Source organism: Panthera uncia, chromosome C2 (assembly GCF_023721935.1).
Source record: "Panthera uncia isolate 11264 chromosome C2, Puncia_PCG_1.0, whole genome shotgun sequence".
NCBI classification, from domain to species: Eukaryota; Metazoa; Chordata; class Mammalia; order Carnivora; family Felidae; genus Panthera; species Panthera uncia.
The window spans coordinates 58,077,242-58,149,330 of NC_064810.1; the positions used below are offsets into that span (position 1 = coordinate 58,077,242).

General features: G+C 38.3%; 1 protein-coding gene and 1 long non-coding RNA gene across 2 annotated transcripts in view; both read right to left on the reverse strand.

The window, feature by feature from the left end:
- Positions 1–5,773: 5,773 nt before the first annotated feature.
- On the reverse strand, positions 5,774–42,204 carry LOC125921569 (cell surface glycoprotein CD200 receptor 1-like). Its single transcript, XM_049629173.1, is given in 7 exon segments — positions 5,774–5,910; positions 6,292–6,351; positions 9,593–9,676; positions 39,063–39,314; positions 39,433–39,714; positions 39,717–39,757; positions 42,086–42,204. Coding segments are annotated over 7 exon segments (975 nt in total).
- Positions 42,205–71,436: 29,232 nt separating this feature from the next.
- LOC125920963 (uncharacterized) overlaps positions 71,437–72,089 on the reverse strand; it is a 1,030-nt gene continuing 377 nt past the window's right edge. The window contains exon 2 of the long non-coding RNA XR_007457266.1: positions 71,437–71,607. This is a non-coding gene — a long non-coding RNA (uncharacterized LOC125920963). The remainder of the gene's footprint in view (positions 71,608–72,089) is intronic.

A 72,089-nucleotide genomic window follows, 5' to 3' on the forward strand; every position in this document is an offset into this window, starting at 1 on the left:
AACATAGTGACTGATTTTGAATATGGGAAATAAGGAAGAGCGATATTGTAGGATATCTTTAATTTTCTGGCTTCAGTCATTTATCAAGACAAAATATAAGTATGGAGCTTATGAAGGAGTACAGGAGAGGGATTCCTTTTCAGGAATATGCAAATTGAGGTGCCCTTGATGCACCATTTGAAGACATTCAATTGGAAATTGGTTTTGTTCATATAGCCAAGGAGTGAAATCCGGGCTAAACATATATATTTGACAGTCAAGAATCAGGTGGTAGTTGGAGCCACATGTATGGATGAGATCCTTCAAGGAATAGGGGTAAAGGTGAAAAGAGAATACAGTCAATGATGGAACTCTTAGAAATGCCTTCCTTCATGGAATGAGTAGATGGAAATCAATCTATTAAGAAAATTAAGAAGTTGACTAAAGAACCAAGTAATTATGGGAAGAAAATAGGTGAGAAGAGAGGAAAGGCCATATCAAATATCACAGAGAAGCTAATTAATAACTTAGAATTAAAATTTTATATTTCGTTTGACATCTGAGAGATCTTTGGCTTTTTGTTAGAACACTTCCTGTGCAGAGAGATTCCAGGAGAGTTAAGGAGTAGATGTGAGGTAATTTAGAAGAGACAGTGAATATAGATGCCTCCTTTAAAAAATCTTGGATATGAGTGAAAGGCAAGAGTTAAGAGTTTGGGGAAGTCATAACATCTACTTTTTTTTTTTTAATGTTTATTTATTTTTGAGACAGAGAGACACAGAGCATGAACCGGGGAGGGTCAGAGAGAGAGGGAGACACAGAATCTGAAGCAGGTTCCAGGCTCCGAGCTGTCAGCACAGAGCCCGATGCGGGGCTTGAACTCACAGACCGTGAGATCATGACTTGAGCCGAAGTCGGACGCTCAACCGACTGAGCCACCCAGGCGCCCCCATAGCATCTACTTTTAAACATGAGAGGAAAACAGGAAAGTTCATATAATCAGCCTTAAGGAAAGGATTTGTGGAACAAAAAAGACTGAACAAAAGAGAGCAAGGATAATTACTGAAGCAGAGTCTCTCAGGACTTGGAAGGGAAAAATGAGTATAGAGTATAGGTTAAATATTTGCTCTGTGGCAGAGAAAGTCAGACGGGGACTGCAGATAATTGCATACACCTAGAGATAAGAAGTATAAAATAACAACCTAGAGTGGGTGGGAGATTGAAAAAGGAAAATAAGGATGCCACAGCATGGATAGTGCGTAAAAACATTATCCCAAGGGAAAGAAGCCAGTAATAAAAGGCACATATTATGTGGTCCTGTTTATATGAAATGTCCAAAATGGGAAAATCTATAGATGTAGAAAGCAGGTTAGTGGTTGCCTAAAGCTGGAGGATTTCTAGAATTAGAGAGTGACAGCCAAAGGATAGAGGTTTCTTTTTGGAGTGAGGAATATGTTCTAAAATTGACTGTGGTGATGGTTGCATAGCTGAATGCACTAGAGACCGCTGAATGGTACACTTTAAATGGGTCAATTGTATGGTACATAAATTAGGTCTCAATAAAACTATTGCAAAAATAATTAATAAGAGATGTTATGAGGAATAATTAAGAGTATGTGATGGCTTATAATAGTATAATAATGAATACAATAGCTAATATGTATTGATATAATCAATATAGTGGCTAACACTTACTAATATAAACATAAGAGCTAACATTGTGTTAGTATGGTAAATACATTAGCTAAAATATATTGAGTACCAACTATGTGATAGGCACCAGGTCAGGTAAATATATCATTCTTTTTAATTATCATGATAACTCTGTGAGGTGGGTTCTGTCATCCCATCTGCAGATGAAGACAACATGAGATATAACTAAACGAATTGGTGTGAACATCTTGCAATACATACAAATATCAAATCATTATGCTGTACACCTGAAATTAATTTACTGTGATATGTTAATTATATCTCCATTTTTTAAAACGCCATGAGACAGAGAAATTAAATATTGTTTCAACTCACACAGCTGGTAAACAAGAAGCCATATTGTGCCAAAGGCTTTTCTTCTAACAACCAGGTTATACTTTCTGGAATAATATGAAGACATGGACCTTGTCTTTTCATCTTTATATGACAGCTTCAAACACATAAGAACATTCAATAAATATTTGGCAAATGAATTGATGTATAGGTTTCAGATGACAAGGAAGAGGAGGAAGGAAATCTCTCTTACTCAGAGTAACAAAAAGTGGTGATTACAAGAAATAAAAAGAAGGAAGGGATAATTATTGTTCTTATCTATCTACTAAATAAGTATTGTTAAATTATATAAAAGTTTTGCTATTTTATATGAATATCAATCGCAAAGTAAAAGTCAACAGATACTGTTAAAAAAAATTTTATGGATTCCAGAATGAAAGATATTTAGAGAATGTATTGATAAGAAGTTATCTAATTTGTTCCTTCTATTTGACACAGAAATGGGAACTATTTCCCTAGCATAATAACACATTATCCAGTTACATTTTACGGAATATCTTCAAATTAGGAACACAAGCTTTCTTACTTTCTTCTTGGTGACTCATAATCAATAGAGGAAAATGCTGAGCAACAAGTTCATTACTCTAAATAAAATAGGTGATTACCTTGATTCAATTCTATGGACAGACTCCTGTTGCCAGTCAGATGGGACACAGAGCAGGACACATTAGACACCCGGTGGTCCTCCCAGCGGCACGAACTCTGGACGGTCACTGTGTCGTTGCCCAGTGGCTCTTCCACAGTGTGACAATCTCCCCCTGGGGTCCAGGAGATCTGCGCCGCTGGCTTCCCTGCAGCTGCCCTACACACGATAGTTCCATTCTCAAGTTGAAACAGGGTCACGTCGGGGGGCACTGCAGAGATGCAGGGGAAAATGCTTCAGTCTTAACACACGGATATGGAATAGAGAGAGACATCTGTTTCAGTCCAAATCTGGTTATCTGACATCCCACAATATACGATGCTCCTTACCTAACACTTTCAGGTGATATCCATGATAGAAATGCCCATGATGTGTGACCACTTCACACCTGTAATATCCATCATGAGTGATGGCCACTGGATTGATCTGAAGGGCGGGATTCCAATCAGGTCTGGAGTCCCAGGATATTGTCTCGTCACTACAGTTTATGGCCCTGGTCTCATTTGTATCTCTCCTGTAGGCTCTGGTGCAGGAAGGCTTGTCTCTGAGGATTATTTCCCATCTTACTGTTACCAGCACAGCTTTCTGGGTGATCGGAGGGCAAGAGAGCACAGCCTTTGTATCCACAGGTTCAGACAGGGAAGTGTTAGCTGAACACACACACAAAGCAAATGATGAAAGAAAAGGGTGATAAAGAAATCCATGTTAAATTTTCTACAACATATTCCATAAAGTATACTAGAACATGATTTTGCTACGCACAAAATGTATATAACATATTAAAAGTATTCCAAAGATAAACCCATTTTCTCCTATATTGTGTGTTTTTAGATAATCTATATTTATTATATGTGTTAGAAATATTTTAAGGCCTGGGGCCCCTGGTGGCTCAGTCAGCTGAGTGACTCTATTTCAGATCAGGTCAAGAGCTCACAGTTTGTGAGTTTGCACCCCACATCAGGCTCTGCACTCACAGCACAGAGCCTCTTTGGGATTCTCTCTCCCTCTCTCTCTGCCCCTTCCCTGGTCTCTCTCTCTCCAAATAAATAAACATAAAAAAAATTAAAGAAATTTTTAAGGGCTTAAATCTGATTCAGAAGTTTTGATATGTATGAAACAAACAAAAAACACAATATAAAATTAATGGACAAATCATTATATCTAATATTTCGGCCATAGAGACTATTAGGTTTCTCTAATAACTCAAGCTTCTCGGGATAAAAAGTGGAAAAGTTGAGCCAGGGGAAAAATTTTCTCTCCTACGTTTCAGTGCGAGACAATAAATCACTTAATATAAGAATGAAATGCCTATCCCCAAAGGTGGGAATTCTGACAAACATAAATATAAGAAGCATGTGGTACTTTCATTATAAACAGCATGGCATTCCGGTTGACCAAGCTGCACAGTTTTTGAGTTGTTTTTATTTGGAGACTCACACAGTCATAAAATCAACAAGATCTTCCATCCTTCCTTCCCTTTGAATCACATGTATCCTGCCAAACAGTTCGCCTATGAACTTAGCTCACAGATTGTGTCTGACTTTCTACCTAATTACGAGGAATAAATGGAGAAGTTCACTCCTTCTGTCCATCTTTTGAAGTAAAAATTAAGCCCTGCAACCTACAAGTATTCTGCAATATATAAACTCTGGCTCTCCCACAAACCAAAATAATATGTCCATGGCTGGGAGGGGTTTGCTGAGAGCGGATTGGGGGCATCGCTTGGGACGCACCAGTGACTCAGGTGAGTGGCAGGGAGCTCATCACTCTCACATGAGCAAAACCAGCTGTGAGAGGGCAAAGCTGCTACCCAGATGGCGCTTGTGAGTGCTAAACCCTGCGGTTGAAATCTCTCCTCTCCTCTTCTGGTGTCACTTGCTTCTTGCGTGATGGACTCATGCCCTTGCATTTCACAAACAAATCACAATCCCATAACTATGTGAAGCAAGGGGGAGGATTTGAAAGCAGGTCTAAGAGAGCAGTTAAATCCATGATTGAAGTGGCAACCCGCATGCACAGGGAAAATGCACCTTCGCCAAGGTTATAAATAAGCACGAAGGTGGCTGCTTGGAGAGCAGCTAGAGGTGGGTGTGGGTGAACATTCAGGTGCTCAAGGGCAGGATGCTGAAGATGAAACCAGAAAGGGAAAAGGCTGAAGAACACGTTGTGAATTTTCTTTTGTGTTCTCAGGGGTTTGCACTTCTGCTTCTGAACAGTCTAAGGTTTTAATATTTTGCCTGCTATTGAGGCTCAAGATCTCACTCTATTCTTTTAAAGGAAATTACTAGCTAATTAAATAATCATATACGTTTTAACAGGGGTGCTGTCTCCAGAGAAGTGACTCCCAGGGTGAGGATCACAAGCACCATGGACAATCTCTGTTCTTTCACCTTCCTCTGCTCTAGGACCCTCCAGCAATCCCCCTTCACCTGTGATGGGACTTCTGTGATTCCTGTCAGTCACCCTTTCTTAATCCTTCTCTTTCTCTATTCACACCTGTTGTGATAATTTACCAGTGACCAGTCACTCCCCCCACACTCAGTGGGGTTGGCACCTGTCTAACAAATATAATCTCCTCACAGCCCTGTGATCAACTACCGTGATTTCACCTCCTACTTCACGGGATAGTGGGCGGATTCTCCTATTGGCTCCAGAACCAGCAGTCACCTTCCAGCTTCTCTGCATCCTGTGTCTATGACTCTCCTCCAGGCTCCTCCAGCCCTTCTGCACACAGACCAATCCCTATGAGATTTGGGGCTTTTCCTTTCTGTCCTCACTGCCAGATCTTAGATTACGAACCCATCACCACACACCTGGATTCCTGCAGAAGTCTCCTGACGTCTGTGTCTGTCTCAAATCTCTCCCCTCTTCGGTTCACACCTGACCTTGCAGCAGGTCCAGGATTCTGGGACACGGGTGTGATCCCCTCCATCTAACACCCCTCAGAGACCTCTCCCTGCCTGAAGACAGCACTTACATGTCCTTGTGTTGCCTTTGAAAGCCCTCTTTTGTAGATGGACTCACCTTTGTCATCTTATCACCCCTCAGTCGCCCCCACACTTCACAAAGAAAACACCAAGCACCGCTGCATATCTGGGTCTTTCCTCACATCGTTCCTGCAGACTGGGGTGGCCTACAGACCACTCTTTGTCCACGAAAACGCTCCTCTTCCCCTAAGAGCCATTTCACACGCTGCCCCTGCCATGAAGCCTTCTCAGAGCCTTGCTGCTTCGCCTTCTTCTCTACACTCCCAGCACACTTGATGTGAGTGCTCATCTCCTCTGTCAATGCCATCTGTGCTGACATCTGGGCTCCCCCGCGAAATGAGCCCCTTAGGGCGCTGTGGGGCTCTAGCTACTCTTGTTTGTCCCCGTGTTCCCCACATGGCCTAGCACAGTGCCTGACAGGGAGAGCTCCATAATCCTCAGACGGAATGTGCACTGCCTGGGGGGAGGAGGCCCGGGGTCATTCAGGGTCCCTCACACCTCAGCACTCAGACCATCATACTCTTCAACCAGGCTCAGGATGGCCCCTTGACCAGCCCATCAACCGTGTTGCTAAGGAAGTTCAACACTTTTTCCCTTTAGTTCTGGCCTCTAGAAAAAAATTAAAAAACATATTACCTTCCACAGGAAGTATGAAACTACTCTGTTGTCTGTCCATAAGTGAACTGTTGGTTGAAGCTAGAAAAGGTTGAGAGAAAAGTACATGAAACCAATTTTAGGGACTTAAATGGAGTGCAAGGCACTGTTTATCCACATCTTACATACAACATGACAGAAAATTAGTTAACTGTAACCTAATTCCACAAAAAGCTTTACAAAGAAGAAATTAGAAGTTATCCCATCATTATGTGTAAAAAATAAACCAAATCTCCACTGACAACTCCAAATTCTCCCTCAATGAAATAAATTTTCCATTTTATTTTTACCATAAATGGTAACTCTTTCCTTCTTTCCCTCTTGCCTTCCTTCCTTCACATCATTCCTTCTTTCCTTCCTTTACATCCTTTCCTTCTTTCCTTCCTTTTTTCTTGCCTTAAGTGAAGTGTGACAAGTATTGAGGGCAACTAATAGGACTGATAAGAATAAGAAATAAGAAATAGGAATAAGAAAACTGCAATGAGCGCCCCCCCCCCCCCCCCCCCCCATCCCCAGCTAAGGGAACTGTCTGGGGATTAAGGCCACCATGACAGACAAAGTTAGTTCAGTATATGAGGGATTTCTCTCATGGGCATTTTGGCCTCTACAGCCCTGAGAACTCCTCCTATTTTAAAGATACAGACTGTTGTCTATGGAAAGTTCAAAGAATTTAGTCGTGATTGATACCTTTAAAGGGTTTTCTTGTATCCTTTGGATTTTACTTCATATGCCCTGTAGAAATTGTTACTTTTAGTGATAAAGTACATAATGTTCATGCTACAAACTGTTATCTTTTTACCATTTCACCGGCTTCTCATTTTAGCCATCTCATGTGGGAATATTAGCAAGTTAGTTCTTAGCAGATATAACTAAATCCATGTCTGGATCGTATGGGATTCTCTTAGAAGAGCCTGGTCTTGCATTAAGTGATGTTTTCGTAACTGATTTGAGAGAAGTTTTCAAGCATTGTGTTGAATGATCTCCCAGTAGGCTGGAGTGTGAAAGAGACCTCTGCTGGGGCTCCTGGGTGGCTCAGTCAGTTGAGCATCTGACTCTCCATTTCAGCTCAGGTCGTGATCTCACAGTTCATGAGTTTGAGCCCCACAGCTGGCTCTGCACTGACAGTGTGGAGGCTGCTTGGCATTCTCTTTCTCCCTCGCTCTCTGTCCCTCCTTGCATCTCTCTCTCTGCCTCTTTCTCTCAAAATAAATAAAAAACTTAAAGTAAATTTAAAAAAAAACAAGAAAAAAAAGACCTTCTGGTTAATAAAGGTATTCCAGTGAGTGGAGGTGCATGGAGAAATCTGCCTCTAGAATCAGATACCAAACCCTCCTACAATTGAGCAAAATATTACTCCTTCCAAAGAATGCCCTGAGAAGAAATACCAGTTAATTACCCCTGAAGCTTCTCATACCAAAGATAAAACCCACAAGTTCTAAGGTACTCTTAAGTGTGCAAAATAATTATTTTCAGAAGAGGGAAAAAATACTTGTTTTCACAAATATTCCTGATTATTTTTATGATGTTGGAAATACTTTTTAAGTTTCATTAGTTGTTGATGTATGAATCCTTTAGTTTTATTATCTCGACTGGCAGCTAGTTGCCCAAGAAGGCTGATTTCATATCAAGTATCACATCTTCACTGAAAATAGAAACCATTCTTACGCAGTCTTCCTTGAAGCTCTGTATACATCAAAGTAGCAAAATAAATGTGTAAAACTTCTGATCAGTGAATAGTCCTGTGATTTCTTTGTTTAATTTCTTTATCTGAAACCAAATTTTTCCTGGAAGTTCAGAAAGGTTATAGTTTTCAGGGCACCCGGTGGCTCAATTGGTTAAGTGTCCAACTTCGGCTCAGGTCATGATCTCACAGTTCATGAATTGGAGCCCCACATCAGGCTCTGTGCTGACAGCTCAGAGCCTGGAACTTGCTTCTGATGATGCGTCTGCCTCTCTCTCTGCCCCTCCCCCTCCTCATGCTCTGTCTCTCTATCTCTCAAAAATAAATATACATTAAAAAAAGATTATAAATTCACATTGTTAATGTCAGAGGTCCAATTTAACTCTTTCACAATGTGGTGTGTGTGTGTGTGTGTATGTGTGTGTGTGTGTGTGAAGAGAGAGAAATGTGAATTGTGTTCTTTTAAATATATCTATAGTACAAAAGTAACTTAATTACTCATTATGTTAGTCCCTTCTGGCTGCCTTAACATATAATAACCAACATGGTCACATAATACAATAGAAATGTTCCCCCTTATATTTCTGGAAGCCAGAAGTCTGATTCAAGGGGTCAGCAGAGCTGTGTTTCTTCCAACAGCTCTAGGGAAGAATCCTTTCTTGTTTCTTCCAGCTTTCGGGGGCTGCTAGCAATCCTTGGTGTTTGTTGGCTTGTAGATGTATCATTTCAGTCTCTGCCTCCTTCTTCACACTGCCTTCTTCCTATGTCTTTTCTCTTCCCTTCTGAGGACTCTTGTCATGGCTTTAGGGCCCAACTCTCATCCAGGGTGATCTCATCTCAAGAGCTTTAGCTTAGTAACATCTTCAAAGACCCTTTTTCCAAATACAGCCGTACTCACAGGTGCTAACTGGATATTTCTTTGGGGGAAGAGGGATGCCATTCAAGCTATCATTTTGGGGAGGAGGCACCATCTATGCATTGTCCCCAACCCTTAGATTTATAGTTTATAAAATTATTTTTCTTATTTTACTCTGTAGTTGACCTGAAACTGAATTTTTCTAGAGAGTGAGTAATTGAATTAAATTAGAAAGTATATTTATAAGTCCAGGAATGCATTTTGGAAAGGCTGGAATTATTTTTCGATGAAGTAATATATATAAAAAAATAAAATTTTAAAGTAAAAATAGAAACTAACTGTAATAGTTAGTCCCAAAGGCGACTTTGGGAGACAGTAGACCTGGGTGAGGAACACAGAAAATAAATTACTAATATCTGCTAAGACCTAATTTTTTAAATCCATGTTTGAAACATAATAACTTATGTTTTAAAAATTAAATGAAAAAATTTTTGGTATGCCATTGGTCCGCTTAGGGATCACATTCTTGACTAATAAAGCATATTCTGTATTAAAGAAGCACAGAAATAATTTTAGAATGAAAAATTTAGGAGCACTCTTAAATAATAAAATAAATATTTATTTAGACAATTTTAGACAATACAGTCTATAAATACCTATAAGACAATTCAAGATCCTAAAACATGAAAATTTTGCCAGCATCAAGCTCATGTCTGGTAGAATTGTCATTAAAGGATGACCATTACCTGCACTGTCATTGTCCTTGCTCATTTTTGGCCTTAATCCATTGTTTGGTGTAACCAGAGTTCTCATTTCTTCATTTATGCATTCTGAAAAGACAAGATGGGGTGATCAGCGGAATACACATTAGTATTTCTGACTTCTACCTAAAATCACACTTTTTTTTCACGTTCTTCAGGCCATGTTTGGATTGCAGTTACCAATAAAAACATAAATTATGACAGGCAAGCAAGTCTCAGAATGATTTGCTCCAGGATGAATTTTTGACCTGAACTTCCTACCTGTTTGGCATACCCCTACTTTAGATCCAGAGTGTCTGCACCCTCCTGTCTTTACATTCAAATCAAAGTATTTTTTTTAATTTTGTTTAATGTTTATTTTACTTTCTGAGAGAGACAGGGAGGGAACAGGGGAGGGGCAGAGAGAGAGGGAGACACAAAATCCGAAGCAGGCTCCAGGCTCCGAGCTGTCAGCACAGAGCCTGATGTGGGGCTCGAACTCATGAACCATGAGATCATGATCTGAGCCGAAGTCAGATGTTCAACCGACTCAGCCACCCAGGCACCCTTCCTTGATTTTTTTTGAAAGTTTTGCATTACTAGTGTCTTCACACTTGAAGAAGCTATCACCTTCCCCAGTCTTTACTGACTGGCTTCTTCAGAAAAAGATAGCCACCTGTCAACCAAGCTAGAGATTCTGGGATGTGTCTCAGCCCTTTCCTAAGAAAGCACCTTCTCCATTCCCCAGGCTCATTCTTGAGGTGGAAGTCTTAGGATTCTGTATCTTCTCTCCATACCACAAAACTAGACAGAATTCTGAAGCCCTCCTATTTATTTACAAGAGAGAAGTGGCCTGAAGTGTTTGGGGGTATGGGCCTCCTTCCAATCCAGCAGAATCAAGTGACTGTTGATATCCATGCACACTATTTACAGAGGTTCCCATCATCTGTGGGAAAGTATGGTGCAGGCCACAGAGAGGGTGATAGGATTCTGTAATGCCAAGACAAGTTGATAGCACTTAGTAGTCAGGGACAATATAGATAATCATAAACAGTATCAAGGCCATAATGACAACCAAGAGGCTCTGACCTGAAGAATTTGTGGCAAAAGCTAAATAAATCTTAATGTTCTTAGGGGTAAAATAAAAGGGAAGCCAAAGACGGTATGGTTTGGCCTATATGACCAGATGAAGGATAAATGAGTGTCTTACATCAGTGTTGCCTCCTAAAACAAAAAAATAGAGTTGTTTAAATAACAAACACTTTATCTCACAGTTCTAGAAGGTGGAAGTCTAAGATAAAGCACTAGCAGGCATGGTGTCCAGTGAAAACCCACTTCCTGACTTGTAGATAGCTGTCTTCTCACTGTATTCACACACGTAGTGGCAGAGAGAGAGAAAAAGAAAAAGCAGGCTCTCTTGGGTCTCTTCTTATAAAGGTACTAATCTGAGAACTCCATCCTCATGACAAAGTTACTTCCCAAAGCCTCCGTCTCCAAATGGCATCCCATTGGAGATTGGGTTTTGACATAGGAGTTTTGGAGGACACATTCAGTCCATAGCGGTGAGTAAAGACTCAGGTTATTTGCCATAATGGAAAATCATGGTACTTCACCAGGTTTTTGTATTCAAACCAGTTTTCAGACTCAAAGCCACACAATTATGAGCTCACATTTCAAAATTACAAAACGCAGGAAGACTCAAGAAACCATAAAGTCAGATAATATTATTTTCATTAGCTGCCATCTGTTATTCCTAGAGAGAATAAGATTCAGAATCTCATATATTAGAATTATGAAACATAGGGTATAAAAATAAATGTGTTGAGGATGTTTAAAGAAATAAAAAGAAAATTAAAAAAAAAACAAGAAATATGTGCTTCCCCTATACCTGACTCCCCAGAAAGTAAGTAGGCAGATTAGGAGAATACAACAGAATTCAATTTACTCATTGATTCTCTACTTACCTGATTCTCTTACTCAACCTGGAAAACTATAGTGAAAAACACAAATGTACAGAATACAAAAAAGGGAGAATATCAGAAAGTCCTAAATGACATCTTCTTCCAATATAAGACAGTTTTGTCATGTTAAAAATCTATTCTTTAGTGTAGTCACTTTCATGCATTATCTTAGCTAGATCTCTTGGATAACTTACTGAAGCTTCAACATTAGCATTTGCTTCTTCAGCTTGCACTTTTTTTTTTTTAATAATTTATTGTCAAGTTAGCTCATATACTGTGTAGTCTTCTTGGCTTCAGGAGTAGATTCCAGTGATTCATCACTTACATACAACACCCATTGCTCATCCCAACAAATGCCCTCCTCAGTGCCCATCACCCATTTTCCCCACCCCCCCAACCCCCAATCCCCATCAACTCTCAGTTTGTTCTCTATATTTCAGAGTCTCTTATGTTTTGCCTCCCTCTCTGTTTGTAACTTATTTTGTCTTCCCTTCCCCTGTGGTCTTCTGTTAAGTTTTTCAAATTCCACATATGAGTGAAAACATATATTTCTCTTTTTCTGACTGACTTACTTCACTCAGCATAATACCTTCCAGTTCCATGCGTGTTGCCGCCGCAAATGGCATGATTTCATTCGTTTTCATTGCGAAGTAGTATTCCATTGAATATATAAACCACATCTTCTTTATCTATTCATCAGTTGATGGACATTTGGGCTCTTTCCATAATTTGACTATTGTTCATAGTGCTGCTATAAACATTGGGGTACACGGGCCCCTACAAATCAGCACTTCTGTAACCTTTGGATAAATTTCTAGTAGTGCTATTACTAGGTCATAGGATAATTCTATTTTTAATTACTGAGGAAAATTTCTCCACACTGTTGTCCAGGGTGTCTGCTCCAATTTTAATTCCCATCAACATTGCAAAAGGGTTCCCCTTTCTCCACATCCTCACCAACATCCATTGTTTCCTCAGTTACTAATTTTAGTCACTCCTACTGGTGTGAGGTGGTATCTCAATGTGGTTTTGATTTGTATTTCCCTAGTGATAAGTGATGTTGAGCATCTTTTCATGTGTCTGTTGGTCATCTGGATGTCTTCTTTGGAAAAGTATCTATTCATGTCTTCTGCCTGTTTCTTTAAGAGATTATTTGTTTTTTAGGTGTGGAGTTTGATAAGTTCTTTATAGATTTTGGATCCTAACCCTTTATCCGATATGTCATTTGCAAATATCTTCTCCCATTCTGTTGGTTGCCTTTTAGTTTTGTTGATTGCTTACTTTGGTGTGCAGAAGTATTTTTATTTTGATAAGGTCCCAGTAGTTCATTTTTGCTTTTATTTCCTTTGCCTTCAGAGACACGTCAAGTAAGAAATTGCTGTGGCCGAGGTCAAAGAGGTTTTTGCCTGCTTTCTCCTCTAGGATTTCGATGGCTCCCTGTCTTACATTTAGGTCTTTCATCCATTTTGAGTTTATTTTTGTGTATGGTGTAAGAAAGTGGTCCAGTTTCATTCTTCTGCATGTTGCTGTCCAGTTTTCCCAATGCCATTTGCTAAAGAGACTTTTTTTCCATTGGATACTCTTTTCTGCTTTGTCAAAGATTAGTTTGTCATACATTTGTGGGTCTATTTCTGGGTTCTCTATTCTATTCCACTGGACTATGTGTCTGTTTTTGTGCCAATACCATACTGTTTTGATGATTACAGCTTTGGGGTACAGGCTAAAGTCCAGGCCTGTAATGTCTCCAGCTTTGGTTTTCTTTTTCAATATTACTTTCACTATTCAGGGTTGGTTATAGTTCCAAATAAAATTTAGGATTGTTTTTTATAGCTCTGTGAAGAATGCTGGTGCTATTTTAATTGAGATTGCATTGAATGTGTAGACTGCATTGGGTAGTATCAACATTTTAATAATATTTGTTCTTCCAATCAATGAGTATGGAAGATTTTTCCATTTCTTTGTGTCTTCTTCAGTTTTGTTCATAAGCTTTCTATAGTTTTCAGCATACAGATAATTTACCTTTTAGGCTAGATTTATTTCTATGTATTTTATAGTTCCTGGTGCAGCTGTAAATGGGATCGATTCCTTGATACCTTTTTCTGTTGCTTTATTATTGGTGTATAGAAATGCAACTGATGTCTGTGCACTGATTTTATATCCTGTGACTGCTGATATCATGTATCAGTTCTAGCAGTTTCTTGATAGAGTCTTTCAGGTTTTTCATGTAGACTATCATATTATCTGCAAAAGTGAAGGTTTGACTTCTTCTTTGCCAATTTGGATGATTTTTATTTCATTTTGTTGTCTGGTTGCTGAGGCTAGGACTTCCAACACTATGTTAAACAACATTGGTGAGAGTGGACATTTCTGTTGTGTTCCTGATCTCAGGGGGAGAGCTCTTAGTTTTTCCCCATTGAGGCTGATATTACCTGTGGGGCTTTCATATATGGGTTTTATGATGTTAAGGTATGTTCCTTCTCTCCTGACTCTCTTGAGGGCTTTTATAAAGAAAGGATGCTGTATTTTGTCAAATGCTTTTTCTGCATCTATTGACAGGATCATATGGTTCTTATCCTTTCTTCTATTAATATGATGTATCACGTTGATTGATTTGTGAATAATGAACCAGCCCTGCAGCCCAGGAATGAATCCCACTTGATCATGATGAATAATTCTTTTAATATACTGTTGAACTCAACTTCCTAGTGTCTTGTTGAGAATTTTTGCATTCCTGTTCATCAGGGATATTGGCATGTGATTCTCCTTTTTAGTGGAGTCTTTGTCTGATTTGGAAATCAAGGTAATGCTGGCTTCATAAAATCAGTCTGGAATCTTTCCTTCCATTTATATTTTTTGGAACAGCTTGAGAAGAATAAATATTAACTCTGCTTTAAATGGCTTCTATAATTCCCCTGGGAAGCCATCTGACCCAGGACTCTTATTTGTTGGGAGAGTTTTGATAACTGATTCAACTTTTTCTGGTTATGGGTCTGTTCAAATTTTCTATTTCTTCCTGTTCGAGTTTTGGTAGTGTGTGGGCCCATTTCTTTCAGATTTTGCAGTTTGTTCTCATATAACTTTTCATAGTATTCACTAATAATTTTTTTTATTTCTGTGGTTTTGGTTTTGATCTCTCCTCTTTCGTTTGAGATTTTATCTATTTGGGTTTTCTCTCTCTCTCTCTCTCTCTCACTTTGAGAAGTCTGGCTAGGGGTTTATCAATTTTATTCTTTCAAAAAACCAGCTCTTAGATTCATTGAACTTTCTACTGTATTTTTGGATTCTATATTGTTTATTTCTGCTCTAATCTTTATCATTTCTCTTCTTCTGCTGGTTTTGAGCTTTCTTTGCTGCAGTATTTCTAGTTCCTTTAGGTGTGAGGATAGGTTCTGTATTTGAAACCTTTCTTGCTTCTTGAGATAGACCTGGATTGCAATGTATTTTCCTCTTAGGACTGCATTTGCTGCATCCCAAAGGGTTTGGACTGTTGTGTTTTCATTTTCATTTGCTTCCATATATTTTTAAATTCCTTCTTTAATTTCTTGGTTGACCCATTCATTCTTTAGTAGAATGTTGTTTACCCTCCATGTGTTTGGAGGCTTTCCATTTTTTTTCTTTTAGATGATTTCAAGTTTCATAGCGTTGTGATCTGAATATATGCATGGTATGATATAAATCCTTTTATATTTGTTAAGGGCTGTTTTGTGACCCAATATGTGATCTATTTTGGAGAATGTTCCATGTGCACTCTGGATGCACATGGATGCACTCTGGATGAAAAATTCTGAATATATCTGTTATGTCCATCTGGTCCAATGTTTCCTTCAGAGCCATTGTTTCCTTACTCATTTTCTGCCTAGATGATCTCTCTATTGTTGTAAGTGGAGTGTTAAAGTCCCCTACAATCACATTATTGTTATCTATACATTTATTATGTTTGTGATTAACTGATTTATATATTGCATTCTTCCATGTTTGGGAATGAACATTTATAATTGTTAGCTCTGCTTGATGGATAGGATCCCATAATTATGATATAATGCCCTTCTTCATCTCTTGGTACAGTCTGTTTTAAAATCTAGTTTGTCTGATATAAATATGGCTACTCTGGCTTTCTCTTGACACCCAGTAGCATGATAAATGGTTCTCCAACCCCTCACTTTCAATCTGCAGGTGCCCACAGGTCTAAAATGAGTTTGTTGTAGGAAGAATATAAATGGGCCTTGTTTTTTATCCATTCTGAAACCCTTTGTCTTTTGATTGGGGCATTTAATCCATTTACATTCGGAGTGATTATTGAAAGATATGGATTTAGTCTCATTGTGTTATATTGAGGACTCATGCTTGTGGTTATGTCCCTGGTCCTTTGTAGTCTTTGTTGCTTTCCACTCACAGAGTCCTCCGTATAATCTCCTGCAAGGCTGATTTTGTGGTCATAAACTCCTTCAGTTTTTATTTGTCTGGGAAAGACTATCTATCCGTCTATTCCGAATGACAGCCTTGCTGGATAAAGGATTCTTGGCTGCATATTTTTCCTATGTAGCATATTGAACATTTCCTGCCACTCCCTTCTGGCCTGCCAAGTTTCAGTGCATAAATTCAGTGCATAAATTCAGTGCAGTTATTACCCTTTTGTATCTACCCTTGTAGGTTAAGGCCCATTTGTCCCTAGATGCTTTCAGAACTCTCTCTTTATCTTTCTATTTTGCCAGTTTTACTATGGTATGTCATGATGTTGACGTGTTTGGGTTGATTTTGAACGGAGTTATCTGTGACTCCTAGAGTTGGATGTTTGCATCCTTCCCCAGATTAGGGAAGTTCTCAGCCATAATTTGTTCAAATAAACCTTCTTCCCCTCTCTCTGTCTTCTTCTTCTGGAATTCTTATGCAACAGATATTGTTTCATCTCATTAAATCACTTAGGTCTCTAATTCTCCCCTCGTAATCAAGTAACGTCCTTTCTCTCCTTTTCTCAGATTCATTTTTTTCCATAATTTTATCTTCCATTTCACCTATTCTCTCCTCTGCTTCTCCCATCCTTGCTATCACTCTATCTAGTTTATTTTGCATCTCATTTACAACGTTTCTTAATTCATCATAACTATTTCTCAGTCCCTGATCTCTGCAGCAATAGATTCTCTGGTGTCTTCTATGCTTTTTTCAAGCCCAGCTCTTAGTCTTATGACTATTATTCTAAATTATTGTTTGGATATATTGTTTATATCTGTTTTGAGCAATTCTCTGGCTGTCATTTCTTCCTGGAATTTCCTTTGAGGAGATTTCTTCCATTTCATCACTTTGGCTGGTTTCTGCCTTTTACATGCTTTTATAGTTTGTTATGTGTCCTACATCTGCAAGCAGTACTATATTAGAAAGAGGCCATACACTGTCCCAAATCTGACACTTCAGGAAGTGTTTTTGGAGTGTGTTGTGTGTACTCTGTTATTGCATATTTGCTTGCTTTATCTCACTGCTCATAGTAGTGGATTAGACCTTCCACCAGATGTGCTTTGATTTGTTCATTGAAGTAACCCTGGGAAAAAGGAAAAATGGGGGGGGGAAGCCTTATCCCATACAAAGAGAGAAATGAGGTGGGAGGCAGATAAAAGACCAGGCAGAGAATCAAACTTAAGGTTTAATAAGGCTTAATCCAGAGAGAAAGAGAGAGGAAAATAACGAAGGAGATACAGAATAAGTATAAAAAGAATAGAGTGAAAATGCCTGACTAAACAAACAACCAGAACAAAGAAAGGGAAACATAGTAAGTATAGTATATAGTACAGTATAGTAAGTAGAGTATAGTAAATATATATATACATATACATATATATATATACATATACATATATATATACATATACATATGCATATACATATATACATATACATATACATATACATATACATATAGTAAGAATAGACCAAAAATCAAATCAGGAACTATGAGCCTGATCCCAAAGGAAAGAGGAAAAGAAAAAAGGGGGGGGGCATAGAAGGAGAAAGAAGGGAAAAGAGAAGTAAAGAAAAGAGAAAAAAATAATAGAAAAAAAAACAACTTTTAAAAGCCAGACTAACATAAAAAACCACGGGACAGTTGTCTGTTGGTGCCTGGGACCGGTGGCTGTGCTGGTCTGGAGGACAGTCCCTCTGGTTCACTCAGTGTCAGTTCCATCCCAGTAGATAAGCAGTTACCAGGCATGGAGGGGTGGGATTTGATGTAGACAGATCCCACCTCCACTTAGGCCCACTGTCCTGTTCCTTGATGCCCCACCCAGTTGGTGTTGGAGAGAAAATGGTGACACCCCAATCTCTCCTCCCCAGACAGGTGTCTCGAACCATACTGTTCAGGCACCTCTCACAGAGCGGCACTGGTGGCCTGTTCTGCTTCACAATCTCCTGGGCCTCCTAAGCATTCCTCTGGGATCCAAAATCCAAGGTTGTAAAGCATCCTGCACCACATGGACCCAGACCTGCCGATAAAAGGCCTTTGGCTGGCATCTGAAGGGGTGGCAATAAGCCCTCTTCCCACAGTACTCCAAGGAAGGGGAGTCTTCTCTCCCAGTGCACCCCCAAGATAGTCACCAAGCCCGGGGCTGGCTCCCCCCCGCAGCAGGTGCATGCACACAGCAGGCTTCAGTCCAGAGAAAGTCGTGCAACCATGAAAACCCCAATAGTTACTCCTAAGGCTGTTTGCAAACTAGAAACTGGCTCTCTCTGTATTTTTTGTTCCTCATCCATGGTCCGGAGAGGTTTTTCCCTTGTCTAAATACAATCCCACAGTTCTATAGCGTCTCTTCACTTCCTTTTGTCTCTGCATAGAAGGGCTCTCCTCCCCTCCATGCCTACACTGACAGTTTAACTCTCCCAATTTGCAAATACATACCTCTGTCACACCAAGCTGTCTCTTTCCACCTGTGAATATCCTTCTGCCACTCCACAGATTGATTTCCTGGGTATTCCAAGTGTTCTGACCTCAATACTGCTGTGTTTGAGGGAGGAGGGAAATTCTGATCCCCCTACTTTTCCTCCATCTTGACTCCTCCCCCTCACTTTGCATTTTTACTATGAAGACAGTTTCTTTCCTTAAACCTCATGAACCAACCTCTGCTAGCTTCCAACTTTTCTTTCACAGCTTCCTCACCTCCTTCAGCCTCCATAGAATCAAGGAGCGTTAGGGCCTTGCTCTGCACTAGGCTTTGACTTCAGGAAATGTTGTAGCTGTGTTGGTCTTCTTTCCAGATCACTGAAACTTTCTCCTTATCAGCAATAAGGCTGTTTCACTTCCTTATCATTAGTGTGTTCACTAGAGTAGCACTTTCGTTTCCTTCAGGAACTTTTCCTTCACATTCATAACCTGGCTAACTGGGGGTACAAGAGGCCTAGCTTTGACCTGTTTCAGCTTTCAACATGCCTTCCTCGCTAAGCTTATGAATCATTTCTAGGTTTTGATTTCAAGTGAGAAATATGCAACTCCTCCTTTCACTTGAGTACTTAGCAGCCACTGGGAGGTGATTAATTGGCTTAAATTCAATATTGTGTCTCAGGAAAAAGGGAGGTCTGAAGAGAGGGAGATGGAGATGGGGAAATAGCCAACACACACACACACACACACGTTCCACTTACATTCACCATCTCATGCGGTGACATAGTGACACCGCAAAACAATTGCGTAGTAACATCAGAGATCGCTGATCACAGATCACCACAACAAATATAATGTAATCACAAAGCTTCAAATATTTCAAGAATTACCACAATGCGACACAGAGACGCAAAGTGAGCAGATGCTGATAGAGTTACTCGATGCACACTTGCCACAAACCTTCAATTAGTAGAAACCACAATATATGCAAAGTACAATAAAGTGACACACAATGAAACAAGATATGCTTGTATACCTAGTAAGAGCTTCAAAATACAGGAGGCAAAATTGACAAAATTAAATCAAAAACACTATAACAGAAATGAGGAAGGCCTTGATGACCTTATTAATAGGCTGGATATAGCTGAAGAAAGATTATCTAAGCTAGAGAATATATCAATAGAAACCTCCAAAACTGAAAAACAAAGAAAACAAACACTTAAAAAAAAAACAGAACAGAGTATCAAAGGACTGTGGGACAACTCCCAAAATGTGTAAAACACGTGTAATGGAAAAATCAGAAGAGGAGGATGAGAGAAAAGAACAGAGGAAATTTTTGAAACAATGACTGAGAATTTCCCCAAGTTCACTCCATACCAAACCAAAGATCTAGGAAACTTGGAGAGCACCAAGCAAGAAAAATGCCAAAGAAAAAACCCTAGACCTGGCATATCATATGAAAACTATAGAAAAATCAAAGATAAAAATTTCTGAAAAATGCCAGAGAAATAAAACACCTTATAGAGAAACAAAGATGAGAATTATATACAACTTCTCCTAAGAAGCCATGCAAGGGAAAAAAAGAACGAAGTAAAATATTTAAAATGTTAATAGAATAACAACCCACCACCCTAGAACTATGTATCCTACAAAGTTACCCTTCACTTTGTGAAGGATACATAAAGACTTTCTCAAACAAACAAAAATTGAGGGAAATTGTTTTCAAGGGAACTGCCTTGTAAGAAATGTTAAAAGTTCTTCAGGGAGAAGGAAATATGAAAGTCAGAAAATAACAACTTTACTCAGAATTGCCAACTCTTGGAAGCAACCAAGATGCCCTTCAGTAGGTAAATGGCTGAATAAATGGGGATGCATGCAGACAACGGAATATTGTTCAGTGCTAAAAAGAATGACCTATAGAGCCATGAAAAGACAAAGAGGAAACTGAAATACCTATTACTAAGTGAAAAAAAGCCTATGAAAAGGCTACATACCATATAATTCCAACTATAAAATATTCAGAAAAAGGCAGAAACTGTGGAGACTCTAAAAAGATGAGCAGTTGCCATGGTTTAGAGGGGAGGGAGGATAAATACACAGAACACAGAGGACTTTTAGGGCAGTGAAACTACTCTGTATGATACTATAGTAATGGATACAGGCCATTGTACTTTTGTTCAAACTTACAGAATGCCCAAGACTGAGAATGAACCCTATGTAAACTATGGCCTTGGGGAGATGATTATGTGTCAGGGTAGGTTCATCCCTTGTAACAAATGTAACACTCTGGAGGGGATGTTGATAATGAAATAGAAGCTGTGCCTGGGTGGGGTTAGGAGGTGAGGTATATGGGAAATCTCTGCCCCTTCCTCTTAATTTTGCTGTAAACTTAAAACTGCACTGAAAAAAATTAAGTCTTAAAACACAAAAAGCAAAACAAAACAAAACAAAACAAAACCTTTTTATACTAAGTGGATATTTAATTTTATCAAATACATATTGCAATCTTACGGTTTTCCCCTTCAAATATGTAATGGAGTCAATTACATAAACAGGTTTAATTACTCTTTTCAATTACATCTTTTTGTTGCCATGTGTTTCCTGCCACATCTAAATATTTCTCTAGTGCTTTCATGAGTCAAATCTGCTATTCACTGTCTTCTGAGTTCTTCTCAAATTTTTCTACCTTCTTCTACCTTTCTACCTTCTTCCCAATTTCTTTCAACTTTTTATGGCCCTTGTTTCCCATCTTTCTTTCTCTTAAGAACTGGTTCTCCTCTCCCTTTACCAGACATATATGGAAATGTGGAAGCCAGTGTTGCTCAGAATGTTTTAGAATTTATTTGGGATGATTATAAGGAAAGACAGGATGGATTCAAGGTTTTGTTTCCACCTGCCTAAGTCTGCTCTAATTTTAGCTCCTCCACTCATTCGTTCTACTGTTCATGCTTTGGGATAACATTCCATTTGTTCTGGTGTGAGGTTGAAATCAGAGACTTTGAATAGATAATCATTACTATATTCTTATGTTCTCTGATCCTTGTTTTCTGAAACAAATTTTCCCCATATACTTTTTGCCTCTATTTTAAAATTTAAAAACCCCAAGTAGAAATTTAGGGTTTCTTTCTTAGCCTGTGAGCTAAAATATTAGAAATATCAAAGGAAAAACAATAGTCACACATCAATATACATAAGGTCCAAGATATAAGAATTCCAAGAGACAAGAAAAATATAAACCAAAATACTGGAGGAAACACTACCTTTTTCCTTGTCACACAAGTTCAGTTTCACTCCATTCCAGGGCCCCCTTATTACCCTGGACTCAGCCAGACAACTAGTCAGTGCACTATTGACAAGAAAATCAGAAGGTTTGCTGGATAATAAACAAATTTATCACTGCTGCTAGGACAAATTATAAAACATTTTATGAATGGATCAAGGGCCTCCTTGTCACCACTGAAAATATCTTTACTTTTTTCTGAAAAATCATACTTACCAGACACTATAACATTGATGGAGATCAGTACCCTCAAAGCTGACATTCTCTCCAGAGTATGTCTTTGGAGCGGTTAGCCACGGACTAGCCACGGATGGGAAATGTCGCTGAGTTTTGTTCAGTGATAAAGAAAAAAAAAGCCAATACCTACAATTCATTGGTTCTCCCACAGTACTGAAGTGACGCAATAAATTATATAGCAATTCATTTAGAAAGTAGCATTTTGGGAAACATAAATTACTCAGGGTAAAATGCACAAATCTTTAGTGGATAGCTTCATGAATTTTTACATGTGTATGCACCCAGATAGTCACCTCCAAAACCAAGGTAAGACCATTTCCACTCTTCAAGAAGTTTCCTTCCTGCTCCTTCTCTGTTGATATCCCTTCCCCAGAAAGAAACACTCCTCTGACTTCTATCACCATTTTGCCAGTTTTTGAACTCCATATAAATGAAATTCTTTACATAGTTCAGTTTTGTAACACTGTGAAGAGGTTTTTTGGTTTGATCATGCCATAATTTATTCATCCATTTTGTTGTGTACTTGGATTTTCCATTTCAGGAATAACATAAATAAAGCTTCTATGAACATTTGTGTTTTGTACATATCTTTTGGTTTACTTAGGCATTTAATATCTTGGGTATATACCAAAATATTAAAATTGATGGCCATAGGATAGACATAATGTGTGGCTTTAATAAAGACTTTCTTTTATGAGTTGAATTCTATCAAAATTCATATGTTGAAATTCTAACCCTTAGTTCCTCAGATGTGACCTTATTTTGATCAGGGTCATTGCAGATGTAATTAGTTATGATGAGACCGCACTGGAATAGGTTGGGCTGTAGTCCAATAACTGGTGTCATATAAAAAGAGGGAAATGGGACACAGATACACACACAGGGAGAATGCCATGTAGAGATAAAGGCAGAGATCAAGGCACACCCCCCACAAGCTGATGAACTCCCAAGATTTCCAGCACACCACCAGAAGCTAGGAGAGAAGCAAGGAATAGATTATTTTTTCTTGCTTTATAGTTTCAAGATTCTTTTGATGGTAGGACACAACACAAAGACATTTTAATAAATGAGAAGCATATCTGTTTGTTACTTATCTTTCAAAAAATGAGAAAGCTGCCATGGAGGGCCACATAGGCCTTGCCCTAACACACAGGCTAAAACCAAGTTGAAATTGTAGAATGAAGTGGATATATGGCAGGTGGGATCAGGTTAGGTTTGAAGGGCTCCAAGACAGGCTAACTTGAATAATTTCCCAGGCTCATGGGCATAGTTGTCTATGAGCTTGTTCCTAGTTGTCTGATACTTGGCCCTGGGGCCTGGAATGTGAAAGCCTGGATAAGAAAAGTAGTGGGGTATGGATTTAATCAGGTGCTCAAGAGGGGAACTGACCATCCTCTAGACAAAACCTCAAAAATGGACCAGGACAGGATTTTTGAAAATTAAGAACTATAATAAAATTGACTCATTGATCTTCACATCAGTTTTCAGTTTGTTCACTTGGGGTATTTGAATACATAAGTTGCCCTAAACAGAATACAAACCATTCTATTAGGAGAGGAAAACAAGTATAGTCCTTGTAGGCCAGTACATAGCCAAGGTCACCATTATATGGCATTAGCCTTGATAACAGATCTGGAATTTTCAGAATCTCTAACAATACCCTGGTTGAGTTGTAAATTATGTTAAAATCATGAGTTGTACATGTTCATTCATTCATTCATTCATTCATTTATAATATAATTTATTGTTAAATTGGCTTACAAAAACACCCAGTGCTCATCCCAACAAGTGCCCTCCTCAATGACCATCACCCATTTTCTTTCTCCCCCACCCCTCCCCCCATCCACCCTCAATTTGTTCTCTGTATTTAAGAGTCTCTTGTGGTTTGCCTCCCTCCCTCTCAGTTTGTAACTATTTTTTCCCCTTCTCCTCCCCCATGGTCTTCTGTTAAGTTTCTTAAGATCCACATATGAGTGAAAACATATGATATCTGTCCTTCCCTGACTGACTTATTTCACTCAGCATAATACCTTCCAGTTCCATCCACGTTGCTGCAAATGGCATGATTTCATTCCTTCTCATTGCCAAGTAGTATTCCATTGTATATATAAACCACATCGTCTTTATCCATTTATCGGTTGATGATGTTTAGGCTTTTTCTATAATTTGGCTATTGTTGAAAGTGCTGCTATAAACATTGGGGTACATGTGCCCCTATGCATTAGCACTCCTGTATCCCTTAGATAAATTCCTAGTAGTACGATTGCTGGGTCGCAGGGTAGTTCTATTTTTAATTGTTTGAGGAACCTGCTCACTGTTTTCTAGAGGAACTGCACCAGTTTGCATTCCCACCAACAGTGCAAGAGTGTTCCCATTTCTTCACATCCTTGCCAGCATCTGTAATTTCTTGATTTGTTCGTTGTAGCCACTCTAACTCAGTTACTAATTTTAGCCACTCCTATTGATGTGAGGTGGTATCTCAGTGTGGTTTTGATTTGTATTTCCCTGATGAGTGACGTTGAGCATCTTTTCACGTGTCTGTTGGCCATCTGGATGTATTCTTTGGAAAAGTATGTATTCATATCTTCTGCCCATTTCTTCACTGGATTATTCATTTTTCGGGTGTTGAGTTTGGTAAGTTCTTTATAGATTTTGGATACTAACCCTTTATCTGATATGTCATTTGCAAATATCTTTTCCCATTTCATCAGTTGCTTTTTAGTTTTGTTGATTGTTTCCTTTGCAGGGTAGAAGCTTTTAATCTTGATGAGGTCCCAATTGTTCATTTTTGCTTTTAGTTCCCTTGCCTTTGTAGATGTATTGAGCAAGAAATTGCAGCAGCTGAGGTCAAAGTCGTTGTTGCCTGCCTTCTCCTCTAAGGTTTTTATGGTTTCCTGTCTCACATTTAGGTTTTTCATCCATTTTGAGTTTACTTTTGTGTATGGTGTAAGAAAGTGGTCCAGTTTCAATCTTCTGCATGTTGCTGTCCAGTTCTCCTAGCAGCTTTGCTAAAGAGACTGTCTTTTTTCCATTGGATGCTCTTTCCTGCTTTGTCAAAGATTAGTTGGCCATACATTTGTGGGTCCAATTCTGGGTTCTCTATTGTATTCGATTGGTCTTTGTGTCTGTTTTGTGCCAGTACCATACTGTCTTGATGATTACAGCTTTGTAATAGAGGCTAAAGTCTGGGATTGTGATGCCTTCTGCTTTGGTTTTCTTCTTGAATATTACTTTGGCTATTTGGGGTCTTTTGTGTGTCCATACAAATTTTAGGATTATTTGTTCAATTACATTGAATATGTAGATTGCTTTGGGTAATATTGATACTTTAACAATATTTATTCTTCCAATCCATGAGCATGGAATGTTTTTCCATTTTTTGTGTCTTCTTCAATTTCATTCATAAGCTTTCTATAATTTTCAACATACAGATCTTTACATCTTTTGTTAGGTTTATTCCTAGGTATTGTATGATACTTGGTGCAATTGTAAATGGGATCAGTTTCTTTAATTATCTTTCTATTGCTTCATTATTGTTGTATAAAAAAGCAACAGATGTGTGTACACTGATTTTGTACCCAGTTCTAGCAGTCTTTTGATGAAGTCTTTTGGGTTTTCATGTAGAGTATCATGTCGTCTGCAAAAAGTGAAAGTTTGACTTTTTCCTTGCCAATTTTGATGCCTTTTATTTCATTTTGTTTTCTGATTGCTAATGCTAGGACTTCCAACACTATGTTAAACAATAGTGGTGAGAGTGGAGTTTTCCCCACTGAGGATGATATTAGCTGTGGGCTTTTCATATATGGCTTTTATGATGTTAAGGTATGTTCCTTCTATCCCGATTTTTTGAGAGTTTTTATTAAGAAAGGATGCTGTATTTTGTCAAATGTTTTTTCTGCATCTATTAAAAGGATCATATGGTTCTTCCTTTCTTTTATTAATGTGATGTATTACATTGATTTTTTTGTGAATATTGAACAAGCCCTGCAGCCCAGGAATGAATCCCACTTGATCATGGTGAATAATTCTTTTTATATGCTGTTGAATACGATTTGCTAGTATCTTGTTGAGAATTTTTGCATCCAGGTCCATCAGAGATATTGGCCTGTAATTCTCTTTTAGTGGGGTCTCTGTCTGGTTTTGGAATCAAGGTAATGCTGGCTTCATTGAATGGGTCCGGAAGTTTTCCTTCCGTTTCTATTTTTTGGAACAGCTTGAGAAGGATAGGTATTACTTCTGCTTTAAATGTCTGGTAGATTTCCCTAAGGAAGCTATCTGTCCCAGGACTCTTATTTGTTGGGAGATTTTTGATAACTGATTCAATTTCTTCACTAGTTATGGCTCTGTTCAAATTTTCCATTTCTTCCCATTTGAGTTTTGGTAGTGTGTGGGTGTCTAGGAATTTTTTCATTTCTTTCAGGTTATCCAGTTTGTTGGCATATATTTTTTCATAGTATTCTCTGATAATTGCTTGTATTTCTGAGGGATTGGTTGTGATAAATACATTTTCATTCGTGATTTTATCTATTTGGGTCCTCGTTCTTCTCTTTGTGAGAAGTCTGGCTAGAGGTTTATCAATTTTTTTTTCAAAAAACCAACTTTTCTTTTCATTTATCTGTTCTACTGTTTTTTTTAATTCTATATTGTTTATTTCTGCTCTAATCTTTATTATTTCTCTTCTTCTGCTGGCTTTGGGGTTTCTTTGTTGTTCTGCTTCTAGTTCCTTTAGGAACTAGTTCCTTTAGGTGTGCTGTTAGGTTTTGGATTTGGGATTTTCTCGTTTCTTGAGATAGACCTGGATTGCAATTTTCCTCTTAGGACTGCCTTCATTGCATCCCAAAGGTTTTGGATTGTTTTGTTTCATTTTCATTTGTTTCCATATATTTTTTAATTTCTTCTTTAATTGCCTGGTTGACACATTAGTTCTTTAGTAAGATGTTCTTTAACCATGCATTTGGAGGTTTTCCAAACTTTTTCCTGTGGTTGAATTCAAGTTTTATAGCATTGTAATCTGAAAGTGTGAATGGTATGATCTCAATTCTTTCATATTTATTGAGGGCTGTTTTGTGACCCAGTATGTAATCTATCGTGGAGAATGTTCCATGTGCACTTGAAAAGAATGTATATTCTGCTGCTTTAGAATGAAAAGTTCTAAATATATCTGTCAAGTCCATCTGGTCCAGTGTATCATTCAGGGCCATTGTTTCTTTATTGATTTGTTGTCTAGATGATCTATCCATTGTTGTAAGTGGAGTATTAAAGTCCCCTGCAATTACCACATTCTTACCAATAAGATTCCTTATGTTTGTGATTAATTGTTTTATATATTTTGGTGCTTCTGAATTTGGTGCGTAGACATGAACATTTATAATTGTTAGATCTTCTTGATGGATAGACTCCATAATTATGATATAATGTCCTTCTTCATCTCTTGCTACAGACTTTAGTTTAAAATCTAGTTTGTCTGATATAAGCATGGCTACTCCAGCTTTCTTTTGACTTCCAGTAGCATGATAGATAGTTCTCCATCCCCTCACTTTCAGTCTGAAGGTGTCCTCAGGTCTAAAATGAGTCTCTTGTAGACAGCAAATAGATTGGTCTTATTTTTTTTTTATCCATTGTGATATCCTACGTCTTTTGATTGGAGCATTTAGTCCATTTACATTCAGTGTTAGTATTGAAAGATATGGGTTTAGAGTCATTATGTTATCTGTAGGTGTCATGCTTGTAGTGATGTCTCTGGTATTTTGTGGTTCTTGCAACATTTCACTCACAGAGTCCCCCTTAGGATCTCTTATAGGGCTGGTTTAGTGGTGGTGAATTCCTTCAGTTTTTGTTTGGGAAAACCTTTATCTCTCCTTCTATTCTGAATGACAAGTTTGCTGGATAAAGGATTCTCGGCTGCATATTTTTTCTGTTCATCACATTGAAATTTCATGCCACTCCTTTCTGGCCTGCCAAGTTTCAGTAGATAGGTCTGTTACTACCCTTATGTGTCTACCCTTGTAGGTTAAGTCCCATTTATACCTAGATGCTTTCAGAATTCTCTCTTTATCTTTGTATTTTGCCAGTTTTGCTGTGGTATGTCATGTAGAAGATGGATTCAAGTTATCTCTGAAGGGAGTTCTCTGTGCCTCCTGGATCTCAATGTCTGTTTCCTTCCCCAGATCAGGCAAGCTCTCAGCTCTGATTTGTTCAAGTACAGCTTTGGCCCCTTTCTCTGTCTCTTCTTCTTCTGGAACTCCTATGATATGGATATTATTCCACTCCATTGAATCACCTAGGTCTCTAATTCTCCCTTCATGACCCAGAATTTTTTTTATCTCTCTTTTTCTCAGCTTCCTCTTTTTCCATAATTTTGTCTTCTATTTCACCTATTCCTCCTTCTGCCTCTTCAATTCTTGCTGTCACTGCCTGCAGTTTATTTTGCACCTCATTTACAACATTTTTAATTCATCATGACTATTTTTTAGTTCCTTGATCTCTGCAACAATAGATTCTCTGCTGTCTCCTTTGCTTTTTTCAAGCCCAGCAATTAATCTTATGACTATTATTCTAAATTCTTGTTCAGTTATATTGTTTATATCTCTTTTGAGCAATTATTTAGCTGTCATTTCTTCCTGGAATTTCTTTTGAGGAGAATTCTTCCATTTCATCATTTTGCTAGTTTTCTGTCCCTTATAATTTTAATAGCTCATTATGTGCCCTTCTCCTGAGAGCACTACTATATTGAAAAGGGGTCATATACTGTCTAGGGCCTGGCCCTTCAGGAGGTGTTTTTTGGAGAGTGTTCCTTGCTCTCTGTTGTTGTGACTTTGGTTACTTTATCTCCCTACTCATAGTGATGTTTTGGACCCTCCACCAGGTGTGCTTTGATATGTTCCTTGAAGTAGTCCTGGAAAGGAAAACAAACATACAAACAAAAAACAAACAGAAAACAAAAACACAAAAGCAAACAAACTCTCAGACAATAAGAATTGTCTGAGAATTAAACCAGACAATGCAACAGCCTTGGTCTGGAGGAGAGCTGTCTGGTTCATCAGTGTCAATCCCGCTCCCATAGATACACAGTTGCAAGGTGCAGAGGGGCGTGGTTTGGTATAGGCATGTCCCACCTCCACTGTGGGCCCTTGATCCGTTCCCTGAAGCCACCCCACCTATGGCTCATCAGGTTGTCCCAGTGGGTCCCTGGAAGCCACTCTGACTCTTTTCCTTCAGGAGTCTTGGGGTTCAAAGTCCTTTGGCCTCAAGATGGCTTTGTTTGAGAGAGGAGGGAACTTCAGATCTCCCTACTTCTCCACCATGTTGGCCCCTCCCTCCACCACCACCCCCACCCCACTTTTGAGGAACTGTGGCTTTGACCTGCTCAGATTCTCTGGAGGAGCATCTCACTGAGCAATGGCCAGTATGGCCCATCCCCAGGAACGTTCATGAGACTGTGCTGCTGCTTGTGTCCAGAGACTGCGGCTGGGTGCCAGCCTACCCCAGAAAAAGTTCACACAATCTTGTAAAAGTAGTGTTTTAGGGTTTATGGAAAATCACAACACACACCCAGCACCAGGCTTCACCCTTAACATCCTTGTTCCAACACCAGAGAATGTGGTTGTTCTCTGGGGTCCATTGGAACATTTGCCCGTGGGGTGGCCACACAGCCTCTACTAAATGTCCTCCCCACAGTGGAACCACCATTCCCTGTGTGGCCATGGACCCCTTGGACCTCACTCTCTGCTCCTGGGAATTCATCCTTCCCACCAGAATACCGCCAGGTATCAAGCTGCAGAGCCTCAGACTCTGTGCTCCCCCTGTTTATGAGTCTTGATGAAATTTAAAACCTCTTTTTTCTCCTTTCTCCCTTTTTTTGTTCAGTCCCTGTGGCTGCTTCTACTTTCTCTCCAGCTGATTATTGGGGCAGGGGTGTTTTTCCCATACTCTCCCCCTGTCTCCGTCCTGTCTCCTCAAGCAAAAACAGCTCCCTGCCCTCTGTGGCTTCTCTCTCCCCCACTTCACCTCTCTGCACTGTGTATCTGCCGAGTTCTGTGGTTCAGGTTGTGCAGGTTGTTGTATTAATCCTCAGAGCAGTTTTCTAGGTGTGCAAGATGGTTTAGTGTTGCTCTGGCTACATTTCAGCAACGAGAGATGCAAAAAAAACTTCCATGCTGTTCCACCATCTTGGCCCTTGCTCCCTGAGTTATACATTTTATGATGATAATATTTTGGTGAGTTACTTGGTTCAAGGTGACAAGTCCAGCAGATGCATTGCTGGAGGATATGAACTATATATAGTTCTGTAAGGAGCATATAATGATTAGTGACATCTGTACTCAAGAGGAAGGGCAAGTTGTGGTGGCCACTGTCAGAGATGCAAGGTGGGAGGCTGTGATGACAAACTAGAGGTGGGAAGCAGGAGAAGGCACCAGGGAGTGGCTGCCTCTCCCCCCACCAATGGGGGGGAGGGGGTGCAGGGGTGGTGGGAATGGACCCGTATAAGGCAGTTGTTTCCTGGGGAAAGAAACAACATCCATGAACTTTTTAGAATGACACAGATGGTAGTAACCTCTCCCAGATTTTCCTTAGACATGGGAGTGTAAGGATGAACATTTTGCCAGAGAACAGATTGTATATTAGGATTATGAACTAAACAAATGGGGAGGGGCAGGTTTTTGTGTCAGAAACTTGTGGGCTATTTATGGCCATCAGTCCAAAGATTCCAGGAGGTATGAAAACAGGCAGCTAAAGACCTTACAGTGATTGAGTCTCTGAGAGTACTCTTGGGAGGGCCTTTTGATTTTAATTCAGATGTATGGTAGAACCTTTTGTTGGGGCTGGATGTCACTTAACATGACCTCATTTATAGGTAGCAGCTTCAGGGAGATTAAGTGAAATTAGTAAATGAGGAATATCTTGCCTCCAGAACCCAAAAGGTATTAAAAGACGTTGGATTTATATGTCCTTACTGATTATGTTAAACAAAACTCCTTGGATGAGAATGTTATTAATGTAATGTCGTACTTGTGTTCATGAAGAAAGGTGGATACAGTTAAAATCCTGCCTGAATAAGTACCTAGTACTGCAATTGCTGGGTCGTAGAATAGCTCTATTTTTAATTTTTTGAGGAACCTCCACCCTGTTTTCCAGACTGGCTGTACTAAGTCAGTCAGAGAAAGACAAATATCATATGATTTCACTCATATGTGGACTTAAGAAACAAAACAAATGAACATAGGGGAAGAGAAGGAAAAAGGAGAGGGAGGTAAACTGTAAGAGACTCTTAAATACAGAAAAAAACAAACTGAGGGTAATCAGAGGGGTGGGAGATGGGGGCTAAGTGGATGATGGGCATTAAGGGCACTTGTTGAGATGAGCATTGGGTGTTATATGTAAGTGATGAATCACTCAGTTCTACTCCTGAAACCGATACTACACCATATGTTAACTAACTTGAATTTAAGTAAATAAATTATTTAAAGAGTCCTGCCTGCAAAATCTGTGTGTAATGGCAGAGGTGCTGAGGTACTCCATGGGCAGTCCCGTAAAGGTATATTGTGTTCCTTTGGAGTTGACGACAAACTGAGAAGCTGTTGAAATAAACACTGAATAAAACATATTAGATGATGTTACTATTTTTAATAATGTTCGATATTGAGCTGTAAGGGGGGAAGCAATGTCATTAAGATTGGAATAATCTAGCATGAGGCACCATTCATTCTTTGTGGATTTAAGACCAGGCCAAACTGAGCTGTCAATCAGGGAGTCAGTGGGAATAATGACCTTTTTATTGATTAGGTCCTATAGAATGTTTCAATCATTAAGGGACCTGTTTTAACTTACACTGAGCCATATTAACTATTTTACCTGAAGCTCAGGGTTCTGATTTTATCAATTTTATGAAATAATGTGTATATTTATGTATTTATTTATTTAATTTTAGTTGATTACTTATTGTGTCAGACAGAGTGTGTATGCCTACTATTTTAGTCTTTTCAGGCTACTACAACAAAACACTGCAGACGAGGTGACTTATAAACAGTAGAAATTTATTTCTCACAGTTCTTGGGGCTGGGAGGTTCAAGCACAAGGCACCAGCAAATCTGGTATCTGCTGAGAAGCTGATTTCTAGTTCATAGACCAATTTTTCACTGTGTCCTCACATGGTAGAAGGGATGAGCTAGCTCTCTGTGGTCTCTCTGGGCACTCATCCCACTCATGAAGGCTATGTCCTTATGACTTAATTAGCTCCCAAAGTCCCTGCCTCCAAATGCCATCACATCAGAAAAATAGGTTTCAATACAAAAATCGGGGTGAGGGAGACACAAATATGCAGTCTATAGCAGACTGAAAACACATCTTATGGCTGCACCCTGGAAAGTGTGGCCCGTGTTTCCTATTGGTCCCATTGCCCTTAGGTGACAGTATCCAGGAAGTGGAGTCTAGCCATTTAGGACTGTTGTTTGTTTTTTCTTAATCTTCCAACACCAAGAAAATCTGGCTAAGGAGACACATGGAAACCATCAGCAGACACAGCAGCAAGCTGCAAGTTAAAGCACAAGCTTACCAACAAGCAACACTTCCTTCCCAAGCTGTTCTCCTGGTGGTTTGGAATAAATTAGTAAGGCAAGAGCAGACCCCCAAGAAGCTATGCAAGAGTAAGCAGTTGTGTCCATGCAATCTTGCCCACAGTGCCAATGTTTTATAAGATCAAAGATTTTTTTTGATGATGGGACACAACACAATGACACTCAGATAGATGAAAGGCAAACTGTCTATGATAATTCCAAATGAAAGACACCTGCCATGCTTGGCCATGCAGGGATGAACCAGGTTCAGGGTGACAGTGAGAACTGTAGGGAGAAGCTTACGTAGAGCAGAGTTTACTAGGTTTCCTGATTTCCCATGCATTGGCTAATTTGAATGATTTCATGGGATCCAGGGCACAAGTGCTATCTCTAGTTATCTGGTGTTGGGTCCTGGAGCAATCAGGGTAGGTACATGTTGACCCAGAGTATGAGCCACCATAAGGAAGTGGTTGAGACGTGGACTTAAGTGTTCAACAAGGAGAACTAACTGCCTCTAGCCAGGGCCTCAAAAATGAACAAAAACAGCACTGGGGAAACTATCTCAAATAGCGCTCAGAAAAAACCCACCCTGCTGACACCGTGATCTTGGAATTCTAGCCTTCAGAGCTGTGACACGATCATTTCTGATGTTTCAGCCACTTTGTGGTAACTGATTGAGGCAGCCCTAGAAAACTAATACTCTTCCCAACTAATAGTGCCATTTTTCATTCCTACCATTGCAGATGGCCAGTTGCACATGTCCTCAGCACATCTCCCAAGACAGCTTGTCACATCTTACTTCTCAACTGAGATTGGCCACATTTCAAGTAGTCACCAGCCCTTGTGGCTGACAAATAAGATATTGAATGTGATATTCTAGAGCATGATTTGTTTTTATGGTCCTTATGATGCTCAAAACTTTTCTGGATAACATTATTTCTTAAAAGAACAAATATATTTAATCCTTTCACAGAATGTGAGAATATTGTCAAAAATTATTCTGAACTATTCTTCAACATACAATTTTAAATGATAGAGATACAGTTTATAATACAGCCATAAAAATGGACATAAACTTTGAATTCTTCTGGAATTGTTTACTCAAATTTTGCAGTAGAATTTAAATGCATGATTTGGGTCACAACATAGGAACAAGAAGAAGAAGAAGAGGAAGAAGAAGAGGAAAAAGAAAGGGAAGAAGGGGAAGAGGAAAAGAAGGGGGAGGGGAGGAGGAGGAAGAGGAGAAGAAGGAGAAGGGGAAGAAGGGGAAGAGGAAGGAGAACAAGAACAAGAACAAGAACAAAAACAAAAACAAAAAAGGAAAAAAGAAAATTCCATTCTCTGTAAGTTTCCTTAAAGTTTCTTGTGGTTTTTTTTTCTCTTCCATGTTACAGGTAACTAAAGTGCATTTATCAATCACAGAAAAAGCACTTAACAAAATTCAACAACCAGTTGTATAAGTCCACTCTGGATGCTGTGGCGAAATACCACAAACTTAGTGACTTCAGAGAAATTTATTATCTCACAGCTCTGGAAGATAGATGTCTAAGATCAAGGTACCAGCAAGGTTCTGGTAAGTTTTCTCTTTCTAAGAGACAGCTGCTTTCTTGTATTGTTTTCAGATGGCTTTCTTCTGCCTAGGTGCTTGCGTGAGAGACACTCTGGTGTCTCTTCTTTCTTGACGACTAATAGTTACATTAGATTAGGGCCCCACCCGGATGACCTCATTAAAGGCCCTACATCCTAACACACTCACATTGGGCATTAGGGCTTCAACATATCTATTACCATAACACAAATTGATGATAAAACCTCTCATAAAAAAAAAAAAAGGAATAAAGGAAACTTCCCCATTTTGATGAAGAGCATCTATAAAAACCTACAGCTCACATATTAATTAATTGTGGAAAATTGAATGTTTTCCACCTAAAAGAGAGAATGAGGCAAGGATGCCTGCTCTTACAACTCTTATTCAATATAATTTTGAAAGTTCTAGCCAGTCTAATAAGGCAGTAAAACTAAATACAGGGCATACAGATGAGGAAAGAGAAAGAAATCTGTTCCTATTTGAAGATGATGTGATGGAACTGTTTTGTATGTTTTTTTTTTAATTTTTTTAACGTTTATTTATTTTTGAGACACGGAGAGACAGAGCATGAACAGGGGAGGGTCAGAGAGAGGGAGACACAGAATCTGAAGCAGGCTCCAGGCTCTGAGCTGTCAGCACAGAGCCCGACGCGGGGCTAGAACTCACGGACCACAAGATCATGACCTGAGCCGAAGTCGGCGGCTTAACGACTGAGCCACCCAGGCGCCCCTAGAACTGTTTTGTATCTTGATCAATGTCAATATCCTAGTTGTTTTTGTACTATAGTTTGCAAAATGCTACTACTGGAGGAAACTGGGTTAAAGGCACATAGGATTCCTCTAGATTATTTCTTACAACTGCTTGTGAATCTGCAATCATCTCAAAATAAAAATTGAATTTAAAAAATAAAAATTAAAAGAATATTCCATTCTCTCTTTCATAATTATGCCTAAATAATTTCCCCTTGGGTGTTACAAGTAACTAAAATACACTTTTTTTATTATGGCAATTATGCATAACTCAAATTTTACCATTTTATCCATTTGAAAGTGTACAATTCAGTGCTATTTAGTAATTCCCAATTTAAAGAAATCATCACCATTACAAAGTTCCAGAGGGTTTTCATCATCCTAAAAAGAAACTCTGCTGTCATAAATATTCACCCCACACACCCTGGAAATCATTAATCTGCTTTCTGTCTCAATGGATTTGCCTATTCTAGATATTTCAGATAAATGGCATCATACGATATTTGGTATTTTATGTCTGGCTTCTTTCATGTAGCATAGTATTTTAAAGGTTTATCCATGTTGTGGCATGTATCAGTACTTCTTTTCTTTCCATAACTTAATAACATTCCCTTGTATGGATATACCACCTTTGTGTATACATCCAACAACTGATGAGATTTGGATCGATTCCTACTTTGACTCTTGTGAATGGTGCTCCTATGAACATTAGCATACAAGTTTTTGTTTGAACACCTGTTTTCAACTCTCTTGGCTATGTACCTACAAGTGGAATTGCTAAACCATGTGTAATTCTATGTTTCAGTTATTACACACTCACCAAATTGTTGTTCATCATAGTAACACCATGGAACTTTTCTACTAACAATACATGAGAATTCCAATTCCTCCAATCCTGGCCTACACTTGTTATTTTCAGAATGATTAGCCATCCTATTTGGTGTGAAGTGATCTCACTGTAGTTTTCATTTGCCTTTCCCTAGTAATGAATAACACTGACGATGTTATCATGTGTTATTAGCCAACTATCACTGACTATTTGTAAATGTTCCTTGGAAAAAAGCCTATTAAAGGTCTTCACCCAGTGTTTAATTAGGTTGTTTGATTTGAGCAGTAAAAAATTTTTTATATATTCTGGAATACTTAAATCTTATCAGATTTATTATTTGCAATTATTTTTTCACATTCTATGGGCTGTTTTTCATTCTTGATATGTATTCTGATACACAAAACTTTGTAGACAAGAACTGTTAATTTCAATAAACTGTAATTTCTCTATGTTTTCTTCGGATCCTTGGACTTTTGATGCCATATCTAAAAATCATTGCCAAATCTAAAGATAGAGTTAATACCTTACACTTCTTAGATTTTGATCATTTTAGCAATCATATTTAAGACTTTGATACAATTGGGGTTAGTTTTTTAATATGGTGTCAGATAAAGATCAAATTTCATTCTTTGCAGGTGATGGTCCAAAGCATAAACTTTGGAGTGAAATCCCAAAAGAATAGAAATGTAGTGTATAATTTCTAGTACAATAAAAATGGAACTTTTAAAGCTCTGTAACATCTAAAAATATGGGGGGGGGGTGGAATATAAGCACAGAAAAATCAGGATAAATATAAATACAGTATTATAAACATACAAATAAATAAAGAAGAAATAAATAAGAAGAAATAAATAAATAATTATAAATATAAATAAAGACCACATAAGAGGAAAATGACGATGGTATTAAAAAAGGAAAGTCAAGAATTAGAGATGGTTTCATGGGGAAGGAAGGACCAATTCAGTTTCTCTAAAGATTATAGTCTAAATGAGGCAAACATTCTGTGTTTTGTAAGATACAGTTCTTAAAATGAAAATATGGTTTAGGGTATGTATAAAGAGTACATGGTCGATAATTAACAAAATAAATACACCTGAATATTAGCATTATAAAATTAGAATTTTTACTTTCTAATTAAAATACTAATATGAGGCAAATTAAAAATTATATAGCTATATTTTGACTTTACGGCTTAAATTTTTGCAAATATTCTTTTTAATGTTACCTTACCTCCTCAACAACTAAGTTGCTTCTTTTTTTTTAACTAGCATTTTCTGCAAAATATAAAAATAAGCTGGAGTGAATGAAGGAAACATCAGTATTTAGTTAAAAATGGGAAAACAAAATAGTATACTATTGACAAGTGTGGTTCATTTTTTATAGAATCCATAGTAAATCAGAACTGAACTACCAGAAATAAGAATGATGCTTGTGGTTAATACACATAGACAAGATAATTCCAGATTTTGGAAAAGGAAGTGGAATTATGAAACAGAAGCCTAATATATGTTACACATGTAACACAAAATAAATTATTGTACTTCTTTCCGGGTATAGAAATTTAGCATACACAATCTCTCCCAAGATCCTGTCCTAAGTGGCATAATTCACTGTGCTTGCATGCCTAAGTAATCAAGCAAGTCCCTCTTGTCATTTGGAGTAGTCTAAATCTAACACATTTAGGATGTGCTTCTTGATTATGGGAAGTTGATGTTAGCATATTAATTTCATCTTTCAGTTCCCCTTTTCTGACTCCTTCTGGCCCAATAAAGGTGAGGGAGAAAAAAACAGCCAACACCTGCAAATTTTCAAAAGGCAAATGGATCCCACAATGACCAAGATAATAAAAACAAAGAAGGTGATATACACAATATTTAAGTTTAGTGGTGACTGGTCTGTAAATATAGACACAAAAAACATATGGTTTAACTATAGTCCATCTGGACAGTGGAATATTATTTAGCACTAATAAGAAATGAGCTGCCAAGCCATGAAAAGACACAGAAGAAATTAAATGGATATTACTAAGTGAAAGAAGCCAGTCTAAAAATGCTACATTATTTTTTCTTAGTGTTTATTTTTGTGAGAGAGATTGAAGAGAGACAGAACTTGAGCAGGGGAGAGGCAGAGAGAGACAGAGATATAGTATCTGAAGGAGGCTCCAGGCTCCGAGCTGTCAGTACAGAGCCCGACATGGGGCTCAAACTCATGAGTCGTGAGATCATGACCTGAGCCAAATTCAGACACTTAACTAACTGAGCCACCCAGGCGCTCCAAGAATGCCAAGTTCTATCTGATTCCAAGTACATGACATTCTACAAAAGGTAAAACTATGGGGACAGTGAAAAGATCAGGGGTTGTTAGAGGTTAAGGTGGAGGGAGGGAGCAGTAGGTGAAGCCTGGAGGACTTTCAGGACAATGAAACTACTCTGTGTGAAACTACAATGGGGGATCCCTGCCATCTGCACAGTTACCAAAACTCACAGAATGTACACCTAGAGTGACTCTTAATTAAACTATGTGCTTCGAGTGATAATGTTGTATTACCATTGGCTCATTGACTATCCCAGGTGTACCTGGGTGGCATAAGTGATGGAGGCAGGGGAGGAGGGGGTTCCTGTAGTAGGGCAGGGGTTGTTGGGAACTCTGGAATTTCTACTCATTTTTCTGTAAACCTAAACTGCTCTAAAAACTAAAGTTTATTGAAAATAAGTATAGATATATACATAAAAGTATAAAATCATGTATCTGTGTGTGTGTGTGTGTGTGTATACATATATATGTGTGTGTGTGTGTGTGTGTGTGTGTGTGTGGTTTAAGGATATCTCATAGCTCATGAAATTCACTTCTGTGACTTTATTTTAAACATTTCTTGGGGCACCTGGGTGGCTCAGTCGGTTAAGCGTCTGACTTCAGCTCAGGTCATGATCTCACAGTTAGTGAGTTCGAGCCCCGCATCGGGCTCTGTGGTGACAGCTCAGAGCCTGGGAGCTGCTTTGGATTCTGTCTCTCTCTCTCTCTCTTCCCCTTCCCTGCTTGCACTCTGTCTTTCTCTCTCTCTCAAAAATAAATATGAAAAAATTAAAATATATATATATATATTTTATCCTTCTCCTAAAACCATAAGAATTAATTTAAAAGTATACTACTCAAGCCAGCTTACTGCTTGTATAGAAGTGTACACTTAAATTATTAAATCATGTTTATTATAATTATTAAAAAGTAAACATCATTTAAAATATGGCTTCTTAAACCAAATTCTGCATTATTCTTCTTGACATAACTCATAATGGTGGAGAAGGACATAAAAGAGAGGCTGGGGAGATTATCCTTGAGTGAAATTCTCCATACACTCCTTTTTCATTCTTCCATAGCTTCTCTGATATAATGAAAACTTCATACAAAAGCTGAAATTACTAACAGAATTCTGCTCTATGGACAGATTCCTGTTGCCAGTCAGATGATACACAAAGGAGGACACCTTAAATACCCGGTGGTCCTCCCAGCGGCACAAACTCTGGACGGTCACTGTGTCATTGCCCAGTGGCTCTTCCACAGTGTGACAATCTCCCCCTGGGGTCCAGGAGATCTGCACCGCTGGCTTCCCTGCAGCTGCCCTACACACGATAGTTCCATTCTCAAGTTGAAACAGGGTCACGTCGGGGGGCACTGCAGAGATGCAGGGGAAAATGCTTCAGTCTTAACACACGGATATGGAATAGAGAGAGACATCTGTTTCAGTCCAAATCTGGTTATCTGACATCCCACAATATACGATGCTCCTTACCTAACACTTTCAGGTGATATCCATGATAGAAATGCCCATGAGTTGTGACCACTTCACACCTGTAATATCCATCATGAATGATGGCCACTCGATCGATCTGAAGGGCGGGATTCCGATCAGGTCTGGAGTCCCAGGATATTGTCTCGTCACTACAGTTTATGGCCCTGGTCTCATTTGTATCTCTCCTGTAGGCTCTGGTGCAGGAAGGCTTGTCTCTGAGGATTATTTCCCATGTGGTTACCAGCACAGTTGTCAAGCTGATGAGAGGGCAAGAGAGGATACCTTTGTATCCACAGGTACAGACAGGGAAGGGTGAGCTGAACACCTGCACAAAGAGAATAATGAAAGTACTTCATGTGTTTATTTTTCATAACATACTACGTAAAATTTTACTATAACAGGACTTTACTGGTGATCTTATTCCAGAAATATAAGGCTTACATAAAAAATTAAACTTGCACAAAATGCATATAACATGTTAAAACTAATCCAAAGATGAACCCATTTTTCTCCTTTATACTTTGGTCTTAGATAAACTATACCTATTATCATTGTGAGAAATATTTAAGCATTTATGCATTGATTCGCAGGTTTTGATATGTAAGAAACAAGAAAACACAATATAAATAAATGGACAAAATCATCTAAATCTAATGTTTTGGTCAGAGAGACTATTAGATTTATCTAATAACTCATGCTTCTTAGTATAGAAAGTAGAAAGAAAAATTGGTGAGTTGATTTTCTCCTCCTAAGTATTAAGGAGAAAGAATAAGTCAGAATATCAGAACTAATAAGAAAGAATATCAGAACTAAATGCCTATCCTTACGGGTGGCACTTCAGACAAAAATAAATATAAAAAGCATAAAATGGCATTCATGTTGACCAGACTGAACATTTTTTTAATGCTTATTTATTTTCAGAGAGATAATGAGTGGGGGAGGGGCAGAGAGAGAGGGAGACAGAGAATTCCAAGCAGGCTCCCTGCTGACAGCTCAGAGCCCAACACAGGGCTCCATCCCACAAACCATGAATGAGATCATGACCTGAGCCAAAACCAAGAGTCGGATGCTTAAATGGCTGAGCCACCCGGGCACCCCACCACTACCCAGGGTGGGTATTTTTAAAGCTTTTTTTTTTTTTTTGGAGAATCACAATCAGTAAAATCAACAGATCTTTCTTCCTTCCTTCCTATTGAGTCACACGTACACTGCCAAACAGTTCAACTGTGAACTCTGCTCACAGATTGCGTCTCTATATTCGAATTACAAGAATTACATAAATTCACTCCCTTTGTCCAACTTTAAAGTCAAAATTAAGCCCTGCGACATACAACATAATGGGTGTCTGACCGGGAGGGGTTTGCTGAGACAGGATTAAGGAAGTCAGGGTCCATGCACCTGTAACCCAGCTGACTGGCAAGGAGCTCATCACTTTACATTGAGCAGAACTAGCGTGATGGGGCAAAATTGTTTTGTGCATGGAGCTTGTGGGTGCTAAACTCTCATTTGAGATCCCTCCTCTCCTTTTTTGGTGTATCCTGCCTCTTCTGTGATGATGGACTCATGCCCTCGCATTTCACAGACCAATCAAGATCCCATAACTACAGGAAGCAAGGAGGATACTTCCTTACTTACTCCTTTTTGAGAGAGAGGCTGAGGGAGAGGGAGTGAGGGAAACTTACATAGGCTCCGAGACCAGCATGGAACCCGGATGGGGCTTGATCTCACGACCATAAGATCATGACCTGAGCCTAAATCAAGAGTCAGACGCTTAACTGACTGAGCCATCCATGTGCCCCATTGGGGGGTGGCAGGCAGATTTTACAGCAGATCTGAGAGGGGAGTGAAATCCATGAAGCATGTGCACAGTGAAAATAAGCCTTGGCCAAGGTTGGAGGCAAGCAAGAAGTTAGCTGATTAGGAACAGCTAGAGGGGGGATGTGGGTGAACATCCCTGTGCCTCAAAACAAGATGCTGAAGATGAAACCACAAAGGGAAGAGGCTGGTGAATGTTCTTTTGTGTTCTCAGGGGTTTGCACTTCTGCTTCTGAACAGTCTAAGGTTTTAATATTTTGCCTGCTATTGAGCCTTAAGGCCTGATTCTATTCTTTTAAAAGAAATTACTAGCTAATCAAATTATCAGATGCATTTTAATAGGGGTGCCATCTCCAGAGAAGTGGCTCCCAGGGTGAGGATCCCAAGCACCACGGACAATCCCTGTTCTTTCACCTTCCTCTGCTCTAGGACCCTCCAGCAATCCCCCTTCACCTGTGATGGGACTTCTGTGATTCCTGTCAGTCACCCTTTCTTTATCCTTCTCTTTCTCTATTCACACCTGTTGCGATAATTCACCAGTGACCAGTCACTCCCCCACACTCAGTGGGGTTGGCACCTGTCTAACAAATATAGTCTCCTCACAGCCCTGTGATCAACTACCGTGATTTCACTTCCTGGTCACAGAGGGATAGCAGGTGGATTCTCCTATTGGCTCCAGAACCAGCAGTCACCTTCCAGCTTCTCTGCATCCTGTGTCTATGACTCTCCTCCAGGCTCCTCCAGCCCTTCTGCACACAGACCAATCCCTATGAGATTTGGGGCTTTTCCTTTCTGTCCTCACTGCCAGATCTTAGATTACGACCCCATCACCACACACCTGGATTCCTGCAGAAGTCTCCTGATGTCTGTGTCCGTCTCAAATCTCTCCCCTCTTCGGTTCACACCTGACCTTGCAGCAGGTCCAGGATTCTGGGACACGGGTGTGATCCCCTCCATCTAACACCCCTCAGAGACCTCTCCCCGCCCGAAGACAGTACTTACATGTCTTGTGTTGCCTTTGAAAGCCCTCTTTTGCAGATGGACTCACTTTGCCATCTTATCACCCCTCAGTCACCCCCACACTTCACAAAGAAAACACCAAGCACTGCTGCATATCTGGGTCTTTCCTCACATCGTTCCTGCAGACTGGGGTGGCCTACAGACCACTCTGTCCACAAAAACTCTCCTCTTCCCCTAAGAGCCATTTCACACGCTGCCCCTGCCGTGAAGCCTTCTCAGAGCCTTGCTGCTTCGCCTTCTCCTCTACACTCCCAGCACACTTGATGTGAGTGCTCATCTCCTCCGTCAAATGCCATCTGTGCTGACATCTCGGCTCCCCTGCGAAATGAGCCCCTTAGGGCGCTGTGGGGCTCTAGCTACTCTTGTTTGTCCCCGTGTTCCCCACATGGCCTAGCACAGTGCCTGACAGGGAGAGCTCCATAATCCTCGGACGGAATGTGCACTGCCCGGGGGGGAGGAGGCCTGGGGTCATTCAGGGTCCCTCACACCTCAGCACTCAGATCATCATACTCTTCAACTGGGCTCAGGCCGGCCCCCTGACCAGCCCATCAACCCTGTTTCTAAGGAAGTTCAACACTTTTTCCCTTTAGTACTGGCCTGTAGGAAAAAATTAAAAACATATTACCTTCCATAGGAAGTATGAAACGTCTCTGCTTTCCATCCATGAATGTACTATTCGTTGAAGGTAGAAGATATTCAGAGAAAAGTAAATGAAATGAACTTCAGGGACTGAAATTGAGTGTCAGCCACTGTTTATTCATACATCTTACATACAACATGATAGAAAATCAGTTGTCACTAAATTCCACAAAAAGCTTTACAAAACAGAAATTAGAAGTTATTTCATCATTATGTGGAAAAAACAGGTTAACATTTAAAATTACATTGTAGGCTTTTAATCAACAATTTCCCATTTTTGAGACACCTTGTCCTGTACTTGACAATAATTTTCTCCAGGGCAACCCTGCCTCCACTCCTCTCCTAGCCACAGTGGATTGTTCCATCATGGGTACCTCACATGATGGGGACTGAGTATAGTGTTTTCTCCAGATCCACCTCCTGATTAAAGTTGTTTGATCCACTGGTGGGCACCTCACCCAGCTGGGCAAATGAGAGTACTTTCACGAGAATTTTGGAACCAGATTGAGACTAGTCCATTCTTCTTTTCCTCCCCTTTTCTTACAGTGATTGCTAAATTTATGTGTCCATTTTATGTGTTCTCGATGTTTCTGTGAAAGTATTTTTTAAAATTTTTTTAATTTTTATTTATATTTGAGAGAGGGAGAGAGACAGAATGTGAGTGGAGGAGGGGCAGAGAGTGAGGGAGACACAGAATCTGAATCAGGTTCCAGGCTCTGAGCTGTCAGCACAGAGACCAATGTGGGGCTGGAACTCACAAAGCCGTGAGATCATGACCTTAGCCGAAGGCAGACCCTTAACTGACTGAGCCACCTAGGCGCCCCAAAAGTATTTTTTTTATAGATAAGGTTAACATTAATATGAGTAGACTTTCAGTAAAGCAAATTACCTTCCATAATGTCGGGAGGCCATGTTCAAACAGGTGAAGGCCTTATTTTAATAAAAGACTGACCTCTAGGAAAGGGAAATTCTATAGCAGACTGCCTTTAGACTCACTACTCCTCTTCCCTGGGTCTCCAGCTGCTGGCCCAGCCTGCTGATTCTGGACTTGCCAAGCCTCTACACTCTTGTGAGCCAGTTCTTTAAAATAAATCTCTCTCTTTTCCCTCCCTCTCTCCCTCCTTCCTTCTGTCTCTCCCTTCACTCTCTGTTATTCTGTTTCCTTGAGGACTGATGACTATCCTGGAAAGAAGGAAGCAGAAGCAGAGAGAGAGAGAGAGAGAGACTCCTCACCTAGCTAAAGTTTCTAATTCCATCCTTCCTGAGACCCACATGCATTCCTTCCCTTGGAATTCCTGACAATCAAAGACTTTTCTGATAACCAAAGTAGTCCTAATCTACTTCAAATCTGGGTTCTGAAAAGATCTGTAGTGAAGTAAAACACAACAATTTTTTTCTAAATTATGATTTATCCTGGGAATATTCTGTGTGTGCTTGAAAAGACTGTATTCTGCTATTGTTGGAAACAATGTTCTGTACATATCTGTTGGGCCATTTGGCCTACAGTGTTGTTCAAGTCCACTGTTTCCTTATTGGTCTTATGTTGGAATGATCTTTTCATTTTCCAATGAAAAGGTACAGTTAGAGTTCCCTGAAAATGCTGTATTGTTTTCTATTTCTTCTTCAGGTCTGTCAATATCTGCTCTATATATTTAGATGCTCTGATGTTGGATGAATAAATATTTACATGTGTTTGGCGCCTGGGTTGCTCAATTGGTTAAGCATCCAACTTCAGCTCAGGTCACTCTCTCATGGCTAATGAGTTCCATCCCTGAGTCAGACTCTGTGCTAACAGCTCAGAGCCTGGAGTCTACTTTGGATTCTGTGTCTCTCTCTCTCTCTACCCCTCTCCTGCTAATGCTGTCTCTCAAAAATAAATAAACATTTAAAAAATTTTTTTAAAATATTTTCAAATGTTAAATCCTCTTGATGAATTGGCTTTTTACCATTAGAGACTGAAATGTTCTGTCTTTAGTTACATTTTTTAACTTAAAGTCTATTTTCTCTAATATTAAATATAGCTATCCTTACCTTCTTTTGGTTTTTATTCCCTGGAACAGCTTTTTCCATCCATTCACTTTCAGCCTACATGTATCCTTGACTAAAGTCAGTCTCTTGTAGTAGCATATTGTTGAATCTTGTTTTTTTTTTATCTATTTGCCCACTATATACCATGTGATTGGAGAATTCAGTCCATTTAATTTTTTTTTTAATGTTCATTTATTTTTGAAAGAGAGAGACAGTACAAGCAGGGGAGGGGCAGAGAGAGGGGGACAGGGGACCCAAACAAGCCCCCGGTATGGGTTTTGAACTCCCAAACCATGAGATCATGACATAAGCTGAAGTCATATGCTCAACCAACTAAGCCACCCAGGTGCCCCTAGTCCATTTACATTAAGACAACTGATAAGAAAGTAGGTACTTACTATTGCTATTGTGTTCATTGTTTTCTATTTTGAAGGTCCTTTATTCCTTTCTTCCTGTCTTACTGACTTCCTTTGTGATTTGATAATTTTTTGTAGCAGTAGGGTTTGATTTCTTATTCTATGTCTTCTGTGTATCTACCAAATAGTTTTCTTTGTGGTAACTATGAGTCATACGCCCAACACCTTATAGGTATTTCAAGCTGATTACAATATAAATTCATTGCCTACAATACTCAATATTTTTACATCTCCTCCCTCATTTTATGTTACTGATGTCACAATTTACATATTTAACTTGTGTACTGACAGATTTTTATAGCTATAATTATTTTTAATATTTTTTTGGCATTGGTACTAGCGTTAAAAGTTAATTCACACACCATCATTATGGTATTACACTATTCTGAATTTAATTATATATTGGCCTTTACAATATGTTTAATGTCCATATGTCACCATGTTGCTAGTTAGCACCCTCTCTTTTCCTTTTATTTATTTATTTATTTATTTATCTTACATGTATTTATTTTGAGAGAGAGCATGAGCACGTATGGGGCAGAGTTAGAGGGAGAGAGAGAATCCCAACCTGGCTGCACACTGTCAGCACAGAGTCCAATCTGGGCTCGACCCCATGACCAAGAGATCATGACCTGAGACAAATGCAAGGGTCGTACACCTAACCGACTGAGCCACCCAAGTGCCATAGCGTCCTGTTATTTCAATTTGAAGAACTCCCTTTAGAATTTCTTGTAAGCAGGTTTAGTACTGATGAAGTTTGTCAGTTTCTGGTTTTTTCTAGGAAAGTCTTTACCTCACCTTTATTTCAGTTTTCCAAGTGAAGGATTTCCGTGGCTGGATTTTTCTTTCAGCACTTTGAAGGTATCATCCCACTCTCTGGGTCTGCAAGGTCTGTGCTGAGAAATCTGGGCCTCCTTTATATACGACCACTCACTTTTCCTCTGCTGCTTTCAAAAGTTTCTCTTTTCTATTTGATTGTAATGTGTCTTAGTGCAGATTTCTTTACAGTCAGTCAAGTTCTGTGGTCTTCATGGATCTGGATGTTCATTCCCCACAGATTTAGGAGATTGCCTCTCATTAGTACTTTGCATAAGCTTTCTGCTCCTTTCTTTTATGCTTATCTGGGGCTCCAGTAATGCCTATATTGCTTGGTTTGTTGGTGTTTCATAACATCCCGAGACTTTCTTCCCTCACTTCCATTCTTTCTGTTGGTTTGCTTTTTATCTCTGACTGGATGATTTCAAATTATGTCTTTGTGTTCACTAATTATTTATTCTGCTTGATGACTCTGCTGTTGGAACTCTTGATTGAATTTTTCAGTGTAGTCTTTGCATAAAATTTGCCGTTGTGTCCTTTACATGATTTCTACCTCTTTTTTTGAACGCTCCCTTTGCTCATAGATTGTTTTCTAGATTTTATTTAGGGGTCAAACTGTGTTCTCCTGTAGCTCACTGAGCTTCCTTAAGTAAACTATTTTTTAATTCTTTGTCAGGCATGCAGAGCTCCATTGCTTTGAGATCAGCCACTGGGGCTTGATATTGTTCTTTTAGTGATGTCATGTTTCCTTGAATGTTTTGAAAGGTTTGCATTGCTCGTGTCTTCACACTTGAAGGAGCTGTCACCACCACCCACCCCTCCCACCCACCCCCCACCCCCCACCCCCGCCATCTTTACTGCCTGGTTTCTTCAGAAAAAGATATTCACCTGTCAGCCCAGCTGGAGATTCTGGGAGGTCTCTCAGACCTTTCCTAAGGAGGTACCTTCTCCATTCCCGAGGTTCCTTTTGAGGTGGAAGTCTTAGGATTCTGTGTCTTCTCTCCATCCCACAAAAGCAGACAGAATTCTGAAACCCTCCTTTTTATTTACACGAGGGAAATTCCCTGAAGTGCTCAGGGTTGTGGGCCTTCTCCCAAATCACCAGACTGCTGATATCCATGCACACTATCTAGGGAGGTTCCCATCATCTGTGGGAAAGTGTGGGGCTGGCCACAGAGAGGGTGATAGGATTCTGCAATACCAAGGCAAGGTGACAGCACTTAATAGTCAGGGGCAAAGTACATAATCATAAACAGTAGCGAGGCCAGAATGACAACCAAGAGGCTCTGACCTGAAAGATCTGTGGCAAAAGCCAGATAAATCTTAACGTTCTCAAGGGTAAGAGAGAAGGGCAGCCAAAGACGGTATGGTTTGCCTTATATGGCCAGATCAAGGATAAATCAAGGATAAATGGGTGTCTTACATCAGTTTTGCTTCCTGCAACAAAAATGCCAAAGAATGGTGTAATAACAAACACTTTATCTCACAGTTCTAGAAGCTGGAAGTCTAAGATCAAAGTACTAACAGACATGATGTCCAATGAAAGCCCACTTCCTGGCTTGTAGACAGCTGTCTTCTCACTGTATTCTCACATGGAGTGGCAGAGGGAGAGAGAAAGAGAAAAAGCAGGCTCTCTTGGGTCTCTTCTTATAAAGGTACTAATCTGAGAGCTCTATCCTCATGACAAAGTTACTTCCCAAAGCCTCCTTCTCCAAATGACATCCCATTGGAGATTGGGCTTTGACACAGGAGTTTTGGAGGACACATTCAGTCCATAGCATTGAGTAAAGACCCAGATTATTTGCCATAATGGAAAATCATTGTCCTTCACCAGGTTTTTATATTCAAACCAATTCTCATACTCAAAGCCACACAATTTTGGGCTCACATTCCAAGATTACAAAACATAGGAAAAAACAAGCCACCATAAATTCAGAAAATATTCTCTTTATTGGCTGCCCTCTGCTATTCCTAGAGAGAAGAATAAGATTCAGAACTTCAGATAGTAGAATCATGAAACACCAGGCATAAAATAAATGTGGTGAGGATGTTTAAAGAAATAAAAGGAGAATTAAAACACAAACAAGAAATATATGCTTCCCCCACACCCCACTCCTCCAAAAATAACTAGGCAGATTAGGAGAATACAAAAGAGTTCAATTTACTCATTGATTCACTGCTTATTAAAACTGGAAAACTATAGCAAAAAACAAACATACAGGATACGAGAAAGGGAGAATTTCAGAAAGTCCTAAAGGACATTTTCCAATATAAGACAGTTTCGTTGTGTTAAAAATCTGTTCTTTAGCTTAGTCACTTTATGTATTACCTTAGCTAGATCTTCCAGATAACTCACTGCAGCATCTACATCTGCATTTGTTGCCTCACTGTGCACTTTTGTTATGGAGAGAGTTGCTTTTCTTAAACCTCTTGAACCACCCTCTGCCAGCTTTCAACTTTTCTTCTGCAGCTTCCTGAAATCCCTCAGCCTCCATAGAATCAAGGAGAGTTAGGGCCTTGCTCTGCATTAGGCTTTGGCTTCAGGAAATGCTGTAGCTCTTTGGTCTTCTTTCCAGATCACTGAAACTTTCTCCTTATCAGCAATAATTTCACTTCCTTATCATTAGTGTGTTCACGAGAGTAACACTTTTGTTTCCTTCAGGAATTATTCCTTCACACTCACAACTTGGCTAACTGCTGGCACAAGAGGCCTAGCTTTTGACCTGTCTCAGCTTTCAACATGCCTTCCTCGCTAAACTTAAGAATCATTTCTAAGTTTTGATTTCAAGTGAGAAATATGCAACTCCTCCTTTCACTTGAACACTTAGAGGTCACTGGGAGGTTATTAATCGGCCTAATATCAATATTGTTGTGTCTCAGGGAAGAGGGAGGCCTGATGGGAGGAACACAGAGATGGGGGTAGAGCCAACACACACACACACACACACACACACACGTATCACTTACATCCACCATCTCATATGGACATGGTTAGTGACACCACAAAACAATTACATAATAACATCAGAGATCACTGATCACAGATCACCACAACAAATATAATGTAAAGACAAAGCTTCAAATATTTCAAGAATTACTAAAATGTGACACAGAGATGCAAAGTGAGCAAATGCTGTTGGAAAAATGGTGCTGATAGATGTACTCAATGCATGTTTGGCATACCTTCAACTTGTAAAAACCATGATACCTTCAAGGTACAATAAAGTAAAACAATGGTACAATGAAACAAGATATGGCTCTATACCTAGTAACAGCTTCAAAATACATGAGGCAAAATTGGCAAAATTAAATCAAAAACATTAACAGAAATGAAGAATGGCTTTGATGACCTTATTAATAGGCTGGATATGGCTGAGGAAGGAATCTCTAAGCTAGAGAATATATCAGTAGAAACCTCTGAAACTGAAAAACAAAGAGAATAAACACTTAAAAAAAAACACAGGATATTCACGGAATGTGAGACAACTACCAAAACATATAAAATGTGTGTAATGGAAAAATCAGAAGAAAGAAAGAGAGAAAGGAATAGAGGAAATTTTTGAAACAAGGACTGAGAATTTCTCCAAGTTACTATCAGATACCAAACCAAAGTTCCAGGAAGTTTGGCAACACCAATAAGGAAAAATCTGAGGAAAATAACCTAGACTTGGCATATCATATTCAAACTATAGAAAATCAAAGATAAAAAATTCTGAGAAAAGTCAAAGAAATAAAACACCTTACAGAAAAATAAAGATGAGAATTATATCCAACTTCTCCTTAGAAACCATGCAAAGAATGAATGAAGTAAAATACTCAAAATGTTAATAGAAAAAAAAAAACACACCACCCTAGAATTCTGTATCCTACAAAATTACCCTTCAAAAGTGAAAGAGAAATAAAAGACTTTCTCAAACAAAAGTTGTAGGAAGTTGTTTCCAGTGGACCTGGCATATAAGAAATGTTAGAGTCCTTCAAGGAGAAGGATATAACATGTCAGAAATTCAGAACTACATAAATGAAGAAAGACAATTGGAGAATGAATAAGTGAATGTAAAATAAAATGATATATTCTTTGAATATATATTTATATGTTTTATATAGTATGTAAATCTTTAATATATAAATATATAAAATAATTTATATATGTTTAATTGGATAGAGTATATTTATATAGAAGTGAAATGAGTAACAGTAATTACACAAGGAATGGCCAAAATCTACACCACTAATAATACCAAATGCTGGCAAGTATAGGAAGCAACATGGACTCACTGATTGCTGGTGGGAATGCAAAATGCTACAGCAACTTTGGAATACAGTTTGACAAGTTCTTAAAAAACTGAACATACTCTTACAAAACGATCCAGCAAAAGCACTCGTTGGTATTTACCCAGTTAGGTTGAAAATTACGTCTCCACAAAGTCCCCCACACAGATGTTAATAACAACTTTATTCTTAGTTGCCAACACTTGGAAGCAACCAAGATGCTCTTCAGTAGGTAAATGACTTTAATAAATTAGGATTATGCAGATGACAGAAAATTGTTCAGTGCTAAAAAGAATGACCTATAGAGCCATGAAAAGACAAAGAGGAAACTGAAATACCTATTACTAAGTGAAAAAAAGCCTATGAAAAGGCTACATACCATATAATTCCAACTATAAAATATTCATTAAAAGGCAGAAACTGTGGAGGCTCTAAAAAGATGAGCAGTTGCCATGGTTTAGAGGGGAGGGAGGATAAATACACAGAACACAGAGGACTTTTAGGGCAGTGAAACTACTCTGTATGATACTATAGTAATGGATACAGGCCATTGTACTTTTGTTCAAACCTATAGAATGCCCAAGACCGAGAAATGAACCCTATGTAAACTATGGCCTTGGGGTGATGATTATGTGTCAGGGTAGATTCATCACTTGTAACAAACGTAACACTCTGGAGGGGATGTTGATAATGAAATAGAAGCTGTGCCTGGGTGGGGTTAGGAGGTGAGGTATATGGGAAATCTCTGCCCCTTCCTCTCAATTTTGCTGTAAAATAAAACTGCACTGAAAAAAATTAAGTCTTAAAACACACAAAACAAAACAAAACAAAACAAAACCTTTTTATACTACATGGATGTTTAATTTTATCAAATACATATTGCAATCTTACAGTTTTTCTCCTTCAAATATGTAATGGAGTCAATTACATGAATAGGTTAATCACTCTTTTCAATTACATCTTTTTGCTGCCATCTGTTTCCTGCCACATCTAAATAATTCTCTAGTGCTTTCATGAGTCAAATCTGCTATTCACTGTGTTTTGAATTCTTCCCAAATGTTCCTCCCTCCCTCCCAATTTCTTTCATCTTTTCCTGGCCTTAGGTTCCCATCTTTCTATCTCTTAAGAGCTGGTTTTCTTCAGTGTGGAGTTATGTTTACAGAGTGTATTTGTAAGTCCTGAAGGGTTAATGAGGTAATTGGTGAAACATCAGCTATGTTCTGGTCTCAAGGGTGTCGAATGAGATAGCACTATGAGGACAGAGCCCCATGATCCCCTAAAGGATACTTTAGATACAACACTTGCTGTACCTCCCTGACATTCCTTGAAACCATAAGCACTCCCTTCATGCCTTCATGTAGCCACCAGATGTATGTCTGGCTAATGTCTAAAGACCCTTTGTGCTCTCCTTCCTTGCTTTGATGTTCTTTGATACTTCTATCTAAATAAAAACTGTGTGCAGTCTGCTGCGGCTGCTGCTGTTCTTGCTGGCAGAGAGAGCACTGCACGTACGCTCAGCCTAAGTATCTGAGAATTTTTTCTTCAGAGTGCAGCAACAAGTGGCGCCTGAAAGGGACCAAGAGAATCTACTGGCTCCAGGCTGTGTACCTCACCTCTCAAGCCCAAAAACAGAAAAGGACATCTGTGCATTCAGGTAGGAACTACTGGCACTTAATGTCCACAAGGAGACTAGAAAAACATCCCTAATCTTTTCTGTTCCAATCAGGCGTGCAGAATCCTTTGTCTTCAGGTTTCTTTTGCTCTCACTGTTCCTCCTTCCTAATAGACTCCGGTTACTCTAGCTGTATGTGTGGCTTCTCCCTCATTCACTTCCTGAGTTAATGACTATGACGATTAGGACCAACTGTCTCTGGTCAGTCTACCTCGGGAAGGAGACTTAAGGAACATTCCAAAGCAGCTGTCGAAATTCCTTTTGTTTCAGGGAAATTCAGTCTTCTCTGACCGACAAGGACTGCCCATTTCCACTTGTTGGTGGGAAAAAAATAAATCTGCTGTCTCTTCATCTGTCCAAACTGACAGGCTTTAAAACTGGGAGACCTCTTTCTCTGTCCTCTGGGCTTTTATCCACCAGCAGCCTTCCTGGCTGTACCTCACCTCTTCTGCTTTCCCCTCCCCCTCCTCCCATTTCTGTACCACTTTCGGTGCAGCCAGTGTTTTCCATGTCCCTGGCTCAGCTCCTCCTCCTCCCCTCACTGTCAAGGAGCAAAGAGCACCCCCTTAGACTTACATTGCCCACTTCAGATTTCCTCACTGATACCCTAGGTAGAAATTGACAATGGTGAACAAATTTCTTAACTTTTAAATGGACCCAGGCAAAATATATTTGGTATTTAAAATAATTTTAAGTTTATTGGTTTAATCAAGATAAACGTGTCTTTAAAATTATCAACATCAAATATAAAACTTTTCTACCTAAGTTTACTAAAGGTCAAATAAGCTCATGTTATGTCTGTTGCAATTTGTTAACAAAAAGACAACTTAAAATAATGGCTACTTCTGTCTCAAAAGTTTTCATGGGTAATTGTTAAGATAGCTTTCAAGTTTTGGTAACCTAAAACTTTAAAGTTTTGTCTGGATAATAAATTAAAATTAAATTCATTGGACATTTAGGCCATTTCCAAATCAAATGGAATGCTAAAGAATTGCTTACTAAAAGCAGGCTTGTGCTTTTGGCTTCTTATTACAAAAAAACTAAGGATATTTAAATATGTCAAAAAAACCATACTTTATGCTTAATTAATTCATAAATTTGCCACCTTAAAATTTCTGATATAACAGGGGTGTCTGGGTGGCTCAGTCGTTTAAGCATCCTATTTTGGCTCAGGTCATAATCACATGGCTCATGGGTTTGAGCCCCCTTTGGGCTCTGTGCTGACAGCTCAAAGCCTGGAGCCTGCTTTGGATTCTGTGTCTCCCTCTCTCTCTGCCCCTCTCCTGCTCACACTCTCTCTTTCTCTCTCTCTCCAAAAATAAATAAACATTAAAAAATTCTGATATAGCAGACAGTTCACAGTTAATTACTACTTAATTTTCACTGGAGACTAAAGTTTTTAAGAGTTAAAATTCTAACTATAATTAAAACTGATGAAAATAAAAAAAGTAACTCTGTATGTACAAAAGTAGGAGATATATTAAAAAAAGATATAAAGAATGGGAATACATTTTTGTTAAAGGTAAAAAAAAATAATAATTTTGTCCTAAATGAGACTGGTTGTTTGGAAAAAAATGGCTTAGGACAAAATCTAAATGCAAAGGAAAGTTATAAAAGGTTCACAAAGGGAAATCTTTGAAAAAAAATTTTATGTGTGGTTAGGACAGAGTAAGGTTAAAATAAACAGATTGTTAAAATATACCGATAAAAGATTAAAATTCTACTTTTCTCTCTATTCAAAAAACAGTTTTCTTGGATTATGGACCTGCTCTTGAGGGAAAAAAAAAAATTGTAAACATAGGTCTTTTGTCTCTTCTGTCTGCCAAAAAAAACAAAGAAAGAAAGAAGCCAAAGCTTTTTGTTTTGTCTTTATCAATCAGGTCTTTGATTACTTAGTCAAAACTTCTCAATGTTAAAAAAGCCAGGTTTTGCTAATAACTATATAAACCTACATATTTGCCTTTAAAATCTCTTATTGCCACCTTGATTAAATAAATAATTATAATTTATAATAATTTAAGGGGCGCCTGGGTGGCTCAGTTGGTTGAACATCTGACTTCGGCTCAGGTCATAATCTCACAGCTCGTGATTTCAAGCCCCACGTCAGGCTCTGTGCTGACAGCTCGGAGCCTGGAGCCTGCTTCGGATTCTGTGTCTCCCTCTCTCTCTGCCCCTAACCCACTCTCATTCTGTCTCCCTCTCTCTCAAAAATAAATAAACATTTTTTAAATATTAAAATTTATAATAATTTTAATATAATATATAATATATTTTAATATAATATAACTTGATTTAATTTTATATAATAATATTATATATATAATAAATAATATAATATAATTTAGGATATGCTTCATAACTGTCTATAATTTTAACAAACTCCCCAAAATTTAAATTGTAAATAAAATATTTTTTAACAATTGGGCCTTTTTATTTAATATGTTACTTAAAAAACCCTGTCAAACAAATAGTAATAAACCTTAGGTGGTATTACTTAGGTAAATACTATGACTGCTCAAACATATATATAAAATTGTAAAATGTTTAGATATTTTAATACAAAGTCATCACTTAATATTCTGATTATCAAAATGTTATATGTTACAAAAATAACTAAATTTCCTTGTCAATTACATCATAATAAACTCTCATATCACATTATTAACCATGTCCATTTTTAAATCTCTTGTCAGTTATAATTATTGTTCTGATACTCTTAAAAAATATGTTTCATCTTCAAAAAAATTTATAAAAAAACTTTTAAGACAAATACAGGTATTTGGCATTTTTAAAATCATAAAACAAATAAATAAAAATTTACAAAATGAAAAAACTACATTTAAACTAAACAAAAATAATAACATTAATAACATTTATAAATAAAATAAGATTATAATTTTTATAACTCTTGTTAAAAATATTGCTTGTTCTCTAATGTTTGCTCTTCCAAAATAAAAAAATTATCTTAAGATATCTATGATATTATAAAAGTATAATAAAATATTCATTTATATACAAATTAAAACATTTAACTTTTCTCTTTACTTAAACCTTCTAAAATTCAAAAACTCTCAATAAATGTTCTTTCTTTCATGACAAGTACAATTGTTTACATAAATCCAATAAGAATCTGTTTTCCTTATAATAAAATACCATTAAAAATACTCATTATTTTACCAAGGCTTTAACTAAAATGTCATATTTAAAAATGATATACATAAACTCAAATATAACCAAACAATTTAAAAAAACTGAAGTTAACTTTATAAAACATAAAGCCAATGAAGCCCCTTAAAAATCTTAGCTTAATACCTTACTTAAAAATTCGCAACAACCTTACCAGGTAACTAAACAATGTCACTTCTCATTCCTTTTATCACCAAAATACACACTCTCTATCCAAACAATTTTCTATTCTTCTCTCTCAGACAAAAAATGTCATTCGTTCCTGCCCAAAATATCAACAATTCTCTCCTACCTATTTGCCCCACGGAGTAAGTCCTCGGGGCCTGACAGCCAATCAATTTTGGCAAGTGAATTTTACACACATATCATCTTTTGGTAAAACTCAGTGGGTACATGTGTCTTATAGACACTTTTTCAAAATATATATGGGCTTCTGCCCAAAGAGAAAAACACACCTCACATGTTATTTCTCGTTTATTAAAATGTTTTGCAATGATGGATATACCTAAAAAGATCAAAACTAATAATACCCCAGCTTACACCTCACAACAATTACAACTCTTCTTACAATAAAATAAATACCATTCCACTAAAATTCCTTATAACCCACAAAATCAAGCCATCCTAAAACTTGCAAATGGCCTCCTAAAATTATTTTTATTAAAACAAAAAGGGGAAAATACCACCCCTAGGGCCAAATTAATGAAAGCCCTATTCCCATTAAATCATTTACAATTAGGCAGAATTTTTCTCTCTGCAATGCTCATTTTCAAATGGAACAGGAACTCCCAAAACCCAAAGTATGGTATAGATGGGCCAACCTGGAAAGGTCCGATACAATTGTTAACCTGGGAGAGAGGTTGTGCTGCTGTGCTTTCTCCTCAGGGCCCTTTGTGGGTACCTACTCGGTTAATAAAACCACGAGGGACTCAGGAATCCAATACTAAACTTCAAACTGATGACAATGACCCCTCCCAGCGGGATGTCAAATCCAAAGAAGAGGAAAATTGATCATTCAGCCAACTGAGACATCTCCTGAGGGATGTTAAAAAATTAACCTCACAGCCTAAAGAGGTTCTAATCAACACAGGCACACCTGTGATCCCTGAAAATACGTTCCTATCCGTCATCTCTTGCCTAATTGCCAACTCAGCTAAAGTAATACTCCTGCTAATGTGTCTGAATTCTTTACCTGTTGCTTCCACTCACCCACACTCTACTTTTACCTGCTGGGCTCATCTTCTTAGCCCTCCTATGTTTGATTTAATCTCTTGGGAAGATCCTGAAATTCCTATCTCATCTAATGAGTCCTCTATTACCATAGGATACTGGGTTCCCATTAACACTGATGATTCATCTAACTATCCAGCCCATAGGCTCCCAATAGATTGGGATTTTTCTCACTTGGGCATCCCTTTATGTTTATTTTATAATCCTAATACTCAAAATACTAACCAAAGTCGCTGTGTCCCTCTTCACAAACGATGGTATACGAACAGCATACTTAAAACACCAGAAGATGAATCTCAGGTAAGTACTATCAAATATCAACATTTTGTTCTCACGATAGGAATAGGAGGAAACCTAACTGAGGGAAAACAACAACCAAAACCTCTAATGCCAGTATGTACAAGACCCTGGCTAGAGATGGGGTCCTATGATGGCTTCTCATGGGACCTCTGCCGTTCTCGTAATTTTACCCAAATATCCCTATTGAACAATACAATCCTTAAAGACTGGGGACCCCATGAACTGATGGTGATAACAAGTAATAAAACTTGGGAAGGACATATCTGAAATTGGTCACTTCCTTTCCATTATGATACCTCTAAACCCATATGGAATCCTGGATTTGTGAGTCTGATACTTAGATACTCCACTAATGCCTATACCTCTATTAAAACTTTTTCTTGGAGGGTTGGCCTACCATTTATTCAAAGAAAATTTAGACATGGTCCCGTGACACTTATACACAGCAAATTTAACTGGTCCTATACCGGTAAAATCAATACTACTCTTATATGTACCATAAGGCCATATGTTTTCTTACTTGCATCTATAGGTCTAAATCTTAGTGAGACACACACTATTTTCATAGGAAACAAAACATGGGCAACCCCCTGTTGCTCTACTACAAACATATCACATTTACATACAACTTTTGTCTATACAGCCAAATGAAAGGCACAGCTCAGGTTGCCAGTCTAATTAAATCAGCCCTGGCAAGGGGGTCCCCATTGCAACAGCTTGTCCCTGCATTAAAAGAAAGAATGAGAAGCCAAAAGGCTTCTAGGCATTTTCTTGGCGGCTATTTTACCCATTACAGCACTTGCAGCAACAGCAGCTACAGTAGCCACCCCCTACAGACCACACACCAAATAAATCAATATATGCAAAATACTACTTTAGATTTAGAAAAACAAGTAAGAACTGATCAGCAAATCCTTGCCCAACCTCAGGCATTAGCAGCCTAGGTGTCCATCTAGGAGAACATCAACAGGCATTATGAACCCAATCACAACTTGTATGTGACTCAGGTTTCACAACCTACTGTATCACTCCCACTTACTACAATGAGTCCTGGAATCAAATGCATAGACCTCTTGATCAGGCATTTGACTCACCCTTGAACATCTCCATTAAAAACTTAAAAATCAGATTGCAAAACAGTTACAAGAGCTTCAATGAAAAAAGCCAATATGCCACAATTAACAGTCTCAATAATATTTCTCTTTTTAAAAAAATTTTTTAATGTTCATTTATTTTTGGCAGAGAGAGAGAGAGACAGAGCATGAGTGGGGGAGGGGCAGAGAGAGAGGGAGACACAGAATCCGAAGCAGGCTCCAGGCTCTGAACTGTCAGCACAGAGCCCAACGCGGGGCTCAAACTCACAGACCATGAGATCATGACCTGAGCCGAAGTCACCCAGGCACCCCTCTCAATGATATTTCTAACTGGATCAACCCAAAAAACTGGTTCTCCTCGTTCAATCTACACTCCTGGTTTAACACTATTATAATATTGCTAATCATCTTGTTTCTCGTTGCAGTTATCAACATGATGGTGTCTCTTTGTTCCCATAACAAGTCATCCAAGGTATTCTTCACCAATACCCAGATGCTCACCACTTCTGTGACAACGCCTTTTCCTGCTAATAAAAAGATAAAAGGGGGTAGATGGTGAGTTATTTTTAGAGAGTGTATTTGTAAGTCCTGAAGGGTGAATGAGGTAATTGCTGAAACATCAGCTATGTTCTGGTCTCAAGGCTGTCGAATGAGATAGCACTATGAGGACAGAGCCCCATGATCCCCTAAAGGATACTTTAGATACAACACCTGCTGTACCTCCCTGACATTCCTTGAAACCATAAGCACTCCCTTCATGCCTTCGTGTAGCCACCAGATGTATGTCTGGCTAATGTCTAAAGACCCTTTGTGCTCTCTTTCCTTGCTTTGATATTCTTTGATACTTCTATCTAAATAAAAACTATGTGCAGTCTGCTGCTGCTGTTCTCGCTGGCAGAGACAACCTTGTATGTCTTCTCAGTCTAAGTGTCTGAGAACTTTTTCTTCAGTGTGTGGCTACCTTCACCCTTAACTAGACATATATGGAAATATGGAAGCCAGTGTTGCTCAGAATGTTTTGGAACTTCTTTGGGAAGATTGCAAGGAAAGACAGGGTGGATTCAAAAGTTTGCTTCCATCTGCTTAAGCCTGCTCTGATTTTAGCTACTTCCCTCATTTGTTCTACCTGTTCACACTTTGGGATAAGATTCCATTTCTTCTGATGTGAGCTTGAAATCATTGACTTCAAATAGATAATGATTACTATATTCTTATGTTCTCTGATGCTCATTTTCTGAAACAAAATTTCCCCATATACTTTTTGCCTCTATTTTAAAATTTTAAAACCCCAAATAGAAAGTTAGGGTTTCCTTCTTAGCCTGTGAGCTAGAAATATTAGAAATATCAAAGGAGCAACAATAATCACACATTAATAAACATAGGGATCAAAAAATAAGAATTCAAGGAGACAATAAAGGTACAGAACAAAACACTGGAGGATTTGTCCTGTCACACAAGTTTAGTTTCACTCCATTCCAGGGCCCCCTGTGTTACCCTGGACTCAGCTGGACAACTAATCAGTGCACTATTGACATAGGGTAGATCAGAAGGTTTGCTGGATAATAAACAAATTTATCACTGCCACAAGGCAAAGCATTTTATGAGTGGATAAAGAGCGTCCTTATCACTTCTGAAAATATCTTTACTTTTTGCTAAAAATGTCACAGCATCAGACTTACCAGATACCACGGTATTGACAGAGATCAGTACCCTCAAAGCTGATATCCTCCCCAGAGTATGCATTTGGAGTGGTCAGCCACGGAGGAGCCACTGACAGGAAATATTGCTGAGTTTTGTTGAGTGATAAAGAAAAAAAACCAACGCCTACAATTCATTGGTTCTTGCAGAGTACTGAAGTGACAACATAAATTTTGTAGCAACTCATTTAGAAAGTAGTATTTTGGGAAGCATAAATTACACCTGGTAAAATGCACAAATATTTAGTGGACAGCTTGATGAATTTTTACATGTGTATACACTCAGATAATCGCCTACAAAACCAAGGTAAGACCATTTCACTATTAAGAAGTTTCCTTCCTGTTCCTTCTCTGTCAATATCCCTTCCCCAGAGAGAAACACAATTCTGACTTCTATCACCACTTTGCCAGTTTTTGAACTCCATATAAATGAAATTCTACCATGTGAGGAATTCAACTCTACCTGCCATACATAAGCTTCTCAATACGGTTCTCACTGTCACCCTGAACCTGATTCATCCCCGGGTGGCCAAGTATGGCAGCCATCTTTCATTTCAAATTGTCACAGACAGTCTGCCTTTCCTCTCATCTATCTGAATGTCATTGTGTTGTGTCCCACCATCAAAAAAAACCTTTCAATCTTATAAAACATTGGCACTTTGGGCAAGATTGCATGGCCACAACTGCTTACTCTTACATAGCTTCTTGGGGGTCTGCTCTTGCCTTACTAATTTATTCCAAACCACCAGGAGAACAGCTTGGGAAGGAAGTGTTGCCTGTTGGTAAGCTTGTGCTTTAACTTGCAGCTTGTTGCTGTGTCTGCTGGTGGTTTCCATGTGACTCCTTACCCAAATCTTCTTGGTGTTGGAAGATTAAGAAATAAAGAACGTTATTTCATAATAATAAAAGAGTAAGTTCATAAAGAAGACATAACATTCCTAAAAGTTTTTGCCCTTTATAACTGACCTTCAAATCTATACCTCCTCAACAATAGAAGTTGACAGAAAATCAACAAGTACATAGAAGATTTAAACACTATCAATCAACTCGAACTCATTAACGTTTGTTGAGCACTCCAAAAACAACAGAATATGCACTATTTTCAAGTATGTATGAAATATTTATGAAGTTAGTCCTCTACTAGAGTCACATATCATGTCTCAATACATTTAAAATATCTCAACTCATACACCATATGTTCTCTGACCACAGAGAGGTGAAATTAGAAATCAATTATGGAAATATATCTGGAAAATCCTCAAATATTTGGAAACTGAATAACACTTTTCTAAATAATCCACAGGTCAAGAAGCAATCTAAAAAAGTTTATTAAGTATTTTGAACTAAATGGAAATGAAAAGCTTCACAAAAGAAAATTCTAAGCACATACAACCCCCTTAAACCAAGCATTTCAAAAAATATTCCCAATTATACACAAGTTTTTCTAAAATGATGAAAACAGAGGGATTACATCCTATCTTAGTCAGCTCAGGATACAATTACAAAATACCATAGATTGGATGGCTTAAGCAAGAGACATTTATTTCTCACAGTTGTAGAGGCTGGGAGGTCCAACATCAAGATGTTGGCCAATTTGGTTCTTGGTAAGATTGCCTCTTCCTGACTTGTAGACAGCTACCTTTTCACTGTGTCCTTAGTGATAGAGAGAGAGTTCTCTCTCTTCCTTTTTTTTTTTTTTTAATAAGAACACTATTCACATCATGGAACCCTCAGAATCTCATCTAAACTTAATTACCACTCAAAACCCTGACCTCCTGATGCATCACATTGGGAGTTGAACTGAATTTCGAAAGGACACAAACATCAGTCCATAACCCTGTGCCAACTCATTTAATACCACTAGCACGACCCTGATGCCACATAAAGCAAGGGAAAATATTACTAGAGAACTACAGATCAGTATCTCTCACGAACATAGATGCAAAAATTCTAAGGAAAATTGTAGTAAATAGAATCTAACAATATATATTAAGGATGATACATTATGTCCAAGTGGGTTTTAACCAAGAATTCCAGCTGAATTTAATATTCAGAAAAAAATATTACCATGTCAAAAGCTAAAAAAGAAGAAAATTCTGATCATCTCAATTGGCACAAAAAATATTTTTACAAAATCAAACATCTATTCCTATTTAAAACTCTGAGACCCTGATGAACATGAATACAAAAATTCTCAACAAAATACTAGCCAACTGGATCCAAGAATACATTAAAATAATTATTCACCACGATCAAGTGGGATTTATACCCGGGATGCAGGGCTGGTTCAATATCCACAAATCAATGTGATACATCATGTTAATAAAAGAAAGAACCATATGATCCTCTCAATAGATGCAGAGAAAGCATTTGACAAAATACAGCATCCTTTCTTGAAAAAACCCTCAAAAAAGTAGAGTTATAAGGATTATACCTCAAGATCATAAAAGCCATATACGAAAGACCCACCACTAATACCTCACTCTCAATGGGGAGAAACTGAAAGCTTACCCCCTAAGGCCAGGAACACAACAAGATGTCCACTCTCACCACTGTGATTCAACATAGTGTTGGAAGTCTTAGCCTCAGCAATTAGACAATGGAAAGAAATAAAAGGCATCCAAATTGGCAAGGAGGAAGTCAAATTCACTCTTTGCAGATGATATGATACTCTAGGTATAAAGCCCAAAATATTTCACCAAAAAACTGCCAGAATTGATCCATGAATTCAGCAAAGCCTCAGGATTTAAAATTAATGCACAGATCAGTTGCATTTCTGTATACTAATAATAAAGCAGCAGAAAGAGAAATCAAGGAATCGATTCCATTTACAATTGCACCAAAACCCATAAAATACCTAGGAATGAACCTAACCAAGGAGGCAAAATATCTACACACTGAAAACTATAGAAAATTTATGATGGAAATTGAATGACACAAAGAAATGGAAAAACATTCCATGCTCATGGTTAGGAAGAACAAATATTGTTAAAATGTTGATACTACCCAAAGCAATCTACATATTCAATGCAATCCCTATCAAAATAACACCAGCATTTTTCACAGAGCTAGAACACATTTTTCACGTAGCTAGAACTTCTAATGCTAGAAGATGCATTACAATGCTGTAATCATCAAGACAGTATGGTACTGGCACAAAAACAGACACTTAGATCAATGGAACAGAATAGGAAACCCAGAAATGGACCCACAAACGTATGGCCAACTAATCTTTGGCAAAGCAGGAAAGAATATCCAATGGAATAAAGACAGTCTCTTCAGCAAATGGTGTTAGGAAAACTGGACAGCAACATGCAGAAGCATGAACCTGGATCACTTCCTTACACCATACACAAAAATAAACTCAAAATGGATGAAATACCTAAACATAAGACAGGAAGCTATCAAAATCCTAAAGGAGAAAGCAGGCAAAAAGCTCTTTGACCTCGGCCACAGCAACTTCTTACTCAACATGTCTCTGGAGGCAAGGGAAACAAAAGCAAAAATGAAGTATTGGGACCTCATCAAAATAAAAAAAGCTTCTGCATAGCAAAGGAAACAACCAGAAAAACTAAAGGCAACTGACAGAATGAGAAGACATTTGCAAATGACATATCAGATAAAGGCTTAGGATCCAAAATCTATAAAGAACTTATCAAACTCAACACCCAAAACCCAAATAATCCAGTGAAGAAATGGGTAAAAGACACGAATAGACATTTTCCCACAGAAGGCATCCAGATGGCTAACAGACACATAAAAAAATGCTCAACATCACTCATCATCATGGAAATACAAAGCAAAACCATAATGAGATACCACCTCACACCTGTCAGAACGGCTAAAATCAACAATGCAGGAAACAACAGATGATGGCAAATCAGATGCGGAGAACGAGGAATACTTTTGCACTGATGGTAAGATAGAAACTGGTGCAGCCACTTGGGAAAAGTGTGGAGATTCCTCAAAAAACTAAAAATAGAACTACCTACGACCCAGAAATTGCACTACTAGGTATTTATCCAAAGGATACAGGAGTGCTGTTTCAAAGGGGCACATGCACCCCAATGATTATAGCAGCGCTATTGACAATAGCCAAAGTGTGGAAAGAGCCCAAATGTCCATCGGTGGATGAATGGGTAAAGAAGATGTGGTATATATGTACAATGGAGTATTACTCGGCAATCAAAAAGAATGAAATCTTGCCATTTGCAACTGCGTGGATGGAACTAGAGGGTATTATGCTAAGCGAAATTAGTCAGTCAGAGAAAGACAAATATCGTATGACTTCACTCATGTGGAATTTAAGGTACAAAACAGATGAACATAAGGGAAGGGAGGCAAAAATAATATTAAAACAGGAAGACGGACAAAACATAAGAGACTCTTAAATACAGAGAACAAACTGAGGGTTGTTGGAGGGGTTTTGGGTTGGGGAGGTCGTGCGCTAAATGGACAAGGGGCATTAAGGAGGACACTTGTTGGGATGAGCACTGGGTGTTATATGTAGGTGATGAATCACTGGATTCTACTGAAATCATTATTGCACAATATGCTAACTAACTTGGATGTACATTTAAAAAAATAAAATAAAATAAAACTCTGAGAAAGTAGGAATAGAAGAAACATTCTTCTACCCAATAAAGAGCACCTATAAAACAAACAGAACCCAGCAGCCAACATTGTATTCATGGTGAAAGTCAGCTTGCTTTCCCCTAAGACTAGAAGTAATACCAGGATGTCCACTTCCATTACTTCTAATGAGCCTTTCACTAAAGGGTTTAGCCAGTGCAATAAGTAAGCATGATCTAAGGTTATAATAAGAAATATATATTTGATTGCTTGCACAGAGCTCCTAAAATCCTTGTAATTTCCTGAGTGATAGAGATGAGAGGAGTGCCTTTTGTTATTCATAACAAGTCCCTTTCTTTAAAAAATTTTTTTTAAATTAATTTATTTATTTTTGAAGAGAGAGACAGAAAGAGCTAGCAGGGGAGGGGCAGAAAGAGAGTGAAAGAGAGAGAATCCTGAGCAGACTCTGCACTGTCAGCATGGAGCCCGATTTGGGGCTTAAACTCACTAACCGTGAGCTGAAACCGAGAGTTGGATGCTTAGCTGACTGAGCCACCCAGATGCCTCCATAACAAGCCCCTTTCAATCATACCTGAGTTTATACTAATGAGGTGAACTTGACATGCCTCTGGATAGCTTCAGGATGGTGGCTGGTTTCAGGGGAAGCAACCACATTTCTAAGGGTTGGCAACTTCAGGCCTATCGCATGACTTCCAGAGCCAATGATTTAATCATCATGCCTACGTAATGGAAACTATATGAAAATCCTAAACAAAAGCGTTCAGAAGGCTTCTGCTTTGGTGAATGCATCCAAAACTCTGTGGGGACAACAGAGCCCCTATGCTTGAGAGCTTTTCAGATCTGACCTATGTACATCTTCATCTGGCTATTTCTTTGTATCTTTTTAAATATTTTTTATAATAAACCAGTGTTTATTGCCATTATAGCAAATTATCAAACCTGGGGGAAGGGGTCTCATGGGAGCTCTCAATTTGTAGCCAAGTTGGACAGTAATGTGAGTAACCTGGAGACCCACCACTTGCAACTGGCATCTGAAGTAGAGGGCTGTCTTTTGGCACTGAGCCTGTATCTGTGGGGTCTGTGCTAATTCTGGATAATTAGTATCAAAATTGAATGAAATCGTACATCACCCAGTTGGTGTGTACAGACAATTGGAGAATTGCTCGGTGTCGAAAATTTTGATGTCAGAAATTTTATTGTGAAAATTTTGATGTCAGAAATTTCATGAGTAGATAAACAGTTATTATTCAATAAGTGAAAACAAATAAAAGTCATACAGATTGGAAAGGAAGAAAGGAAGCTGTCTTAATTTACATACATCATGATCATCTCTATTGTAAATCTGATAGAATCTTCAAAAAAACTATTCAAACCACTAAGTATAATTATCTAGTTTGCAGAATATATAAGGTCAATATACAAAACTCAGTTGTATTTTAATATAATATTAAGGAACAATTAGAAATTGAAATTTGAAAAATAATATCCTTGGCACGCCTGGGTGGCTCAGTCCATTGAGCATCTGACTTCAGCTCAGGTCATGATCTCATGGTTCCTGAGTTTGAGCCCTGTAACAGGCTCCCTGCTGTCAGTGTGAAACCCTCTTCAGGTCCTCTGCCCCCCTCTCTCCCTGCCCCACCTCTGCTCATGTTCTCTCTCTCAAAAATAAACATAAAAAATAACAATATCTTTTACAGTAGCATCCAAAAGTATGAAATGTAGTATTTAGGGACAAGCCTCAGCAAGATGTGTAAAGCTATACACTGAAATGTATAAAATATTGCAGAGAGAAATAAAAGTAGGCCTAAATAAATGAGAGATCTACGACGCTCATGGATTGGAAGACTCATTATCGCTAAGATATTAATTCTCCTCAAACTGATATATACTTCAACATAATCCGGTTAAAATCCAAAAAGTGTTCTTTGCAGAAATTGACAAAGTCTAAAATGTATATGGAAATGCAAAGTACCTAGGATAGCCAAAGCAACTTTGCAAAAGAACAGTCGTAGAGCTAATGCTAACTGATTTCAAGACTTATAAAGCTACAAACAGTGTGACATTGGCACAACAATAGACACAAGGTTCAATAAACAGCATAGAGAGTCCATAAATAGACTCTTACACATGAGTGCAAATGATTTTCAACAAAGACAAAGGGTAATTTAGTGGTTTTGGGATATGCACATGAATATCAGTGTACAAAAAAAAAAAAAAAAAAAAGAACCTAGGTCTATATCTCCACCAGATACAAAATTCCATCAAAATAGATTATAAATATAAATGTATAACCTAATTCTAGAAATGTTCTATAACAAAACACTAGGAAATCTTTGTGTTAGAAAAAAAAAAATTCTTAGGGGCCCCTGGGTGGCTCAATCAGTTGAGCATCTGACTTTGGCTCGGGTCATGATCTCGCTGTCCATGAGTTCAAGGCTCTGTGTTGACAGCTCAGACCCTGGAGCCTGCTCCGGATTCTGTGTCTCCCACACTCTCTGCCCCTTCCCCACTCATGCTCTTTCTCTCTCACTCTCAAAAATAAATAAATATTAAAAAATAATAAAAGGAAAAAATTCCTAGATGCAACCAAAAGCATAGTCAAGTAAAGGAATAAGTCGATAAATTATTCATCAAATAAAAAAAGTCCTCTCTTAAAAACAAACAAACAACAAACAACAACTACCAAAAACCATCTTTTCAAAAGACAGTGAATGTTGTAAAGAGAATGAAAGGACTTGTATTCAGAAAATAGAAAGAATTCTGAATAAAGAATGAAGAAACAAACTACTGAATTTTTTTAAATGAGAAAAGCATTTCAGCACTTACCAAAGAAAATATATGAGTGATAAATAAATTTATGATAAGACAGTCATCATTAGTCTTAGAGAGATATACATTAAAACCATAATGAGAGATTAATATAACATTGTATGTCTTTGATAACTTTGATAATAAAACTTTTATAAAACCATTAGAGAGAAATACACATCTACTGTGATGTCTAAAAAATCTGATCATACCTGGGTGCTGAATGGCTCAGTTGGTTAAGCATCTGACTCTTGATTTTTAGCTCAGGTCTTGATCTCACTGTTTGTGAATTTGAGCCCCATTCTGGGCTCCATGCTGGCAGTGCAGAGCCTGCTTGGGATTCTCTCTCCCTCTCTCTCTGCCCTCCCATAAACTTAAAAAAAGAATATACTGACCATACCATGAATTGCTAAAAATAGGGAAAAACTGGAAATGTGGACATTGGTGAGAGGAAAGTAAAGTAGTATGACCACTTAGCAAAAAGTTTGGCAAAATTACTTTAAGTTAAAAATCCACATGCTGTATTATACAGCTAAACCTTTGACAGCTTTTTACTGAGGAAAATAGAAGCACATGTCCACAAAAATACTTGCATAGGAATGTTTGCAGCTTTATTTGCAATAGCCTAAAACTGGAAACAACCCAGGTGTCCATCAATAGGTAAATGGATAAACAAACTGTGGTATATTCACAAAATGAAATACTATTTAGCAATAAAAATAATGAACTTTAATGTGTGACCTTATATTAAATCATTATGTTCAGGAAAGGAAACCAGATTCCCCCCTCCCCAAAAAGGAGTACATATTGTATGATCACATTTATATAAAAATCTAGGAAATGTAAATTGATATATAATGACAGAAAGCAGATCAGTGGCTCCTTGAAGGAGAACAAGAGTTTGAGGGTAGGATTACAAAGAAAAACAAGAAAATGTGGGGGTGATGGATAAGTTAATTATCTTTTTAAACAATTATTTATTTATTTATATTCATTTATTGTTGAAAGAGAGACAGAATGCGATCAGGGAGGGGCAGAGAGAGAGAGAGGGACACAGAATCCGAAGGCTCCAGGCTCTAAGCTGTCATCACAGAGCCAGACACGGGGCTCGAACCCACCAACCGTGAGATCATGACCTGAGCCAAAGTTGGATGCTCAGCCCACTGAGCCATGCAGGTGCCCCAAGTTCATTATCTTGACTGTGCTGATGGCTCACAAATGTAAAACTATGTCAAAATGTAACAAATTGTACCCTTGAAATATGCGCAAAATGTAACAAATAGTTATATCAATTAAACTACAATAAAACTGTCTTGGGGTGCCTGGGTGGCTCAGTCGGTTGAGCATCCGGCTTCGGCTCAGGTCATGATCTCATGGTTTGTGAGTTCAAGCCCCGTGTCGGGCTCTGTGCTGACAGCTCAGAGCCTGGAGCCTGTTTCGGATTCTGTGTCTCCCTCTCTCTCTGCTCCTCCCCTGCTCGTGCTCTGTCTTTCTCTCTCTCAAAAATAAATAAATAAACATTAATAAAAATTTTTAAAAAAACCAAGCTGTCTTTAGGTGTTTGGAAATAAAGCATAACCACTGATAGATGTAGATTACAATGGCTATCTTTTAAACTACAAAGGGAAAAGAAAGAAAAGAGGAAAAATATTAGCCAATCCAGCAAGGCAGAGTAAGAGAAAAAAATAAAACAAGGCAGGGGGAAAAAACATACTAAATAAGACATATAAGATTGTAGAAATATGACCAAATTTGTAAGTAACTACAACAAATGTGTATGGTTTAAATTCTTGTCTTAAAAGTTAAAATTTTCAAAGAGTTAATAAAAAGCAGCCATATCTGCTTTATTAAAAAGCTGTAGCTCTTTGTAACAGGTATACCTAAAATAAAATGTCACAGAGAAGTTGAAGAAACAGAGTCGATGGCATACCAGGCAAATACTAACCAGTGAAAGCTGGAAAAGATGGACTGGGCAGCCAGGGAGGTAAGTGGTTCACATTTCCCATCAATAGAGAACTCACCATTCAAACACAAGGAATGCAATGTGCTGATGGTCTCCAGCAGTTAATGGCTTCAGGATCCATTTCAGCTTTTTTTTTTTTAATGTTTTAATTTATTTTTGAGAAAGAGAGAGACAGAGTATGAGTGGGGGAGAGGGTCAGATAGAGAGGGAGACATAGAATCCAAAGCAGGCCCCAGCCTCTGAGCCATCAGCACAGAGCCTGATGCAGGTCTGGAACTCCTGAACCACGAGATGATGACCTGATCTGAAGTCCGATGCTCAAGTGACTGAGCCACCCAGGCGCTCCTCCATTTCAACTTTTGAGTTGAGGCCATATTCTTCCCAGACAATGACTATGCATGAAGGCACATTAGGGTTTGGCCATTCCTGCTCTTTTAAGATACTTCATACAAGTCATCTTTGCTCCAGGGCTTCAAATGGGTTTGGCAAAGAATTTGGCAGTTCTGTATGTGATCTGAGGCCCTTGTATCCTGCTCCCTCTCCTTTTCCTTTCACAGGTTTGATTCAGATCAGCAGCAGGGGCTGAAATCTTTGCCTCCCCTCTCCTACTTCCTGCCCCTTTCATCTTTCACAGGTATAAGCCCTCTCTCCCAATTAACCTTTACTGCTCCTAACTCCATCTCAGCCTCTGCTTCCTGGAGAGCCTGTTTTAGTTTCCATGTTTTTCTGATTCAGCAGATCTAAACTGCATTTGGGTGATCTATATAATTTTGTATTCATTTCCTCACGTGATTCTGATGTTCAATCACATTTAGCACCCCTGTAGTGGAAGATTTTAATACATTTATTTCCTGTGCCACATAATTTAGCACTTATAAATTATCTTGAAGTCTTTTAAGTGTCATTTACATGGCTGTTTTGACATTAGCAAGTTAAGATGTAAATACAATTTTGCTTTGCTTTGTTTTGAACCCATTTAACTGTGAGTCTCCTCCCAAGCAAGGATGGATGGAGAATTAAGAATGTCAAGGACAGGGTTATGGTGTCTGTTGTGTGCATTACTCGATAAACTTATGTGGAGAAACTTAATGGATTGTTTTTTTGTTTTAGCAAATGGTGTCAAAATGGTTTGGTGAAAATCATGTGCCAAATGTCATTACATTAGTTTTACCTCCAAAATGAATGAAAAATATTTTAAAGATAAAGCCTAGTGTAGCCAAAATGGCTGGAGGGAGAAGAACAGTGACAGAAGAACTGTCTTAAGTGTTTCAAATGGCATAACTGAAAAATGAATGGATTTCGTTTTAATTTCTACCATGATGAAAAAAGTTTATCCATTTATTCTGAGAGAGAAAGAGAAAGAGAGAGTGTAGGTACACATGTAGGGGGAAGGACAGAGGGAGGGGGAGAGAGAATCCCAAGCAGGATCTGCAGTGACAGTGCATGAGGCTTGATCCCACAAATCGTGAGATCATGATCTGAGCAAAAGTCAAGAGTTGGATGCTTAATTGACCGAACCAACCAGGAGCCCCTACCATGGTGAAAATGTTTAATGTTTTTCCTGCCATGGAGAAGCAGACTGTTTTTTTCATAAATTTTCAAAATTAAAAATTTTTTGAAAATATTATAAACAATGTACACATGATTAATACTGTATTCCACCTAAATAATAGGGCAAGGTCATGTCATCCATTAGCTATCCTCTTATCACATGCACCATATTTTATGGATACCCAAATTCTTCATAATGCATATTTAGCTGCTTATTTAGTCAATGAAAATCTGTTACTTGCTCAATACCTCACAATAAAATGTACACCATAAAAATACACATTTTCAATTTATCACATCTGCAAAAATGTTAGGCATTAGTTACCAATATCTCTATAGCCATAGAATGCATTCAGAATACGAATTGCTCACATGTGTTCCCTCTCTCATTCCTGCTCTTTCCCACAAAAATGACAAAAACATAAATCCGGTTTTGTTAAATAGTGTGATTCTTATTATACTCTGACATCATATTTATTAACTGGTTGATTAAAAACAAAAAGTGGCAATCTTGCAGATATAAAAGTAATGGTATAGAAAAAGACAGAATCAAATACAGTTGAAAGGAATGTAAATTGATACAACTTGACACATCAGTCAATAATGAAAATGCACAATTCCCCTCAAGGAATTTCTAATTCCTCCCAAGGGAATTATTGTACAAATATACTCAAGCAAATGCAAAGAGATATATCTATGTGGTATTGTTTATAATAGCAAAACAAACAAAATTTAAATCATCTAAATGTCCATAATTAGGTCTATGGTTAACTAAATTTTCACATAACCATAAAATGGAATTTTTGTAACCATTCAAATGAACGCAATAGCTCTGCCTGTGTTGTTTTAAAAGATCTCAAAGACTGATTATATTTTGCATTCTAGAATTCTAAGAAAATCAAAAGAGTAGCTTTACTGTTTCTTTATTCATTTGTTCTGGTGCTAGATTCAAGTAACTTATGAAGTATGGAGACACAGCCCATCAACTTCGTTTTGTAACACCTGAGACCTCCTCACTCTGCTCACAGTGTCATAGATTGCTCTTCTCTGTGTAGCTGCCATAGGATTGCATTTCATCCTAAGAAAGAACTCAAAGTCAAAAATCCATTCACAAAAGCCAGAAGTCACTAATTTCCTACGTTTTCCTAACTGGTGTCCACAGCTTTAGTTTCTACCAATAGTGCTTGTATTTGCATCTCTAGGCTTACATGGACATAAGAGAAAGACTCTTTTCTATTATTTTATCAAAAAAATTGTTGATTATGTAGGTCTCAGTGTCAAACGAAAAAGATTGTGTGAAAGTGGAAATGGAGAAGAAATGAAGTAATATGAAAGGTATTTCAAAGGAGAGGGTCAAAGACTTGGTAAGCTACTAGTTATGAGATTTGGAGCAGGATAAGATTTAAGCCCAGGTAAGAGGAAAATGATGATAGTATTGAGAAAGGGAAGTCAAGGATTAGAGATGGTTTCATAGGGAAGGAAAAACCAAATCATTTTCTCCAAAGATTATAGTCTAAATGAGGTAAACATTCTGTGTTTTGTAACATACAGTTCTTGAAA